The sequence below is a fragment of the Acipenser ruthenus genome, chromosome 53, assembly GCF_902713425.1.
Source record: "Acipenser ruthenus chromosome 53, fAciRut3.2 maternal haplotype, whole genome shotgun sequence".
Classification (NCBI taxonomy): Eukaryota; Metazoa; Chordata; class Actinopteri; order Acipenseriformes; family Acipenseridae; genus Acipenser; species Acipenser ruthenus.
In genome coordinates this window covers 2,462,918-2,535,006 of record NC_081241.1, presented here as the reverse complement: position 1 = coordinate 2,535,006, position 72,089 = coordinate 2,462,918, and the positions used below count along the sequence as shown (strand labels likewise).

The 72,089-nt window shown below is 43.8% G+C and overlaps 3 protein-coding genes across 6 annotated transcripts in view; 2 read left to right on the top strand and 1 right to left on the bottom strand.

Moving 5' to 3' along the window:
- Positions 1-7,774, top strand: part of LOC117432834 (uncharacterized) — a 16,986-nt gene extending 9,212 nt beyond the window's left edge. The window contains exons 4-8 of the mRNA XM_059016511.1: positions 393-552; positions 820-876; positions 1,670-1,856; positions 3,549-3,643; positions 4,964-7,774. Coding sequence (XP_058872494.1) covers positions 393-552; positions 820-876; positions 1,670-1,856; positions 3,549-3,643; positions 4,964-5,895 — 1,431 coding nt within the window. The 3' untranslated portion in view covers positions 5,896-7,774. The remainder of the gene's footprint in view (positions 1-392; positions 553-819; positions 877-1,669; positions 1,857-3,548; positions 3,644-4,963) is intronic.
- A 20,863-nt stretch (positions 7,775-28,637) lies between these two features.
- Positions 28,638-50,683, bottom strand: LOC131723100 (X-ray repair cross-complementing protein 5-like). 4 transcript variants are annotated; one of them, XM_059016494.1, is made up of 13 exons: positions 50,331-50,683; positions 49,443-49,514; positions 44,079-44,191; positions 39,321-39,459; positions 38,496-38,750; positions 36,124-36,310; positions 35,575-35,761; positions 35,238-35,406; positions 34,445-34,606; positions 31,123-31,252; positions 30,465-30,565; positions 29,640-29,759; positions 28,638-29,231 (listed from the first exon to the last, which is right to left on the bottom strand). In XM_059016494.1, the coding sequence occupies exons 2-13, from the start codon at positions 49,510-49,512 to the stop codon at positions 29,035-29,037; spliced, it is 1,830 nt and encodes a 609-aa protein (XP_058872477.1). In that variant the 5' UTR covers positions 49,513-49,514; positions 50,331-50,683; the 3' UTR covers positions 28,638-29,034. The 4 variants fall into 4 exon arrangements, with proteins under 4 accessions (XP_058872477.1, XP_058872479.1, XP_058872478.1 ...); XM_059016496.1 differs by having other exon boundaries at positions 28,638-29,228; positions 50,331-50,676; XM_059016495.1 differs by having other exon boundaries at positions 50,612-50,630.
- A 1,449-nt stretch (positions 50,684-52,132) lies between these two features.
- Positions 52,133-67,219, top strand: LOC117433028 (desumoylating isopeptidase 1-like). Its single transcript, XM_034055072.3, has 6 exons — positions 52,133-52,427; positions 53,848-53,869; positions 54,679-54,748; positions 55,748-55,857; positions 62,879-63,001; positions 64,721-67,219. Exons 1-6 carry the CDS (start codon positions 52,340-52,342, stop codon positions 64,812-64,814), a joined length of 507 nt encoding a protein of 168 aa, XP_033910963.3. The 5' UTR covers positions 52,133-52,339; the 3' UTR covers positions 64,815-67,219.
- The last annotated feature ends 4,870 nt before the right edge of the window (positions 67,220-72,089 follow it).

The window sequence follows — 72,089 nt, the reverse complement described above, 5'->3', positions numbered from 1 at the left end:
AAGCACTGTGAAAGCATGGTCAAACATAGGTAAGCATTGTAAAGAATAGAGAGGTATGGTAAAATATATTAATAAGCATGGCAACGCATGGTAAATGCATAGTGCAAAACACAGTGCAAAAAATACTGTGGTAAACTTTTATAAGAAGAACATAAGAAAGTTTACAAACGAGAAGAGGCCATTCAGTCCATCTTGCTCGTTTGGTTCTTAGTAGCTTATTGATCCCAGAATCTCATCAAGCAGCTTCTTGAAGGATCCCAGGGTGTCAGCTTCAACAACATTACAAACTGTATGGTGCAGTTTGAACATGTTGTCTATAGAAACCATAGAAAACATGAGTGATATTTACTCATCTTTTACTGATGATTCCTTTTCCCTCTTCCTTGTTACAGGAAGTCCAGATTCTCCCTGAGCCTCCAGATCTTAAAGACCTCTCCAGCTTGACTGTGAATACAGAGACTCCTGCCAGCATTGCCAACCAGGCTGTGTCTGAACTTAAACACCTCATTGAGGACATCTGCAAGGAGGAACTCGTGAACATAACCAGAACAGGTTGGCATGAAACACATTTCTGTTATTCCTGGTGTTGTATCTTACAGAGACAATTTGGTCTGAATGTCTATATTTAATTACTGCCACTTATGGCATAACAGTCAATTAAAGCTCTAGCAATCAGTTGTAAAACTGCATTTACTGTAGAATTTTCTGCAAAAATTGTTCAGAACAATGTTTTAGCTGAGCTTCATCTCAGTGCCGCTGTGGCTGGACAATGTGTGTATTTCTAGCGAACTCCTTTGACATGATAATTCTGTCATTCAGTCAGTGAAGCAGAAGTGTTCACCCTGGTACCTGGGAAGAGTGGAGGGCGTTTAGAAGGTAAGACAGCAAATTAAAGATTAATTTTCGCTCACTGCCTCCATTACTAAGAAAACAGTCAGTACCACACTGCACATCTCTTTAATAGTCTACAGTAAATAAACCAGATTTTCAAAAAAACAGCATATCATTATCAACCTGCTGCAAAGTTAATAGAAAGTGAAAACTCATGAGCACTGTTGAAAATAAATAATGTCATCTTAATTATTTATGATAACGTCATCTTAATTATTTATGATAAGCTCCTGTGTCCGTGTTTTTTTAATTTATTATTATTATTATTATTATTATTATTATCATTATTATTAATTCAGCAGACGCTTTTATCCAAAGCGATTTACAGAGACCAGGGGGTGAACTATGCATCACAACTGCTGATGCAGAGTCACTTCCAATAGGACCTTGTTTGTTTTTATTTATTTATTTAGCAGATGCTTTTATCCAAGGCAACTTACATAGACTAGGGTGTATGAACTATGCATCAGCTGCAGAGTCACTTACAACTACGTCTCATCTGAAGGACGGAGCACAAGGAAGTTATTTAAATAACGAAACAAACACAACATTTAAACAGGCAAAACAAAACATCCAAAATAACACACTCAAGCTGAGCTCTCTCACTGCAGGACAGAGAGCACAGTCTGCTGCTCTCAGCCCTTCCCCTGAACTAAACGAGCCCCACAACAAAGTCTATGGATTCCTGTTTGATACCGTGACGATAAGGACGAAATAATTTAATTGTTTTCAGTTAATCTGAATGTTGTTTAATCCCTCCTGTCACCACCATGTGCAGCTATTCAGCAGGAATGTCAGCAGCAGTCAGAGACTCAGCCACGCTTCTCTTCTCCTTTGCCACCTCCAGCACCCTTGCATAGGGGCAAAACCTCTTTCAAAGTCTGTGCCCTCTATGACTATGATGCTGAGGACGAAGATGAACTCACAATTAAAGAAGGAGAAATGATCACGGTTCATGATGACAGGTACCGCCCCTTTGACATCCTTCTGCAGTGTTTGTGAGTGATCTCATATTCTCATTGGCTTCCATTTTATATTATAAATCACATATCAAAAACGAACCAATCGCAGTGAAGTATTTGCCAAAATTCCAGTACCTCTTTATCCTGTGTAGAGATGTCATCCCATGCACAGAACACACCTGATTCCAATGTTGAAAAATCAAAACCAAACAACAAAACACACCCATACCTGGCACCTTTTGTAAAATGAAGAATCAGACCGTATTAGCTTGGCTCTTTCTTTAAATGTTGTTGAACTTGACACTAGTTTCTCAGAAGAAAGTATTACAGACCATTTGACGTCCTGACTACTGTAGAGTAGTGGCGGTCGGTCAAGGCTTGTCAGCGGCAGAAATATCAAATCCACGTACGAAACTTCAGTTGACAGCACCTTGGCACACTTTTAATAATAACAAACAAATCACAACCTAGGAACACACAAAAAGGTTTAAACAAAAACCTACAAACCTCTCAAAATAGACAAACCCCAAAACCAACTCCCAAGCTAATGCCATGCGGGTATGCAAAGGGCGGTGGCCATCTTGGTTCCAGCTTCCTTCACTAAGATGGGAATCAGCCACCAAACTGACCCACACACCCACACACCCACACACCCACGCACCCGCGCACCCGCGCACCCGCACACCCACACACCCGCGCACCCGCTCACCTGCACACCTGCGCACCCGCACACCCACCCACCTCTGCTCTGTCACTACATACCCGCACACCCTTGAATAAGCGCCACACTCAGATATCAGATTTCTAATAGTTGGCACCCTTGAATAAACGCTGTTCTCAATAATGCAACGTACATATTTTTCCCTACCCAAGCTCAAATAAAGGCAGCTTAATAAAGAAACACATATAAAAGCACAGTATGGCAAAACATTACAAATAGAAACAAAATGAATTAAATAAACTTGAATAAAAGTAATTTAAAATAATACAGTTACACACTGGAGCATACCCATATTTTACTTTAAAGTTTATGGAACCGAAAAAAAACCCAGAAGACTGTAAGTACACAGGACTATGTACTGAAACTGGTGCATTTTAGTTGTAATGCAGGAGCTGTATGATTATTATTATTTAAGTTTCTTAAATGCATTTCTGTTCTGGTTGTATGCACTGCATTTTGGAATAATAGACGCTACAGAATCTGATCCAGACAGGAAGTTCGGAGAGTGGGGGGTGTAGCGTTTTAGGGAGTGTCGTTGGGGAGCAGAAGCTAGTGTAGCTCTCGCTGTGGTGATGCTGTTTTAGGGGATAACCATGGGATCAACTCATCTTCCTCACCAAAGCCCTGTCTGGATCAGGAGACTGTGAGTGTTTAGTTGTCTTGCTGGTTGAGGAGAAAGAAACACACAGTATATTAAAGAGTTGAGCCCTGCGACTCTTAGAAACTGCTGTAAGAAAAGAAAGGGAAAATAAACCAACCTCCTCGGTGTTGAATTGACATTCTCTCTTGTTATTATTTGCCTCTCCACGCTACACTGGTATGTGATCCTCACGCAAACACTGATCTGATTTGCAAGCTCAACAGCTTTCAGTTTAAAGTTGTAGGAGTTCTTCGCCATCCTGATCAAGTTGTATCCACAGAAATAAGCTTCAATATACACCTGATACAAAAATATATCTTCTTTACTCCATCAGTGACCTGGGGTGGTGGTCAGTAGAGACTCACAGAGGAGTTGGACTGATTCCTGCTAACTACGTAACAACCAACCTAAACCCACAAACCCAACCAGGTGAGAAGTTGTCCCGATGCTTGTCCCATGGTTGTATTCTGCATTTACCATTGTTTACCAATATGCTACACGATACCTCACTGGGCTTTACCAGACCCCTCTCTGCTTTACAATGCTTCCCTGTGCTTTACCAGACCCCTCTCCGCTTTACAATGCATCCCTATGCTTTACCAGACCTCTCTGTGCTTTACAATGCTTCTCTATGCTTTACCAGACCTCTCTGTGCTTTACAATGCATCCCTATGCTTTACCAGACCTCTGTGTGCTTTACAATGCTTCCCTATGCTTTACCACACCTCTGTGCTTTACAATGCTTCCTTATGCTTTACCAGACCTGTGTGTGCTTTACAATGCATCCCTATGCTTTAAATCTACTTTTTACAAAATCAAGTGTTTATGTTTTATATATTGAAGTTAGTTAAAAAAAAAAAAAAAAGATTTGTAAATTATGCGCAGGGATACCTTGAAAGGCGAGGCCAAAGAACTTAGTATAAAATATGTATGATGTAACTTAAAACGTGAGTATCGATGTTTCTTAAGAAACTGCACAGACGCCATTTCTTAATCAGTGTTAAGTTTATTTCATACATGCAGGGAAACCAGTCCAAGTATAGATCCGATTACCAGTTGTTACATCTTTTACATGACATTAAATACCCTTCTGCATAGGTGTCTCTCTCCTCCTCTTCCTATAACACTCAACCAATGGCAAAGGTACAACACATTATTCTGTTACCATATATTTAATTTTGTGTGTGTGTGTGTGTCTGTGTGTGTAATCTAGTGTGACGACCTCTGAACTCAGTGCATTCTTCAGACCCCTGGTGGTGCCCCAAAAAGGTCCATACATCTGGTTTTTGTCATCTTCCTTGTTCCTATCTCTCCGTTTTGCCTGAGACCCTTTGAGTCCAATGGCATTATCTCTTATTCTCCCTGTGAACCTTTGGGTCCAACGGCAGTCCCTGGGAGCCTTTTAGCTCCTTTATGCTTTGTATTCCCAAAAGTCTTAGAGCCTGGCCCCTTCTGGTCCACAGCATTGTTATCTTGTTAGCTTGCAGTCAATGTTGGACAAGAAGCTTGTAGACGCAAGGTCTCTTATCAATTGTTAGCAGTACATGCAATTTGAACCAAACAGTCTGCTATCTGCAATATTAGTCTCTTTTCAGAAAAGAACACCAGTATAGCTCTGCCAGTCCACATGCGTATCAAACTGCTAATCAATTCTCGATCCATGTTTTCCAACAATGTATGATGGAGTAATGTTGTCTAGCCTAAACTTTAATAATCTGAATGAATTACATTAATCTTGTTGTTTTGCAGTGTTTGGAGCCGCAGGTAAAGACAAGAAATGTGAAGTGACTCCCAGTGCTGACAGCCAAGCCCTGAGGAGTGACTCTGAGTGGAGGATTGTGCTGCTGGGGAAGACTGGAGCAGGGAAGAGTGCTTCAGGAAACACCATCCTGGGGAGAGAGGAGTTTGAATGTAGACCTTCCTCCACAAATAAGGAGTGCATGAAGAGGGAGGCTGTTATTGATGGGAGATGGGTTTCTGTCATCGACACGTCAGGCATGCTTGATAAAACCTGCTCCGATGACGAAGTTCTACAAGAGATGGTGACGCTTATCTGTCTGTCTTCTCCAGGACCTCACACTTTTCTCCTGGTGCTCCATCCAGGAGGAGTGACTGAAGAAGACAGAGAAGCAGTGGAGGTGATCCAGGAAGTTTTTGGTGATGAATTTGCGAGCAACACGATCGTCCTTTTCACTCTCGGGGACCACCTGAAAGACAAAAAGATTGAGGAGATTCTGACAGCTGACCAGGAGCTCCAGCAGCTTGTTCAAAAGTGTGGGAACAGGTGTCACGTCTTTGACAACAAGAACATGCAAGACCGTACCCAGGTGAGACAGCTCTTCAAGAAAATAGAGACAATGGTGGAGGCCAATGGAGGAGGCTACTACACCAACAAGTTATACCAGGGCGCTGGAGAAGGACTTGGATTAACAGAAGAGAAAATAATGGTGAAGTACGCAATGGAGTTGAGCAAGAAGGAAGAGGAGCTGAAAGTCAAGTATCTGAAGGAGTCCAAGAAGCTGAAATCGCTGGAGATGAGGAGAAGGTTGGAGGAGAAGTATGAGAAAGAACTGCATCTTTTCAGGTTCATGTATCAAGAAAAATCTGACAGGGTGAAAGAAGAAGTACTCTATGCTGTCCTTTCTGAAATTAAACCTAAACGCAGATGCGTAATACAGTGAACAGCACTAAAGAGTGGGTTAGAATTGGTGTCATTTGGACACTCTCTTTGTGATATAAGATGTCATCTCATGCAGTTTGGGTGAGACGACCTTGACGCTATGCAATAAGAGACACCCAACACACAATGTATAAATTCACAATAAATCACACAAATGAAGTCTGTACACAGGATTATCATTAAAACATTCATCCCCCCCTCTCTGGGTCGTGAAATGGTTCAGTCCAGAATCAACAACCACGGTCCCTGAATGAAGCACGCAGGCCTACAGGTGCTGTGTAATGCCGAGACAATTTATTAAACAAAAGTGCAGCCGGAGAAACTTGCACCAGAAGCATTAAAGGACTAATGCTCAGACTGTGGCGATTTCATTTCTTGCTTTTGTATTTTAGCAATGTGTGTAATATTTCCTTAAAGGTACCAGTGTAAGGTTTGTGGTTAGTAATTATAATTATAGTTATATCAAATATACTAAGCCTTGTAATAATTACTAGCGAATAATAGAGACAATAACAGCAGTGAATTTATTATAATCAAATTACACGGTTTATTAAGTAACAATATCCATTAGTTATTGATAACACAGAAACAATATACTCCTAGGTGAAATATACTAGTCACTTGGTTTTAAATGATTACAGAATAGGTGCAATAGGTCCCATTGAAAATGCTCTGCCTAAAAGGAACAGGAACTTCACTTAAAAGAACACTTTTTTGGCACCGCTAGTGATTCATCACTACCGATTCAAAACTGATACAGCACTGTTTTGTACCTGATAACTCATCATCACCATCAAATTCAAACTTTTCAAAACTGGCTTGTCACCGCGAGAGTAATCTAGAGCTGCTGCTGCTGCATTTACCGTGTGTGGGGCTGTGCTGTGTTAATAACCACTGTGTTAACATTCATTCTCGTTTTCATAATTACTGTTAGAGCTGCTGCATTTTTACCATATGTAGGGGTGTTTTGTTAATGTAGTTTGTCAGTCAGTTTATTAACATATGCTTGCTTATTACTTATTCTGTTCATTTCATATGTTGATGCACGTGTGCCACAACATCATAAATAGATTTTGTATTTATTGATTCATATCATGATTGGCATATTGTGTCCAGTGGTCAACTCTGTCTTAGAGAACACTAACACGCTTGTGATTTACATGATCACATTCCTACCACCTGATATTACACGAATGACTGATTGTTTTCAACAGCAGTATTTCCTGTGTTAGCAGGGTACATGTTCTTGACCTCAACTGAAGTACACCCAGTTTAGACCTTTTCTCCTCACGAGACAAACACACAACATGATTCTTAATACTGACCCTTCTTTACAGCAGGTATGGGCGTGTTTGCTTTGTTTAGATTTTTCAACATTGGAATCAGGTGTGGTGTTCTATGCATGGGATGACATCTTTACACAGGATAAGAGGTGCTGGAATTTTGGCAAATACTTCACTGTGATTGGTTCATTTCTGATACACGATTTAGAATGGTCCTAACTCAAAAGCAGATCCAGTTGTGGGGAAATTTGATATTAACATTATTTAGTATAAGTTTTTGCGGCTTTTAGATACTTGGGATATAGGGGGTGTCTGCCTCTCCTTACCTTTGTCTATCTGTATGTAGTGAGAGGCTATATAAGAAGTCAGTTAGGAATAGGTTAGTGAAAAGCAGTAGAAGATCCATCAGTTCCACTGTCCTTCGTGTGCTTCCACTCTTCCAGAAGGGGAAGGTAATTGATCCCTATCTTTCTTCTGTACTGCACTGCAAATGCTTTTATAGCCTGTGTAACTGCATGAAGTAAACTGCTTGTGTTTTCTTTCTGTATACTGGAGTTCTGTAACCCACTGTGTTGGGATTAAATAAAAGAGTTAAAATTTTACTGATTATTATTAATTTCTTAGCAGACGCCCTTATTACAAGATATCAGATTATTTTTACATACAATTCCCCATTTATACAGTTGGGTTTTTACTGGAGCAATCTAGGTAAAGTACCTTGCTCAAGGGTACAGCAGCGGTGTCCCCCACCTGGGATTGAACCCACGACCCTCCGGTCAAGAGCCCAGAGCCCTAATCACTACTCCACACTGCTGCCCTAGTGATCAGCTGTAATGATTGCATTCCTGGGCTATATAAGAATTCTGATTGAATTAACAAAACACAAAACCTGACAGGGCGAGATTCCTTGGTGTGTGTGGGGGGGGGGGGGGGCGAGGGCGAGGGCGAGGGCAGGGGGGGAGGTGGGGGGGCATAGTTGAGTACTGGGCTGGGGTCATCTTACCGAGACCACTGTAGACCACTGTAGACCACTGTCCTATCCGATTGAATTGGCTTCAGGGGTTCATTGGACATGTAAAAATATCATATCGCAGAGGGAGTCGCTATACTACATTGTAGTTATTATTATTATTATTATTATTATTTATTTCTTAGCAGACGCCCTTATCCAGGGCGACTTACAATCGTAAGCAAATACATTTCAAGTGTTACAATACAAGTAATACAATAAGAGCAAGAAATACAATAACTTTTGTTCAAGTTTGTTCATAGTTGCTTTATTAATGTCAGGGTATTATAAATTGATAATGTCTGGTACATCAGTGTGTCTGAAACACTAAAGTACGGTACTGCATCTATATGGTACAAAGTAAATCTGTGAATTATTGCAAAACAAAGCACTGTATTTGTCAATTTAGCAAACAGCATTCCAGAAACAGATCTTACCGTGCTTTCTCAGGCCATGCCAAAGTAATCCAACAGGTTTTTTACTGGGATATGAACATGTGTGTGGAGGAGGGTGTCGTGTACCACAGACAAGAGGAAGGGGGCGCAGTCCAAAAAGTTTGATAACCACTGATCTATGGCTATGATAACAAGGGGCCAACCTTTGACAGCATGGCCAGCACCCTGGGCCCCTAAAACGGACAACCAGGTATTTCTTATGAACTGCTCCCTTTCGCCTGTCTGAAGTTCTCTGAGATTTCAGCCAAGACTCTGTTAATGCTGAGATCAGGTCTCCTGTAATACTTCCTCTTACAGAGCGGGCACTGGATACTACCACTCTGATCCCAACAGTGTCCGATACACTCTGTGCAGAAGTTGTGACCGCAGGGAGTGGAGACCGGGCTGGTGTAAATATCCAGACATATCGAACAGATGATCTGCTCTTCTGAGAGCTGACCAGGGGAAGCAGCTGCTGCCATTTCAGAGAAGGAAGTAAAACTAAAATAAAAAAAGACAAAGTTGAACCTTGATATAATCAGAGTGGAATGATTACTGGAACACTTACACTGAGATTCTTTTGCACTGATCAGAGAGATAAACTTACAAAAAAATAACCACAGAGAGGTCTGGTAAAGCACAGGGAAGCATTGTAAAGCAGAGAGAGGTCTGGTGAAGCACAGGTAAGCATTGTAAAGCATAGGGAAGCATTGTATATCACAGAGAGGTCTGGTAAAGCATAGGGAAGCATGGTAAAGCACAGAGAGGTCTGGTAAAGCATAGGGAAGCATGGTAAAGCACAGAGAGGTGTGGTAAAGCATAGGGAAGCATTGTAAAGCACAGAGAGGTCTGGTAAAGCATAGGGAAGCATTGTAAAGCACAGAGAGGTGTGGTAAAATAGTGTAAATGGGGGAAGAGGTTGAACCTTGAATGGAATAAAGGAAAACCACTTAACATGAGTTGATGTGTTACAGATAAATCAGTGGAGCAATTGGGGACCTTATTTCTCACATACGCATTTATCAACAATAATCAATGCATCAACAACATTTTATTTTTCAAAATCAAGAACAGACATTAGTTTTTATCAGAAGATCCAATAACTAAAAACACTGCTGTGCAGAATAGTTAAACAGCAAGGCACAGCTTACATTCAAATGGGAACACTTTTGATTAAAAAAATATATAATCTCAAAGTCTTCAGTTCAAATTAACAACCAGCAAAATACGTGTACCATAAGTCCCTATAATAATAATAATAATAATAATAATAATAAAATAATAATAAATCAATATAATTTTTAACAGAAGTCATTTAAATCTGAAATATGCTTGTTAATTAATACCAATGTTAACATTTTACATCATCACCATTTACCACCTACAGTATATGAAACCCAATACATTGCTTTCTAGTCCTCCCTTTCCTTTACATTGCACACATTTTTGTTCAATGATTTAACGTACTCAGCAGAACGCATTATCATAGTTTCAGATTCAGCTGTGTCTCGCTGTCAAAGACAAGGACCGACAACTCTGCAGGAAAAGGGACCTCAAAGCTGACAAAATCAAACCCCACTACTCTAAAGCAGTAAGCATGATAAACCAGGGTAAAACATGGTAAATACATAGTATAACTGTGGGAAAAGCATGGTAAAACTGAAAAATTACAGTGCAAAAATACAATGGTAAACTCTTATAAGGGAACAACAAAACCGCTCTTTGTCTATTATAGGCCTCTCAGTTGCTTTGATGCAATAAACTTGTCTGACCCAATGTAGCAAACAAGTGTAAGGTTCAAGTGGGCTCTTATAACCCGTTACACAGACACTGAACGATTACAAGGACTTGTCAAAATAGTCTCTCTCAATTCTCTGCTAATGACAAGTCTCAGTCATGCTGAGGCAGGGCAATGTGTGTACTTTGATAAAACGCCTTTGACGTGACTAAGGAGGCTTGGTGGTACAGTGGTTAAAGAAAGGGGCTTGTTACCAGGAGGTTCCCAGCTCAGCCACTCAATTCAATCCCAGCTCAGCCACTGACTCACTGTGTGTGACCCTGAGCAAGTCACTTCACCTCCTTGTGCTCCGTCCTTCGGATGAGACGTAAAACAAACAAGGTATTATTGGAAGTGCTGCAGCAGATGATTCATAGTTCTCCCCCCAGTCTCTGGATAAAAGTGTCTGCTAAATTACTAATTAATTAAACAAAGTAACTACAATGTAAACACACAGTAATTAGAGACACAATGTAAAGTGTTATCGTACAGTCTTTAGTGCTGTTTACTGTACGACACATTTTTGCTTAGGTTTGAAATCAGACAGGGCAGCATAGTACGGTTCTTCTTTCACCCAGTCAGATTTTCCTTGATAGGTGGACCTGAGGTGCTCCAGATCTATCTTATACTTCTCCTCCAGACTTCTCCTCATCTCCAGCGATTTCAGCTTCTTGGACTCCTTCAGATACTTGACTTTCAGTTCCTTTTCCTTCTTGCTCAACTCCATTGTGTAATTAACCAATATTTTTTTTTCTGTTAATCCAAGCTCTTTTCCAGCGCCCTGGTATATCACATTGGTGTAGTAGCTTCCTCCATTGGCCTTCACCATTGTCTCTATTTTCTTGAAGAGCTGTCTCACCTGGGTGCGGTCTTGAATGTTCTTGTTGTCAAAGACGTGACACCTGTTCCCACACTTCTGAACAAGCTGCTGGAGCTCCTGGTCGCCTTTCAGAATCTCCTCAATCTTCTTGTCTTTCAGGTGGTCCCCGAGAGTGAAAAGGATAATCGTGTTGCTCGCAAATTCATTGCCAAAAGTCTCCAGAATCATCTCCACTGCTTCTCTGTCTTCTTCAGTCACTCCTCCTGGATGGAGCACCAGGAGAAAAGCGTGAGGTCCTGGAGAAGACAGATGGATAAACTTCATCATCTCGCTTAGAATTTCATCATCGGAGCGGGTTCTATCAAGCATGCCTGATGTGTCGATGACAGAAACCCATCTCCCATCAATAACAGCTTCCCTCTTCAGGCACTCCTTATTTGTGGAGGCTGTTCTACATTCAAACTCCTCTCTCCCCAGGATGGTGTTTCCTGAAGCACTCTTCCCTGCTTCAGGCTTTCCCAGCAGCACAATCCTCCACTCAGAGTTACTCAGGGCTTGGCTGTCAGCACTGGGAGTCTCTTCATGTTTCTTGTCTTTACCTGCGGCTTCAGACCCTAAAAAAAACAAGATTCATGTAATTGTAATTCAGTCAAGAAATGCATGTGATAGACTATTTATTAAAGCTTAGGCTAGACAACATTACTACATCATACATATTTTACTCTATGTTCCTTGGCATTGCCTGTCGAGGCACTCCTGCCCATAAATGATATTGCACATAACAAGAGAGGCTGACCATAGGGAAGCCATTGGCAGTGGCGCCAGATAGCTGCCCTCCCTATTAGTCAAAGCCAAAAAGGAGGTGGAGGCTGGGGAGGAGGAGGCGAACTCTGGCGCACAGCGGGGATGTAATGGATTGAGGTAAGATGTAAATCCTTTCCTTGCCAATCATTGGACATATTGTTTATCAAATGACAAATAAGATACTAGCTATTTAATTGGCGATTTGGTCTGGTATTGGAAGCACCTAAAATCTGCTTCATGTGAACGTGATTTGATTTAAGGTTAAAGTGAGTTACCTACCCTGAACCACATCTTCGCTTGATTTCTTTCATGTAAAAAGGGGTTACAATTTGCAAATCTTTTTTTTTTTATATAAAACAGAAACTAACACTTCCAAAGTAAAACTACAGCACTCCTTTATAATGTGTCCCTTTATACAACGGCATGTTCCTGGCTCCCGTTTGTCCCATCATTCCATTACAGTAGCACTTTCATACTTGTTATAAAGTGGAACGCAAACAGCCCAGTCTTGGAACTGTGGCTCCCGACTATAGAGAAAGGGGAGCACTTTATAATAAGTTAATAAGTGGTGTGTAGGGTGTCTGTTATTGTAAAGGACATGGTATCTCGTGCAGAAATCACACAAATTGTACTGAGGAATCGTTTAAAGACATTTTTTTTTAACATAACACAATACCCCCCACTCATGAAATGGTTCGGTCCAAAATCATGTATATGGTGTATTTTGGACACTTTCTTTGTTGATATATATATATATATATATATATATATATATATATATATATATATATATACACAGTGCTTTGCAAAAGTATTCAGACCCCTGACCAATTCTCTCATATTACTGAATTACAAATGGTACATTGAAATTTCGTTCTGTTTGATATTTTATTTTTAAACACTGAAACTCAAAATCAATTATTGTAAGGTGACATTGGTTTTATGTTGGGAAATATTTTTAAGAAAAATAAAAAACGGAAATATCTTGCTTGCAAAAGTATTCAACCCCCACACATTAATATTTGGTAGAGCCACCTTTCGTTGCAATAACAGCTTTAAGTCTTTTGGGGTAAGTATGTACCAGCTTTGCACACAGTGTCGGAGTGATTTTTGCCCATTCTTCTTGGCAGATTTGCTCCAGGTTGTTCAGTTTGGTTGGACGACGCTTGTGGACCACAATTTTCAAATAGTGCCACAGATTCCCAATGGGATTGAGATTAGGACTTTGACTGGGCCACTGTAGGACATTCACCTTTTTGTTCTTGAGCCACTCTAATGTTGCTTTGGCCTTGTGCTTGGGATCATTGTCCTGCTGAAAGGTGAATTTCCTCCCAAGCTTCAGTTTTTTAGCGGACTGAAGCAGGTTCTCTTGCAGTATTTCCCTGTATTTTGCTCCATCCATTCTTCCTTTAATTTTAACAAGATGCCCAGTCCCTGCTGATGAGAAGCATCCCCACAGCATGATGCTGCCACCACCATACTTCACTGTAGGGATGGTGTGTCTTGAGGCATGGGCAGTGTTAGGTTTGTGCCACACATAGCGCTTTGAGTTTTGGCCAAAAAGCTCTATCTTGGTCTCATCTGACCACAAAACCTTTTCCCACATCGCAGCTGGGTCACTCTCATGCTTTCTGGCAAACTCCAGACGTGCTTTCAGATGGTACTTTTTCAGTAACGGCTTTTTTCTTGCCACCCTCCCATACAGGCCAGTGTTATGCAGAGCTCTTGATATGGTTGACTGGTGCACCATTACTCCACTCCCAGCCACTGAACTCTGTAGCTCCTTCAAAGTGATTGTTGGCCTCTCTGTGGCTTCTCTCACAAGTCTCCTTCTTATTTGAGCGCTGAGTTTTGAGGGACGGCCTTTTCTTGGCAGTGCCTGGGTGGTGTGATGCAGCTTCCACTTCCTGATTATTGATCCAACTGTGATCACTGGGATATCCAAACACTTGGATATTATTTTGTACCCTTTCCCTAATCTATGCATTTGTATTACTTTATCTCTAACTTCTGTAGAATGCTCTTTGGTCTTCATTTTCCTTCAGATTCACAGCCTGACCAATGATCCTTCAACAGTGGGGTTTTTATCCAGAAAATGTGATAGCAACTTTAATGGTTCACAGGTGGAGGCCAATGGTAAGGTAACTGTGTCCTCGTTAGGGCAATGTCTTTCATCGGTGTAAACTGGGAGCTTCTACAGCACAGGGGTTGAATACTTATGCAAGCAAGATATTTCAGTTTTTTTATTTTTCTTAAAAATATTTCCCAACATAAAACCAATGTCACCTTACAATAATTGATTTTGAGTTTCAGTGTTTTAAAACAAAATATCAAACAGAACGAAATTTCAATGTACCATTTGTAATTCAGTAATATGAGAGAATTGGTCAGGGGTCTGAATACTTTTTATATTCATACAAATGTATATTTTCCTACAAATGTATATAAGAATAGGGAAGCATTGTATAGCACAGAGGTCTGGTAAAGCATAGGGAAGCATTGTAAAGCACAGAGAGGTCTGGTAAAGCATAGGGGAGCATTGTAAAGCACAGATAGGTGTGGTAAAGCATAGGGAAGCATTGTAAAGCACAGAGAGGTTTGGTAAAGCATAGGGAAGCATTGTAAAGCACAGAGAGGTCTAGTAAAGCATAGGGAAGCATTGTAAAGCACAGAGAGGTATGGTAAAGCATAGGGAAGCATGTTAAGCACAGAGAGGTCTGGTAAAGCATAGGGAAGCATTGTAAAGCACAGAGAGGTTTGGTAAAGCATAGGGAAGCATTGTAAAGCACAGAGAGGTATGGTAAAGCATAGGGAAGCATTGTAAAGCACAGAGAGGTATGGTAAAGAATAAGTAAGCATTGTGAAGCACAGAGCGGTATGGTAAAGCATAGGGAAGCATTGTAAAGCACAGAGAGGTCTGGTAAAGCATAGGGAAGCATTGTAAAGCACAGAGAGGTCTGGTAAAGCATAGGGAAGCATTGTAAAGCACAGAGAGGTCTGGTAAAGCATAGGGAAGCATTGTAAAGCACAGAGCGGTCAATTCATTCATTCATCCTTATCGTCAGGTTGAATGCAACCTACTAGTAAACCGAAGAAGGCCATATAAAGCAAAGTGAGAGATTAGAAGGCGGAACACAAATAGCACAGTCTTGTAACTCCTGACTATAGAGGTATAAAGGGGAGCACTTTATTATATGTTAATAAGTGGTGTGTAGGGTGTCTCTTATTGTGTAAGATGTTATCTCTTGTGGTTTGGGCGAGAGGACCATGAAGCTAAGCAATGACTGTGCTCAACCTGTGTCACCACCGGGAGTCTCTTCATGTTTCTTTTCTTTATCATTATTTATTTATTTCTCAGCAGACGCCCTTATTATTATTATTATTATTATTATTATTATTATTATTATTATTATTATTATTATTATTATTATTATTATTATTTATTTCTTAGCAGATGCCCTTATCCAGGGCGACTTACAATTGTTACAACATATCACATTATACATTATTTCACATTATACAGATATCACATTATTTTTACATACAATTACCCATTTATACAGTTGGGTTTTTACTGGAGCAATCTAGGTAAAGTACCTTACTCAAGGGTACAGCAGCAGTGTCCCCCACCTGGGACTGAACCCACGACCCTCCGGTCAAAAGTCCAGAGCCCTAACCACTACTCCACACTGCTGCCCTAGACTCTAGACACTGCAAAACAACAAGATTACTGTCATTCCGTCAGGAAACTCATGCAATAGATTATTTATTAAAGCTTAGGCTAGACAACATTACTAGATCATACATTATTATTATTTGTTTATTTAGCAGACGCCTTTATCTAAGGCGACTTACAGAGACTAGGGTGTGTGAGCTATGCGTCAGCTGCAGAGTCACTTACAACTACGTCTCACCCGAAAGACGGAGCACAAGGAGGTTAAGTGACTTGCTCAGGGTCACATAATGAGTCAGTGGCTGAGGTGGGATTTGAACCGGGGACCTCCTGATTACAAGCCCTTTTCTTTAACCACTGGACCATATTTTACTCTACGTTCTTTATAATTGTTTCTTAGAGAAATGTAAAATGGGGTTGCAATTTTCAATGTATTACTTTTTTTTTAACTGTATCTTATTATGTTTAGGGTCTATTTGACCCAACACTGGTTTCCACTGACTTTAGATATTGAGTGTGAGATCTACACTCTCAGCGACATTGTAAGTGTGGCTGCTGCTGATCGGCTTCAATGGGGAAGTGACTCATTGTTATGCTTTAGTGTCACACACTTTCTGCAATGATCAGAGCTAGTCAGATACTCAAATTTTTGTTAATCTTCTCACCTGGTTGGGTTCCTGGGTTGAGGTCGGTTGTAACAAAGTTAGCAGGAATTGTTCCAACTCCTCTCCGAGTCTGTCCCAACCACCAATCTGGGTCACTGAACGAGGAAAGAAGATTTATAATTCGTGTTACCATCTGCTATTCATTCATCACAGTTTTGCTTTTGTATTCAAATCTTTCTTTTAATACAAAACTGTATCAGTGTGCTTAGCAATTTAACAGCAGAGTAATTTATTAGGTTGTGTTAGCACTGTTTAAAAATAAAATCATCAATCAAAATGACGGATTATTTGTTTAACAATTTTATTATATGTTTATAATTCATATTCTGTTGAACTTTTTATTGTTGTTATACTTTGCGATTGTCCTTTTATTATTTTCCAGGACCCCCTTGTAAACGAGGCCTCGGTTGGTAAATCTCCTGGTAAATAAATAACTCTGAAACATGGTGCATGAACATGACAGTTTTGAGCACAGCAGACACCATGAGACTGATCAATGAAATACGTTTTCTTTCTCGCTGAATTTCAACGACAGTAGCAGAACCATTTACAATAAGGGTTAAGACACATTAGTTTTACTCTGAAGCCAATGGGAATACGACATCAAATACCAATAGTATAGAACGAGGTGCAATGTCAGCACCTGTCATCGTGAACAGTGATGATTTCTCCTTCTTCAAACGTGAGATCATCTTCATCCCCAGCATTAAAATCCCAGATTGCACGGACCTTGAAGGAGTCTTTATTATGGGATAGATGAGTAAATGACAGGCATGTTAACTGGAGGGAATTCCATTTTATTACGGGATAGATGAGCAAATGACATGCATGAATTAATTCAATTCATTCATCCTTGTCAATAGGTCTAAAGTAACATTCTGTAATAATAAATAACATAAAGGGCTAGAACGTTTTGTATTAAAATGAAATCCTGTTTTTCTATCAAACGTACAACGTGTGCTATTGTAACTCTCCCTAAGTCTTTGCTTTGGTATTTTACAGGAAATGAGGACAATGTCCAATATTTGCTGTCGAATTAAGGCAAGCCAAAATAAAAAAAAGCTGGCACTTGCGCGGATTGATTTTCAGTTGGATTCACTGTTGATGTTGTGACGTTCCGGCGAGCATCTACCGTCTGACAGAAGCCCGCTAGATCTGGAAGCTGATGGTACTGAACCGTTTTCTAATTTAAGTTATGACTCGAGATTCTGGTGAAATCCCTAGTTTCGCTCTCGTGGTTTATGGTGTCACCAGAACCCCTCGATGCGATTATAATCTTGTAATACACCTCAGTCTTTCTATTATTCTGTAAATTAATGCAGATTTGCAGTTTCTGTGAGTGCATTCCCTGGGATTTAATACAGGGCATGGCAGCTTCCTTCAACTATTCATTTATTAGCCATCTTACAAGCAATAACACTCCCAAGGTTCATTGGCTGCTTGCATATTATACACACACACACACACACACACACACACACACCCACCCACACACACACACACACACACACACACACACACACACACACACACACACACACACACACACACACACACACCTCGGGTAATGACTGCACACCCTGTCAAAGGTTATTGCTTATACAAAATGAATTGCCGTACAAAAAAGGAAGTCAATGCAATAAAGTCTGTCTAACTTGCATTACACAAAGATTCAGGCACTGGAATACATATATAGTAATCCTCTCACCTGTGTTTATGTTTGTTACGTAGTTCGAAGGGATCTTTCCAGCTCCTCTGTGGTTTTCGCCATACAACCAGCCTCCGTCACTGCTTGAGCAAAGGGGAGATTCATTTTAGTGTCCGGAAGAATAACAGGTGGAAGGTATGTCAGCCCAGAAACCCAATGTTTTTCCTTTCTGACTGGGAGCAGAGGAAAATGGAGTCGTGAATCTGAAGCCAGGGGCTCAAGACTACATTTACCAGCATGCATTGCGCTGGGCTATTGAGACTGGCAACACCTGTGCTGACCGAGTTAACTGGGTGTAAATTGATTGTTACTAGGATTGCCAAGTGTATATAAGCAGGTCAGAACGTTTGGTCTGGTGTCTGCGTTAAAGTTAAGGTTAAGGTCTGAAGGAAGTCTGTGTGGTCAGACCTGAAAAGGGATTGTGACACTTGTGTTACCGGTAAACAGCGTAGCTGTCCGGTTGTAGGTAAAATCTGAGAAAAGTTTAATTTAGTACTCCTGGAAGGAGTTAGGCTTTTGTTTGTTTGTTTGTATGTTTGGTTTTGTGTTTAAAATAAATATACAGACAGTGTTAAAGGTCCCGAAGCATAGCTAAAATATAACCTTGCAATCTTTACGTGTAAAAAATACATTGTTGTACTGTACATGTTCCTACGTCATGAGGGCAGCTTCATTTAAAAACCAAAACAAACCAGTGTACCGTAACCAAATCTGACAGCTATAGATGTCACAATTTTCCTCCCCATCAGAAACTGTTACCCCTGTAGAAAAATATGGTAATACATTCTGACGGGTCGTGTTGTGGTGTCAGAAATTGCTACCCTTGTTTATGCAATGGAAAAGACAGAATACAGTATTGATTACTAGTCTTTTAAATAGTTGTTTTACAAAAAGCAGAAGAAATGCCATTAACACATTACTTTACGATTAGGAATAGACACTGCTGCCCATGTGAAGGGGAACAGGGAAGATGTGCCCGTGTTTGAGAAATAGTCAACAGTAATAATTGTATCCATTTGTACTTAATACCAATAAATCTAAATGATTTAAGTAGGGAGATTTTTTTGACACAGTAAGAGGAAGAGAAGTAAAACAGTGGCGAGCATGCTCAGGGCAGATAGAAGTAAAAAGTGATATGAAGCAAAAAATGACAGTGGTACTCAACACTGGCCCTCGAGATCCGTTCCAGTCCTTGTCTTTGTTCCAACCAGGTCCTAAATTAGTTAACTGCCTCTTAACAGCTTCAACGAACTACATTAGAACCTGCTTGGAGTAAAAACCTGGACTGGATTGGATCTTGAGGGCCAGAGTTGAGTACCACTGGTCTACAGCAAGCACAGAACAAGAGAGAAAAAATAATACATTCAAAATTACAACCCGGACCTTCAACCAAACAGTGACGAGAACTCAGAAACAATGAAGGTGGGACCAGTGACAGAAGAATTTATAAGGAGACGATTTTGAAAGAGCAAGAAACTACAAGGTAAAAAACACCTGGTGATACAAACCTCACATTCAAGGTAGAAACACAAGAATTTCACCAGATACCTGAAACATACCCGGACAAACACCTTTCGAACTTAATCTGGTCAGTAAAAAAAAGAACAATGGGGAAGACTTTGAACAATGTCTGTGTTCTGAATGTATTATTGTACGGTGCTTGTGGTAGGGAGAGCAATAATGGCAGTGGTTTGTTTTAAATGTTATTCACTTTTGTGTGCTTTAAGAAACATAGAATATATAAAATAACATAAGAAAATATTATCATCACACAATAATACAGGTCTCCATTGGTTTCAGCTGGTAATTATTATTATTATTATTATTATTATTATTATTATTATTATTATTATTATTATTATTATTAGGCAGACCTTTATCTAAGGTGACTTACGGGTGTCAAAGGGCAGTACACGGTTACAATGCAAGATTGATATTTAAATACAGTGTAGTTTACATTAAGTGCAAATAACACTACTGAAATATGAACTAGGAAGCAACAAGTCAGGATTAATGCTCAAGTGGCAAAACCAACTTGAGACATAATTATAGGAGGCTGTGTGGTCCAGTGGTTAAAGAAACAGGCTTGTAAACAGGAGGTCCCCGGTTCAAATCCCACCTCAGCCACTGACTCATTGTGTGACCCTGAGCAAGTCACTTAACCTCCTTGTGCTGCGTCTTTCGGGTGAGACGTAATTGTAAGTGACTCTGCATCTGATGCATAGTTCACACACCCTAGTCTCTGTAAGTCGCCTTGGATAAAGGCGTCTGCTAAATAATAATAATAATATTGTGTGATAATATATTCTGACCCATGCATGATTCTATTGATACTGTAGAAGCTTGAATGGTACCTACAAGTCTTGATGAACAATGAGGATGTCTCCTTCTTTAAATGAGAGTTCATCATCGTTCACAGCGTCATTGTCACAGAGAGCCAGGACCTTTCGACAGCCTTTCTGTGGGTCTGGAGCCCCGGCAAGCTGGGGAGTCTCTTCCTGCTGCTGTTTCAGTGAAGACAGCCGGGTAGCTGCAATCGGAGGGATGCATGTTCTCTTGAGGTACTTCACATCGTTCATCTTTATCTCTAACCTGTTAGTAAACTGCAGGCTTAAACAGGTTATACCATTTATTATTATGAGAAAAAACTTAAACAAAATACAGTAGAGGCTCAGGGTTACGAACGCCTAGGGAATGGAGGTTGTTTGAAGTCTGAAAAGTCTGTACCTCAAAATGGGTTTTCAGTGGTTTTAATAAATGTGAATACCTGCTATCTACACCCTCAATCTGGAGAATAATACAAGGATACAGCACAGTAATACAATAATATTGTTACAGTTCTAAAGTCTTTTAAATGGTACTATAAATGGAGAAAGGCTACATTTAAGTTAAGGCTGAAATCGCAACTGTAGCAAAAACACAGATTTAACGTCCAGGAAAACATGGGTTAACATAGAGCTTGTTGGGTTAAAACAACAAAAAATCAGTGCCTTGTATAAAATTAAAACTTTCCCAGTAAAATTGCCCGTACTCGCTTTGAAATCTGCCTCAACTGTCTGGATACATTTGTTGGTACAGTAATTGTGCCTTCCCCATGACCAGCATGCCGAATATAGGAGCTCCTATCTGGTTGCATTGCACGCATGGTTGAGTGATTTCATACTTCTGGCTGAAAGTAGGGTGTGGGGCAGAGCGGTCAGTTCGAAAGTTTAATGTTCATAACTCTGAGGTTCTACTGTATATATTACTGTGTCAGGGTAGCCAATAGTCAGGCAGTCAATGTAAAAGTTTAATTTCAAAATAAATAAGCACAAAACACTTTCAGCTAGAGGTCATTCCTGTGAACAGTGTCAGGAATAGAGTCAAATCTTACCTTCTGGACGCCCTCCCCTCTTCCCAGGTACCAGGGTGAACACTTCTGCTTCATTATTACACTTTACAATTTTTTTTTACTATGGGAAACTTTTAGAAGGGTTTGTTTAACCTGTTTTTTTTTTTTTTTTTTAATATGCTTTACAATACCTCTCTGTGCTTTACAATGCTTCCCTATGCTTTACCACACCTCTCTGTGCTTTACAATGCTTCCCTATGCTTTACCAGACCTCTCTGTGCTTTACAATGCTTCCCTATGCTTTACCAAACCTCTCTGTGCTTTACAATGCTTCCCTATGCTTCACTAGACCTCTCTGTGCTTTACAATGCTTCCCTATGCTTTACCAAACCTCTGTGCTTTACAATGCTTCCTTGTGCTTTACCAGACCTCTCTGTGCTTTACAATGCTTCCCTATGCTTTACCAGACCTCTCTGTGCTTTACAATGCTTCCCTATGCTTTACCAGACCTCTCTGTGCTTTACAATGCTTCCCTATGCTTTACCAGACATCTCTGTGCTTTACAATGCTTCCCTATGCTTTACCAGACCTCTCTGTGCTTTACAATGCTTCCCTATGCTTTACCATACCTCTCTGTGCTTTACAATGCTTCCTTGTGCTTTACCAGACCTCTCTGTGCTTTACAATGCTTCCCTATGCTTCACTAGACCTCTCTGTGCTTTACAATGCTTCCCTATGCTTTACCAGACCTCTCTGTGCTTTACAATGCTTCCCTATGCTTTACCATACCTATCTGTGCTTTACAATGCTTCCTTGTGCTTTACCAGTCCTCTCTGCTTCCCTCTGCTTAACCACACCTCTCTGTGCTTTACAATGCTTCCCTATGCTTTACCAGACCTCTCTGTGCTTTACAATGCTTCCCTATGCTTTACCATACCTCTCTGTGCTTTACAATGCTTCCTTGTGCTTTACCAGACCTCTCTGTGCTTTACAATGCTTCCCTATGCTTCACTAGACCTCTCTGTGCTTTACAATGCTTCCCTCTGCTTTATCATACCTCTGTGTGTTTTACAATGCTTGCCTATGCTTTAGCTTTCACTGGGCTTTATTACATGTTGCTGTGCTTTTACAATGAGAAACTTTCATTAGGGTTGCACTACTTCTAGAGAAAATGAAGCTCAGATAAAACATTTATCTAGGACAAGGAATCTTGAATAATTGGGGAAGAACGTTTCTTCTGTAGCTTAAGTTTTACAACCGATATCTAGAATTCTAGGAATCTAAAATAATTTTAAAGAACTTGGTAAAAGAGTTATCCTGTAAGTGGCAGTAATTAAATAAATATAGACATTCAACAGACCAAATCATCTCTCCAAGATGCAACACCAAGAGTAATAGAACTGTGTTTCATGCCAACCTGTTCTGGTTATGTTCACCAGTTCCTTCTTGCAGATGTCCTCCATGAGGTGTTTAAGTTCAGACACAGCCTGGTTGGCAATGCTGGCAGGAGTCTCTGTATTCACAGTCAAGCTGGAGAGGTCTTTAAGATCTGGAGGCTCAGGGAGAATCTGGACTTCCTGTAACAAGGAAGAGGGAAAAGGAATCATCAGTAAAAGATGAGTAAATATCACTCATGTCTTCTGTGGTTGGATAGTGAGTTGTTGTGTGGGGGGGGATAGACTCCATGTTCAAACTGCACCTTACAGATCCTTATAAAAGTTTAGCACAGTATTTTGCACTGTATTTTTGCAGTTTCCTCATGTTTTTTTCATAGTTATACTTAGCACAGGGATGTAAAATCATCAGGAATTGAGCCACTATACTGTGCTACAGCAGCCCCTACTGGCCAGGAGAATGGTAAGCTTCAGGGCAGACCTTTGTCCTCCAGGGGCTGGTAGCTCCGATGCAAAGACCGGATTGGCTGTGTGCTCAGATCAGAGCACACACACGGTCCTTGGATTGGCTGTGTGCTGGGATCAGAGCCCACGCACTGGCCTCGGATTGGCTGTGTGCTGGGATCAGAGCCCACGCACGGGCCTCGGATTGGCTGTGTGCTGGGATCAGAGCCCACGCACGGGCCTCGGATTGGCTGTGTGCTGGGATCAGAGCCCACGCACGGGCCTCGGATTGGCTGTGTGCTGGGATCAGAGCCCACGCACGGGCCTCGGATTGGCTGTGTGCTGGGATCAGAGCCCACGCACGGGCCTCGGATTGGCTGTGTGCTGGGATCAGAGCCCACGCACGGGCCTCGGATTGGCTGTGTGCTGGGATCAGAGCCCACGCACGGGCCTCGGATTGGCTGTGTGCTGGGATCAGAGCCCACGCACGGGCCTCAGATTGGCTGTGTGCTGGGATCAGAGCACACGCACGGGCCTCGGATTGACTGTGTGCTGGGATCAGAGCCCACGCACGGGCCTCGGATTGGCTGTGTGCTGGGATCAGAGCCCACGCACGGGCCTCGGATTGGCTGTATGCTGGGATCAGAGCCCACGCACGGGCCTCGGATTGGCTGTGTGCTGGGATCAGAGCCCACGCACGGGCCTCGGATTGGCTGTGTGCTGGGATCAGAGCACACGCACGGGCCTTCAATTCCCCTGAGCTGGTGGGAGTTGCTGAGGTGCGAAATTGGGAAGAAAAATGGGGTGCAATAAAATAACTTTAGAGTGTAGTTTACACCCAACGTCCTGCTATTGTAGATCGCATCAGCAGCAAGCCTGCTCAAATTAAAAGAGTCAAATGAGGCTGTTCAATGGAAACTACCTTTAGTTCATTTAAACAAACTAGGAGATAAAGTTGCTAAGAAACCAAACCGCACTGCGCCACACCCCTGTAGTTCAAACACTGACGTTTCTCTCCTTCATGTTTCCAGGTGTCCGGTGACTGCCTCTTATCAGGTTGAGTGTATTTCTTGTGCACTCTTTGCTGTGTCAGTCATAAAAAGAGTGCAAGAGAAAGTACACTCTCAACTTGATTACAGGCAGCCACCGAACACTTAGAAACATTAAATCTAAATAAAAAACACATGAAAATCTGACATTGACATACTTAATCTGTTAATATTTAAAACGTTTCGAATTCTTTGTTATTGACATTCTGACTGCGAGATCTACACTCTCAGTGACAGTGTAAGTGTAGTTATTGCTAATATGTTCCAATGAGGAATGTGACTCAAATCATAAGACATGGTTCCCACCCATACCTGCTTGTCAGCTCTCTCCTTCTCAGCTGAGACTGTATCATGGCCCCTGTGTTTCTCTTCAGTGCACAGCCAGCAAATAGAAGTCCCATCAGTCCGGCAGTAGACCTCCAAAACCCGTTGGTGCTCCTTGCAGAGTTTCTGCTCCAGATTTCCAGTGGCATTGACCAGTCTGTGCCTCTTTAATGGAGTAACCTCACTGTGTGGCTTGACGTGTGTTTCACAGTAAGAGGCCAGGCACGTCAAACAGGATTTCACAGCTTTGAACTTTCTCCCAGTGCAGAAATCACACGGCACATCTCCAGGTCCAGCATAGCTTTCTCCTGAACTGCTCCCCTTGGCTTGTCTGAAGTTCTCTGAGATTTCAGCCAAGACTCTGTTAATGCTGAGATCAGGTCTCCTGTAATACTTCCTCTTACAGAGCGGGCATTGGATACTATCACTCTGATCCCAACAGCGTCCGATACACTCTGTGCAGAAGTTGTGTCCGCAGGGAGTTGAGACCGGGCTGGTGAAAATATCCAGACATATCGAACAGATGATCTGCTCTTCTGAGAGCTGACCAGGGGAAGCAGCTGCTGCCATTTCAGAGAAGGAAATACAACTAAAATAAAAAAAAACTAAGTTGGACCTTGATATTGAGCAGCATAAAGGAAAGCCCCATCTATTCAGAGATTAGTTAATTAGTTAAGAGGCTAATGTGGCCACTGACTGTGTATGAGGTTTCCTTGACAACAGTAGAGAAGCTGGAAGCTTTAATCAGTTCATACATCAGGAAATGGTTGGGAGTTCCATGCTGCCTCAGCAGAGTGGGACTTTATGGTAAAGGAATACTGCAGCTACCAGTCTCTGCTCTAACTGAGGAGTTTAAGTGTGCCAAGGTCCGACTGGAAATGAAATTAGTAGAGTCACGCAACAAATGCGTAAGGGAGACAGCACCTGTGTTGAAAACTGGAAGAAAGTGGGCTGCAAAGAAAGCTGTGGAAGATGCAAAGACTGCCCTTCAAATCGGTGATATCATGGGGCAAATTCAGCATGGAAGAGGGGGTCTTGGTCTCAGTTCAGCTCCTCCTTCAAGGCACAAGGCAGCCCCAGCTCAACAGAGGAAGCTGGTGGTCAACAAGGTGCAAAAGCAGGAGGAGAGGATGAGGTGTGTAAAGGCCGTTTCCCAGGCCAAGTAGGGAGAATGGATGGGAGAGTGTGGAACTGACAAGACATATGGTCAATGGAACAGAGCAGGATCAGTTTCCTCATCAGGTCAACATATGATGTTCTCCCGTCACCACAGAACCTAAACCTCTGGGTTTGGAGAGGATCCCTCATGTCCTTTGTGTTCATCACCTGCAACATTAAGGCACATTGTGACAGGATGTAAGCTGGCTCTTAGCCAAGGACTGTTTACTTGGCGCCATGACCATGTGCTGTGATGTTTGGCCTTAGCATTGGAAGACAAGCGTAACATGACCAATAAGTTGCCACCTGTTCCATCAAAAAATTACACACAAAAGACAACATTTCTCCACCCAGGACAGCAACCACCAAAAAAAGGTGTTAAAACCAATCCTCGCCCAGGACAACTGGAAGCTGCGAGAGACTGGAAAATGCTGGCAGATGTTGGTCAACGGCTTATTTTTCCACCTGAGATTGCCACCACTAACCTTCAACTAGATATTGTCTTGTGGTCTGGATCAGCACGCCTTGTTCACCTGGTAGAGTTAACAGTGCCATGGGAGGTTGCTGTAGATGAGGCGTATGAGAGGAAGAAACTGCGGTATACTCAACTAGCTGCTGAAGCGGAACAGTGAGAATGGAGAGTCCGGGTTTACCCAGTGCAGGTGGGTTGTCGAGGATTTGTGGCACACTCTACAACCCGGTTTCTCAGAGATGTCGGATTCAGTGGCCAAAAGTTGCGTCGCACAGTGAAGAACTTATCTGAAGCAGCAGAGAGGAGCAGCAACTGGTTGTGGTTGAGACGGAAAGATTCAGGTTGGTGGATCTCAAGCACAATAGAAAGAAAGAAACGCTGATGTACAGGTAAGTAAGCTGGGCTGAGTTGAGTGGGGGACGGAGGGGGATGATGCTGGGATGCCAGAATCACCGTTGAGCCCTCTTGAGGTGTCGTGGTCTAGTCGACGAAACACCGAGGATGGAAGGTGCCCACTTGAAGACCCCAGAGATGTACCCTACTTAGCTCAATCCAGATGGTTGTCATGCTGATGCGCTGGGGAGGCCACACTGTGGTTGATCCCCGGAGCCAGCATCGCAGCCGTTGTGTGTGCTGATGCGCTAGGGAGGCAAAATAAGCTGATCCCTGGAGCCAACATTACACTTCAGCCATCAACACCAGGCAGAAGGATATCTACATCATCATATGGAAGGAAGCGCAAATGGATGGAGACACAGATAGATCACATTAGTTTACTGTAAAGCTACGTCTTAGTTGGTGTTTATCTTGGCGAGAGCTGAGTTCAAATCAGCATGAAGTTTTAACATCTACTCTCGTGTAATGGAAATCACAGCTGCAGTTAGCCTGGAATTCCTCGAACATGCCCTTTGAAACGCTTAGAAAGTGTTTGGTCTTTTGGCACTGTTCATGAAAAAGGTTTGTGCATCAAATTAAATCTGGAACCTCTAGATTCATTCTGTGTGGTTTTGTATGCACGCAGCTTCTGATTCTCAGTGTTTTAATTCTTTTCTGCTCTCCTTTAGAATTCAATTGATACCTGTTAAGCCATTTGTGTATCTCAATCACAAATGAGAAACGCAATAATAGTAAAATTGTTATTTCACGTCCAAACAAGATCACGTTAATAAGCGACTACTCTTTATTATAGCTAAAATTAAAAATAAAGTATTTTATGCTGTACACACTTTATTACAATAGTTACGCGTAACTGTATTTATATTAATAAAGAGGAGTCGCTTCTGCTTTGAAATGAAAAAGACTTACGATTTCAAAGCACATTTAGTAGTTGAACAGAATAAAAAATGTAAATGAAAGTCATTTTACTATTAACACGTTTCTCAGTTGTGATTGAGATACACCAACGGCTCAACAGGTATCAATTGAGTTCTTAAAGGAGAGTAGAAAAGTCGGGGTAAACCCCTGGAAATCAGAAGCTCTATTTATACATCTCACATCCAGTTTCTTTCTTCTCCTTTGATGAATCTGTTCTAAGTTGCACAGCTCAGCTCAGGAGCTGCTCTTCAGTTCTAGTTAAATTCACACTCCCAAGGCACCAGGAGATTGCTTTTCAGGAAAATAAATGAATTATCCAAATTTTTAATTTTACAAACGCCTGTTGCCCAAGCAGCCCCCTAGTAAGCCATCCTGTTGTGTGCACAGTGTACCCCGTTCTTTGAAAATGCACCAACCTCTTTGTGCTTCACAATGCTTCCCTATGCTTTACCACACCTCTCTGTGCTTTACAATGCTTCCCTATGCTTTACCACACCTCTCTGTGCTTTACAATGCTTCCCTATGCTTTACCACACCTCTCTGTGCTTTACAATGCTTCCCTATGTTTTACCAGACCTCTCTATGCTTTACAATGCTTCCCTATACTTTACTAGACCTCTCCGTGCTTTACAATGCTTCCCTATGCTTTACAATGCTTCCCTATGCTTTACCAGACCTCTCTGTGCTTTACAACGCTTCCCTATGCTTTACAATGCTTCCCTATGCTTTACCAGACCTCTCTGTGCTTTACAATGCTTCCCTATGCTTTACCACACCTCTCTGTGCTTTACAATGCTTCCCTGTGTTTTACCATACCTGTCTGTGCTTTACAACGCCTACCTAGGCTTTAGCTTTCACTGTGCTGTATTACACTTTGCTGTGCTCTTACTGTGGGAAAACATCTATAAGGGTTGGAACAGACCTGGGGTCAATTATAATTATCATTACAATTACATAATAATTGTTTACTGAAATTGCAATTACAATTACAATGCTGTTTTGTGCAATTAGTTACAATCCTGCTGCAGTAATTGAATTTATAATTACAACGGCACTATAAAAATAACACAAACAACTACCCATGTTAACATGTTTACTCTGTTTATTCTAGCAAGCGGTAATCATCACAGGTACAAATACAGAAACACGCTACGGAACGCTTACTCAAACAAACAGGGGTTGAAAATACGAATGTTCGCTCAATGGAAAAACCCAACATGGAAAGGAGAATGACTGAGCTTGGAAAGGCTTGTAATTGAACTGGAAATGATTCATTACATGATCATTACAATTGTGCCAAGGTTCAATTACAATGACATTGTAATTACAATTACAAATGACACAAGTACAGTTGCAACTGGACCTCCCCAGTTCTGGTTTGGAATAGAGAGTCCACTGTAGATCTTTAAAGAGGGGGTGCGGCGGTCTCTTGCTGGGGGGGGTTACTGTATGGGGGGTTGCTGGTTGGCAGCGTGGCTGGTTCATCTGTTGAAGTGTGCTGTGAGGGTGTCAATCAGCTCCTGTTTCTTGGTGCCGGTGACCCGCATGCCCAGCTGCTTGCAAGCTTCCTTCAGCAGCGGCACGGTCAGCTTTCCCAGGGTGCCGTTCTTCACGTGGGCCCGCAGCTCCTCCTCCGGAACCTCAGCGCAAGGCTTCTTTTCAGCGCCGCTGTCCCCTGCTGGACAGGAGGTGAACCTCGTCAGTCTTTACAATTAACAGGAAGGGAGTTTAAAACCCATTCTCTTACCTCTTATGAGCTTTATTAACATTACCACCAGTCCCTCCCTTTAAAGGAGTGCTGACTATCTTTAAAATCCACTCTCTTACCTCATATTAGTTTTATTAACAGTATCACTGGTGCTCTCTTTAAAGGAGTGCTGACTATCTTTAAAATCCACTCTCTTACCTCATATTAGCTTTATTAACAGTATCACTGGTGCTCTCTTTAAAGGAGTGCTGACAATCTTTAAAATCCATTCTCTCACCTCTTATTAGCTTTAATAACAGTATCACTGGTCCTCCCTTTAAAGGAGTGCTGACCATCTTTAAAATCCACTGTACTGTTTCAGTGTGCATGTGTACTGACCAGACTTGCGTTTCACTTGGGCTCCCTTGCCCTCGGGATTGTAGCCTGGTGGATAGACCAGCTCCTTGAACTGAGAAACCAGTGAACCCAGTCTGCGGTCCATCATCTCTGCTTTCGGCACTGAAACACACACACACACACACACACACACACACAGTTAAAAGGGAAAATAGCTGATAGGTTTACATGTGCAAGAATACAGAGAAGAGGAGAGAAGGTATTATTTGTCTCTCACGGGTGAGGTGCTCTATCTGCTCGGGGGAGAGGAGAGGGCAGTTGAGAAGAGGAGGGGAGGGGGAGGGGAGAGAGGAGGTATTATATGTGTGTCTCTCACAGGTGAGGTCCTCTATCTGCTCAGGGGAGAGGATAGGAGTGAAGAGGAGGGGAGGGGAGGGGAGAGAGGAGAGAGGAGGTATTATCTGTGTGTCTCTCACAGGTGAGGTCCTCTATCTGCTCGGGGGTAGGAGAAAAGAGGAGGGGAGGGGAGGGGAGAGTAGAGGTATTATCTGTGTGTCTAACTGGTGAGGTCCTCTATCTGCTCGGGGGAGAGGATAGGAGAGGATGGGAGTGAAGAGGAGTGAGGAGGAGAAGAGAGGAGGTATTATCTGCGTCTGTCACGGGTGAGATCCTCTATCTGCTTGGGGAGAGGAGAAGAGAGGAGAGGAAAGAAGAGGAGGGGAGGGGAGAGAGGAGGAGAGAGGAGGTATTATCTGTGTGTCTCTCATGGGTGAGGTCCTCTATCTGCTCGGGGGAGAGGAGAGGATAGGATAGGAGAGGAGGGGAGGGGAGGGGAGGGGAGAGAGGTATAATCTATGTGTCTCTCACAGGTGAGGTCCTCTATCTGCTCGGGCTCCAGCAGGTCCAGGGCCAGCGCCTCCAGGTTTCGATAGTGCTGCTGGATCACAGGATTCTCAAAGGCCTCGCTCCTGTAACACACGAGACACCAGAAATGTCACACATACCTACAGACACACACACATAAACATACATACACGAGACACATCACACACAGACACGAGACATTGAAGACACATATACACACACAGACACTAACAGACACACATACATATACAGACAGACATACACACACACACGAGAGGCTGAGGACTCGCACATAATGAATCCATAGAAATGCGAGACATATAGAGAAAACACAAAAGTATGTTGACACATTAATAAATACTAAAAGAAACTTAAATTCATTGACAAATGTTTTGACTAAGTTTTTTAATGTGCCATTGAATTTACATTGAAGACAATGAGAAAGATTTCTAGAGGAAACGTTTGCCATTGAATTTACACTGAAGACACAGAGAAAGACTTCTAGTGGAAACGTTTGCCATTGAATTTACACTGAAGACACTGAGAAAGGCTTTTAATGGAAGCATCCCTCATTGAGTTGACCAGGTTTCTGTTGGGGCGCTGTGGAGTGTTTTACAGTGTGGATGCTGTGTGGAGGAGGCAGTGCTGTCAGGGCTCTCACTGGTATTTGAAGCGCAGTTTGTGCACAATCTCCTTCATCTTGTCGATCTGCTCTGGTTTGGCGGACGTCTTTTCAGGGTAATCCAGGGAGCGGATATCATCAGCGTAGGGCAGGAAGATCACATGGAAACCTGCCAGGGACAAGAACAGAGGCTGAATCACACCAGGGGCTAGATTGCAAAGAATTACAGCTATGGCCAAAAGTTTAGCATCATCACACATTTTGCTTCCTAAAGTCGAATGAAACCTGCTGAATAATGTTATGTTGTGTTGTATTGAATTTAGCACTAGCCTCTTTGGCTGTCAATAAAGACATCTGGTATAGGTCGAGAGGAGAGAGGTATGGTCACAGGAAGTGATGTAACAGCCAAAGGAACAAAAGAGAAGTGGCAGTATGGCAATGAGTCGCAAGAGGTGTGTTTTTTTTTTTTTTAGTGCTTAAGCCGAGAGTTAAAAAAAATATATAAATACAGCTTTGACACTTTGAAAAGGGAATAACTAGTTAAACGTCTGGATTGTTTTCTGTGTATTGGAAGCATGCTGGAACAGGAACTGTACAGTAAGCTGGCGATTGAAGTAGAGAGTACTGAGTGATCTGAAACGTGCAGGACCAGTGAAGACACCGACATGGTTTGAATTTTAAAATACAGAACGAAAAGTTATTTAATGTGTGCAGAACAATCAATATTCGTGTTTTTTTTTTGTTTTTTTTTCAAGCTGCGGGTAGTGGTCTGCTGCAAGAGTTTGTTAAAGCAACGTGAATTATTTTTGTTTTTTTAAACTTGCGAGACTGAAACCCTTAGTTTTCTTTATACTGCTGTATGACTTGCGAGACTGAAACCCTGAGTTTTCTTTATACTGCTGTATAACTTGCGAGACTAAAACCTGGAGTTTTCTTTATACTGCTGTATAACTAGCGAGACTGAAACCCTGAGTTTTCTTTATACTGCTGTATAACTAGCGAGACTGAAACCCTGAGTTTTCTTTATACTGCTGTATAACTGACTGAAACCTGGAGTTTTCTTTATACTGCTGTATAACTTGCGAGACTGAAACCCTGAGTTTTCTTTATACTGCTGTATAACTTGCGAGACTGAAACCCTGAGTTTTCTTTATACTGCTGTATAACTAGCGAGACTGAAACCTGGAGTTTTCTTTATACTGCTGTATAACTTGCGAGACTGAAACCTGGAGTTTTCTTTATACTGCTGTATAACTTGCGAGACTGAAACCCTGAGTTTTCTTTATACTGCTGTATAACTTGCGAGACTGAAACCCTGAGTTTTCTTTATACTGCTGTATAACTTGCGAGACTGAAACCCTGAGTTTTCTTTATACTGCTGTATAACTAGCGAGACTGAAACCTGGAGTTTTCTTTATACTGCTGTATAACTTGCGAGACTGAAACCTGGAGTTTTCTTTATACTGCTGTATAACTAGCGAGACTGAAACCCTGAATTTTCTTTATACTGCTGTATAACTAGCGAGACTGAAACCCTGAGTTTTCTTTATACTGCTGTATAACTAGAGAGACTGAAACCCTGAGTTTTCTTTATACTGCTGTATAACTAGCGAGACTGAAACCCTGAGTTTTCTTTATGCTGCTGTATAACTAGCGAGACTGAAACCCTGAGTTTTCTTTATATATATATTTTTTGTTTTGTTGGCTGCGGTAAATCTTTATGGAGCTTCAATATGCATTTATTTGTTTAAGGAGACAATTGTAGCAGGACTTAAAACAGTACAATAGTATTATGGAAGACCACGTTTGTTTGTTTTTTTTGTTTGGGAAAGTGATTGTTTAGTTACTATAATTGTTATTTACCTTGCTATTATAGCCTCTCAGTCATTATTGCTGATACTTACCTTGGTGCTAAAAGCTTTGTTCACTATTCGTATGTTTGTCCTTGGGTTGTTTGGTTTCAGTCTGTGTAATGTTTCAATGTTTGAAAATAACTTTGCACAGATTTAAAGAAATGTTTGAATAGTTCTCATGCTAATGTATTTCCTTCTCTATATAAAATATAAATTGCTCCTTTGCATATGAACCACTTAAACTTATAATTGCTATTTGCACAAGTTTGGTTGAACATGTGATATGGTTACTGTTTATGAATGTGAATGCATTATTTAAATGTAGTATTACCTATTTGCATAAGTATTCATTTGTTTAACCCTTTTTGCTGATTGTATTATTAATTGTATTATTTACATGTGAAACGGTTGGTTGCATTTGGTAATTGAAATGTTTTTTATTTTGACTATGTGTGGTATAAAGGAATGTACCTGAGCAATTACTAAAGTGAATCGTTTTGGGGGGGGGGGGGGGGGTCAGTATGATTTATCTAATTACTTACCCCTTTAACTATTGAAATCTTATTGGCTATTGCTGATCAGTTTATTTAGCAGACACCTTTATCCAAGGCGACTTACAGAGACTCGGGTGTGTGAACTATGCATCAGCTGCAGAGTCACTTACAACTACGTCTCACCCGAAAGACGCAGCACAAGGAGGTTAAGTGACTTGCTCAGGGTCACACAATGAGTCAGTGGCTGAGGTGGGATTTGAACCAGGGACCTCCTGGTTATAAGCTTGTTTCTTTAACCACTGGACCACACAGCCTCAGTTGAATTCCTTGTGCTAAGAATAATGTCAATTTTAAAAATGTAAAACTGTTATTGCTATAGATATATTGGTAATAGTAATCTGAATCTAACTGAGGAAACAAAATGTGTTTAGTAAGAATACTTAAAATAAATACATATGTTTTGTGTGAAGAAATAATTAACAGTACTGGTTATGTAATAAATGTCAATTAGCTTCTACTTAAAGCCCTGTTCTCTATTAAGTTAAAGTAAGTCAGTTGTAATATTGTAGGGTCTCGTAGGTAGAAACCTAGTTTTGCTACGCGGTCCGAGTAATGATTTGTGTTTATATTTTTGTGGGATGTTTCTATACTTTCTTGACAAATTCCGTTACAACGGTAACATATTATTTCACATACCGCTTTGTAGTTTTCCATACACTCTTTTATACTCTTTTAGTATTTCTAAACCCTGCAGACAGGACTAAGATGAACAACAAACTGTTTTCTGTTTCTTTCAGGAAAAGAAAGGTGAAATGCTATTGTATAGCAGTTTAATCCTGGTTTCGCTAGGAGTTTAATAATAAGACACACCTGAGCTTGTTAGCTAGACACACTGGGGGCTAATCAAGCTGGTAGCAGTAAAACCTGGAATGGATCACACTGCTGTGCAACAGGAGTCTTATTTCCATCCCTGTAGGAATGGTAAATCGGCCCGGGTGTGTCTGTGTCACTGACCTGGAGGGCTGAGCTGTACTCTGTTCTTGTCGAGCTCCTCTGACTGAGCAACCAGGGCTGCAAATCGAGGAGGGGTGTTCCTGCGAGGGGTGTACCGGCACAGGGCAAACACCTTCCTCTCCAAACACCTCATCAACAGAGCAGTGAAGAGCTTAGAGCTGCCTGGGAGAGAGGGGGGAGAGAGAGAGGGGGGGAGAGAGTGAGTGTACCAGCACAGGGCAAACACCTTCCTCTCCAAACACCTCATCAACAGAGCAGTGAAGAGCTTAGAGCTGCCTGGGAGAGAGGGGGGAGAGAGAGAGGGGGGGAGAGAGTGAGTGTACCAGCACAGGGCAAACACCTTCCTCTCCAAACACCTCATCAACAGAGCAGTGAAGAGCTTAGAGCTGCCTGGGAGAGAGGGGGGAGAGAGAGAGGGGGGGAGAGAGTGAGTGTAGCAGCACAGGGCAAACACCTTCCTCTCCAAACACCTCATCAACAGAGCAGTGAAGAGCTTAGAGCTGCCTGGGAGAGAGGGGGGAGAGAGAGAGGGGGGGAGAGAGTGAGTGTACCAGCACAGGGCAAACACCTTCCTCTCCAAACACCTCATCATCAGAGCTGTGAAGAGCTTAGAGCTGCCTGGGAGAGAGGGGGAGAGAGAGAGAGGGGGAGAGAGTGAGTGTACCAGCACAGGGCAAACACCTTTCTCTCCAAACACCTCATCAACAGCTCTGTGAAGAGCTTAGAGCCAGCTGTAGTTTATGGAGCTGTGACTTGGATGTCCTCGGGTAGATGAACTGGGCCGGTCTCTCACCTGTGACCTGGCTCTCCTCGGGGTAGATTAAATGGGCCGGTCTCAGGTGATGGTGCCTCTCGAGCCGCTCCAGGGGTTTGAACCCGATCAGAACCAGCCCCGGCTCGTCGAACTTCTTTACCTCCTCCGTCTCCTCCTTCTCCAGCACAATCTGCCTGCTCCCGTAGGTCTGTGGGTCAGAATGCATAATCACAACCCTGCACAGCAGTCTGTCTGGGCCCAGGGGGTTTTGGGGCTTGTAGTTTGGGCCCAGGGGATTGTGGGGACTGTAGTTTGGGCCCAGGGGATTGTGGGGACTGTAGTTTGGACACAGGGGACTCTGTAGTTCTCCTGTTACCTGCGCTTTCTTGGTGTCGCTGGGCAGCAGCAGGCTTCCGGTCTCCGCGTGGAACCAGCGAGTCTTGGTCTTGACCTGCTCGTTGGACTCCCGGTACAGCCTGACAGGGTAGGGCTTGGTGGCGCTGCGGACCAGAACATACACCCCAACTGCCAGGGAGACCCCATCCCCCAGAGTCAGGGACAGCCTGCCAGACAGAGAGAGAGTCAGAAAGAGAGAGAGAGACAGACAGAGAGTGACAGAAAGACAGAGTCAGAAAGACAGACAGACAGACTGAGAGAGCCAGAAAGAGAGAGCATACAGTCAGAGACAGTCAGATAGACAGCGTCAGAGAGACAGACAGACAGACAGAGAGTCAGACAAACACAGTCAGAGACAGATAGACAGAGACCTGGGCAGGCAGAGAGTTACAGAGACAGGCAGACCAAACATACTGGTAACTACACCCCCAGCAACAATTCAACTGCAAGTTAGCAACACATATCAAATGCATTAGCTTATGATCTCCCCTATTTCATATTCTCCTCTCCTCTCTGCTCCTCTCCTCACCTGGCCTGCGCTCTCTTCTTCGTCTCCCTGGCCCGCACCCTCCTTTGCAGGTCTTCCAGTTTCTCAGAAGCCCCCTGCTGCAGGCCCAGGTCGTCCTCGTCCTCGTCCACGGTGATGATGTCACGGTAGAAGAGCGAGACATCGAACCCGCCCGGCTTCGGCAGGTTCATGAGGTCCAGAACCACGCCTGCACACAGACAAGAGAGGAGAGAGAGAGTGAGAGAGAGTGAGGTCCTGAACCACGCCTGCACACAGACAAGAGAGAGGAGAGAGAGAGTGAGAGTGAGGTCCTGAACCACGCCTGCACACAGAAAAGAGAGAGGATAGAGCGAGAATGAGGTCCAGAACCACGCCTGCACACAGACAAGAGAGAGGAGAGAGAGAGAGTGAGGTCCTGAACCACACCTTCACACAGACAAGAGAGAGGAGAGAGACAGAGTGAGAGTGAGGTCCTGAACCACGCCTGCACACAGACAAGAGAGAGAGTGAGAGAGAGTGAGGTCCTGAACCACGCCTGCACACAGACAAGAGAGAGAGTGAGAGAGAGTGAGGTCCTGAACCACGCCTGCACACAGACAAGAGAGAGAGTGAGAGAGAGAGTGAGGTCCTGAACCACGCCTGCACACAGACAAGAGAGAGAGTGAGAGAGAGTGAGGTCCTGAACCACGCCTGCACACAGACAAGAGAGAGAGTGAGAGAGAGTGAGGTCCTGAACCACGCCTGCACACAGACAAGAGAGAGGAGAGAGAGAGTGAGGTCCTGAACCACGCCTGCACACAGACAAGAGAGAGAGAGTGAGAGAGAGTGAGGTCCTGAACCACACCTTCACACAGACAAGAGAGAGGAGAGAGAGAGAGTGAGAGTGAGGTCCTGGACCACGCCTGCACACAGATAAGAGAGAGGAGAGAGAGAGAGTGAGGTCCTGAACCACGCCTGCACATAGATGAGAGGAGAGAGAGAGAGAGAGAGAGTGAGAGAGAGTGAGGTCCTGAACCATGCCTGCACACAGACGAGAGGAGAGAGAGAGAGTGAGGTCCTGAACCACGCCTGCACACAGAAAATAGAGAGAGGAGAGAGAGGTCCTGAACCACACCTGCACACATACACACACAGACACACAAAGACATGAGAGACAGACCTTGGCTCAACCTGCATATTTGTAATTATACCATATAATTGACTGATTACAGTTCAATTACATTTTTATTTGTTATTCAATCATAATTCTTTGATTTTCAACCACTTTTGGGGACCCCCATTGTTTGAAAACAAGTTCTCTAGTATGTGTGTGTATTTGTAGCAGTGCTGGTTATTTAGAGTAAAACATGTTAATAATGTGGGGAGTTGTTTTATGTTACTGATTAGTGTAATTGTAATTATAATTACTGCAGCATAATTGTACAGCCAAAACTGTTGCATCGCTCTATACAATGAACTAATTCTGCTTTATTATGAAGTGGAATGAAACCTGCTGAATAATGTTACGTTAACATATTGAACTGCATACTGCTTTGCAGTTTTAACGAAAAACTGAAATTAAAAAAATGTGATATTTCGAAATCTAACATTAAATACCACTGCACGGCTATCACGGCTGCCAGTAGACTTTTGCGATATGATTGTTTAGTTTCTTTGATGTTAACCCTTTGCGGTCCATTGTCGGAACTGGTCCGACATTGCAATTATTCCTGTCTGGTCCATTGTCGGACCCTGTCCGACATCATTATAGAAACGCAAAAAACGGGTTTTAGTCGTTTTTTCTCCGGAAAAAGTCGAGAAAACCATTCAATGGCCGAATGGGAACAACAGGAGCAGAGACAAGTCGAAAAAAAAAAAAAAAAGAAGCCGTATCTCATGAACAGTCATACATGGCCCTGGTATCAGATAACGGGGCGGTCGTAAGTAAACAAGCTGGCTGACTGTGAATCAGCACACAGAGAACACGGACATTTGCAGAGCATTTTTGAGATGTTATAGTAATAAAATAATGACTTGGATCGCATTATTGAGGAGTTTGGTGATAAAACGAGTGATCAGGAGATGATTGATCGGTATGTACTACTATTATTGTTATTATTATTATTTATTTCTTACATAGGTGAACGCTATAGCAAACGAAAGGGTGGGGCGGGGCTGGAGATGCTTAGTGAGTGCTTTGTTGATATGCAGGGCCATTTAAACCCATTTGACTGTGAAAAAAAATACTTTTAAACAGCGCGTCTAAAATTAACTGCGCATGTGAAAATTAATTAGACCTGGCGTGTCTGACGCGCATTTAATAAATGGACCGCAAAGGGTTAAATACAATTACATTCAATTATGTTCATATCTATATATATATAGATATGAACATAATGGTCTGGTGTGGGTACCGGTGTCTCGGAGGTCGCTGGCCTTGCTGCGTGCCAGCCTGGCCTTGCCGCTGTCCTCCGCGTGAGGGTTGTCCTGATTGGTGAACAGCATGACCCGTTTGTGGCTCAGCCTCGTCTTCACGTCGCTGAACAGGTTGGAGCACACCCACAGCGCCTCCTGCAGGGAGAAGTCGGCGCTGCAGCCCAGCGTCTCCTGGAACAGGGTCTGCCCCTTCTCTCCCTGGAAACTGTGCAGGTCTAACACACGACGGGCCCCTGAAGGGGAGAGGAAAGGAGTTAGAAAGAGAAAACAAGGAATAAACTGGGAGAAAAACAGGGAAAATCAAGGAACAAATTAAAAAAAAAACGGACGAGACCAGGAGAAACCTGCAGGTACCACTGGTGAGATCTTCAATGTTTTTATTTTAGAGATGATTAGCCATTAATCATTCTGGAGACACCAAGACCACCAGCGTATCATTTAATTACACATAGAAGGCATGGAAATTTATCCAGACCAGTCTGCAGTAAGGCTGCAAAGCTTATGCACTATGAACTGGCCTGACCTAAGCACCATGTTACTGGATCCTATTATTGCACCACTATGTCATTGTAGATATAACTTGCTGTAATCCTAACTTGCTGCGTTCTAGTTCATATTGTATTCTAGTAGTTTTATTTGCACTTGCTGTAAACGACACTGTATTTGAATTTGAATCTTGCATTGTAACCCTGTACTGCCCTGTAACACTTGTATGTCGAGTTGCATAATAATAATAATAATCATCATCATCATCATAATAATAATGCCGCTGCAATTGAAATTGTAATGGTAATTGAGCCCACCTGGAGTGTCCAGATCGTGGTACACGTAGACATGCTTGAAGGGGACGGAGTTCTTGTGCTCGGCTGTCCCAAAGAACACCAAGGCCAGCAGATCTCTGTCACTGCTGATGATCTTGCTGGTGTACACACTGCGAATGCACTGAGGAAACACAGTAGGGGAGGAGGGAGTCAGCAATCAGGAATAGAGGGGGAGACACTACGAATGCACTGAGGAAACACAACAGGGGAGGAGGGAGTCAGCAATCAGGAATAGAGGGGGAGACACTGCGAATGCACTGAGGAAACACAACAGGGGAGGAGGGAGTCAGCAATCAGGAATAGAGGGGGAGACACTGCGAATGCACTGAGGAAACACAGTAGGGGAGGAGGGAGTCAGCAATCAGGAATAGAGGGGGAGACACTGCGAATGCACTGAGGAAACACAACACAGCAGAGAGGAGTCAGCAATCAGGAATAGAGGGGGAGACACTGCGAACGCACTGAGGAAACACAACAGGGGAGGAGGGAGTCAGCAATCAGGAATAGAGGGGGAGACACTGCGAATGCACTGAGGAAACACAACACAGCAGAGAGGAGTCAGCAATCAGGAATAGAGGGGGAGACACTGCGAACGCACTGAGGAAACACAACAGGGGAGGAGTCAGCAATCAGGAATAGAGGGGGAGACACTGCGAACGCACTGAGGAAACACAACACAGCAGAGAGGAGTCAGCAATCAGGAATAGAGGGGGAGACACTGCGAACGCACTGAGGAAACACAACACAGCAGAGAGGAGTCAGCAATCAGGAATAGAGGGGAAGACACTGCGAACGCACTGAGGAAACACAACACAGCAGAGAGGAGTCAGCAATCAGGAATAGAGGGGGAGACACTGCGAACACACTGAGGAAACACAACACAGCAGAGAGGAGTCAGCAATCAGGAATAGAGGGGGAAACACTGCGAACGCACTGAGGAAACACAACAGGGGAGGAGGGAGTCAGCAATCAGGAATAGAGGGGGAGACACTGCGAACGCACTGAGGAAACACAACAGGGGAGGAGGGAGTCAGCAATCAGGAATAGAGGGGGAGACACTGCGAACACACTGAGGAAACACAACACAGCAGGGGAGGAGGGAGTCAGCAATCAGGAATAGAGGGGGAGACACTGCGAACGCACTGAGGAAACACAACACAGCAGAGAGGAGTCAGCAATCAGGAATAGAGGGGGAGACACTGCGAACGCACTGAGGAAATACAACACAGCAGAGAGGAGTCAGCAATCAGGAATAGAGGGGGAGACACTGCGAACGCACTGAGGAAATACAACACAGCAGAGAGGAGTCAGCAATCAGGAATAGAGGGGGAGACACTGCGAACGCACTGAGGAAACACAACAGGGGAGGAGGGAGTCAGCAATCAGGAATAGAGGGGGAGACACTGCGAACGCACTGAGGAAACACAACACAGCAGAGAGGAGTCAGCAATCAGGAATAGAGGGGGAGACACTGCGAACGCACTGAGGAAACACAACACAGCAGAGAGGAGTCAGCAATCAGGAATAGAGGGGGAGACACTGCGAACGCACTGAGGAAACACAACACAGCAGAGAGGAGTCAGCAATCAGGAATAGAGGGGAAGACACTGCGAACGCACTGAGGAAACACAACACAGCAGAGAGGAGTCAGCAATCAGGAATAGAGGGGGAGACACTGCGAACACACTGAGGAAACACAACACAGCAGAGAGGAGTCAGCAATCAGGAATAGAGGGGGAAACACTGCGAACGCACTGAGGAAACACAACAGGGGAGGAGGGAGTCAGCAATCAGGAATAGAGGGGGAGACACTGCGAACGCACTGAGGAAACACAACAGGGGAGGAGGGAGTCAGCAATCAGGAATAGAGGGGGAGACACTGCGAACGCACTGAGGAAACACAACACAGCAGGGGAGGAGGGAGTCAGCAATCAGGAATAGAGGGGGAGACACTGCGAACGCACTGAGGAAACACAACACAGCAGAGAGGAGTCAGCAATCAGGAATAGAGGGGGAGACACTGCGAACGCACTGAGGAAATACAACACAGCAGAGAGGAGTCAGCAATCAGGAATAGAGGGGGAGACACTGCGAACGCACTGAGGAAATACAACACAGCAGAGAGGAGTCAGCAATCAGGAATAGAGGGGGAGACACTGCGAACGCACTGAGGAAACACAACAGGGGAGGAGGGAGTCAGCAATCAGGAATAGAGGGGGAGACACTGCGAACGCACTGAGGAAACACAACACAGCAGAGAGGAGTCAGCAATCAGGAATAGAGGGGGAGACACTGCGAACGCACTGAGGAAACACAACACAGCAGAGAGGAGTCAGCAATCAGGAATAGAGGGGGAAACACTGCGAATGCACTGAGGAAACACAACAGGGGAGGAGGGAGTCAGCAATCAGGAATAGAGGGGGAGACACTGCGAACGCACTGAGGAAACACAACACAGCAGAGAGGAGTCAGCAATCAGGAATAGAGGGGGAGACACTGCGAACGCACTGAGGAAACACAACACAGCAGAGAGGAGTCAGCAATCAGGAATAGAGGGGGAGACACTGCGAACGCACTGAGGAAACACAACACAGCAGAGAGGAGTCAGCAATCAGGAATAGAGGGGGAGACACTGCGAACGCACTGAGGAAACACAACACAGCAGAGAGGAGTCAGCAATCAGGAATAGAGGGGGAGACACTGCGAATGCACTGAGGAAACACAACACAGCAGAGAGGAGTCAGCAATCAGGAATAGAGGGGGAGACACTGCGAACGCACTGAGGAAACACAACACAGCAGAGAGGAGTCAGCAATCAGGAATAGAGGGGGAGACACTGCAAACGCACTGAGGAAACACAACACAGCAGAGAGGAGTCAGCAATCAGGAATAGAGGGGGAGACACTGCGAACGCACTGAGGAAACACAACAGGGGAGGAGGGAGTCAGCAATCAGGAATAGAGGGGGAGACACTGCGAACGCACTGAGGAAACACAACAGGGGAGGAGGGAGTCAGCAATCAGGAATAGAGGGGGAGACACTGCGAACGCACTGAGGAAACACAACACAGCAGAGAGGAGTCAGCAATCAGGAATAGAGGGGGAGACACTGCGAACACACTGAGGAAACAACACAGCAGAGAGGAGTCAGCAATCAGGAATAGAGGGGGAGACACTGCGAACGCACTGAGGAAACACAGCAAGGGAGGAGGGAGTCAGCAATCAGGAATAGAGGGGGAGACACTGCGAACGCACTGAGGAAACACAACAGGGGAGGAGGGAGTCAGCAATCAGGAATAGAGGGGGAGACACTGCGAACGCACTGAGGAAACACAACAGGGGAGGAGGGAGTCAGCAATCAGGAATAGAGGGGGAGACACTGCGAACGCACTGAGGAAACACAACACAGCAGAGAGGAGTCAGCAATCAGGAATAGAGGGGGAGACACTGCGAACACACTGAGGAAACAACACAGCAGAGAGGAGTCAGCAATCAGGAATAGAGGGGGAGACACTGCGAACGCACTGAGGAAACACAGCAAGGGAGGAGGGAGTCAGCAATCAGGAATAGAGGGGGAGACACTGCGAACGCACTGAGGAAACACAACAGGGGAGGAGGGAGTCAGCAATCAGGAATAGAGGGGGAGACACTGCGAACGCACTGAGGAAACAACACAGCAGAGAGGAGTCAGCAATCAGGAATAGAGGGGGAGACACTGCGAACGCACTGAGGAAACACAACACAGCAGGGGAGGAGACAAGCTGAAATACCTGTACAGCAGGGCTTCTCAAACTCGGTCCTGGGAACCCCCTGTGGCTGCTGGTTTTCATTGCAACCAAGCTCTCAATTACTGAACTAGACCCTTAATTGAACTGATAATTTGCTTAATTAGACATTTTTACTTGTTTTCAGCTCTTGAACAGTTGCATAGTTCAAGTTAGCTATAGCATTTGATAAGTAACTTTAACTGCAACTGTTTAAGAGCTGAACAAGTAAAAAGGTCTAATTAAGCAAATTATCAGTTCAATTAAGGGTCTAATTAAGTAATTGAGAGCTGGGTTGGAATGAAAACCAGCAGACACAGGGGGTCCCCAGGACCGAGTTTGAGATCCCCTGCTGTACAGGGATGGAAATAAGCCTCCTAGTGCACAGCAGTGTCACCCATTCCAGGTTTTACTAACAGCTTGATTAGCCACAGTTTGTCTAGGTAACAAGCCCAGGTGTGTCTTCTTATTAAACTCACACTGAAACCAGGAATGGATCAAACTGCTGTGCAACGGGAGTCTTATTTCCATCCCTGTAGATATATGTAACACAAAAACTGCAGGGACAGCTGTAAGACTCCTATTGCACAGCAGTTTCACCCATTCCAGGTTTTAATACAAGCTTGATTAGCTAAAGTGTATAGGTAACAAGCTCAGGTGTGTCTTATTAAACTCATCAGGTGAGGGTCGTTGGTGTCGATCGGGCTAATTTACCATTCAGAGTGAAACGAGTGAAGAACCAGCTGCTTGGGTTTGTGTGGATTGCTGTTCTCCACAGTCTAAGAAAAGCAGCGATCATCACAAACCCAAGCAGCTGTTTCTTCACTTGTTTCACTCTGAATGGTAAATCAGCCCGATCGAAACAAACAACCCTCGCCTGATTGTCAGCACATGATTTCTGCGTAGAGCTCGTTCCCAGTAATCGATTAATCGAGTAATCGGTCCGTGCAGCTCTAATCGATGCTCTCGCCGGTCACCTGCAGAGTCATGTCAAAGGGGCTCATCTCGTCGTCCACCCCGCGTTCGAACATCGATTGAGACGCATCGACCAGGAAGATCAGACTGTCCCGGCCGGAGTACCGGACATCCGCTGTAAGAGACAAAAAGGCAATGGCAAGAGAGACAGGAACACAGAGCAATCAGGAGACACAGTGGACCACAGAGCAATCAGGAGACACGGTGGAACACAGAGCAATCAGGAGGCACGGTGGAACACAGAGCAATCAGGAGGCACGGTGGAACACAGAGCAATCAGGAGGCACGGTGGAACACAGAGCAATCAGGAGACACAGTGGAACACAGAGCAATCAGGAGGCACGGTGGAACACAGAGCAATCAGGAGACACAGTGGAACACAGAGCAATCAGGAGGCACGGTGGAACACAGAGCAATCAGGAGGCACGGTGGAACACAGAGCAATCAGGAGGCACGGTGGAACACAGAGCAATCAGGAGGCACGGTGGAACACAGAGCAATCAGGAGACACAGTGGAACACAGAGCAATCAGGAGGCACGGTGGAACACAGAGCAATCAGGAGGCACGGTGGAACACAGAGCAATCAGGAGGCACGGTGGAACACAGAGCAATCAGGAGACACAGTGGAACACAGAGCAATCAGGAGGCACGGTGGAACACAGAGCAATCAGGAGGCACGGTGGAACACAGAGCAATCAGGAGGCACGGTGGAACACAGAGCAATCAGGAGACACAGTGGAACACAGAGCAATCAGGAGGCACGGTGGAACACAGAGCAATCAGGAGACACGGTGGAACACAGAGCAATCAGGAGGCACAGTGGAACACAGAGCAATCAGGAGGCACGGTGGAACACAGAGCAATCAGGAGGCACAGTGGAACACAGAGCAATCAGGAGGCACAGTGGAACACAGAGCAATCAGGAGGCACAGTGGAACACAGAGCAATCAGGAGGCACAGTGGAACACAGAGCAATCAGGAGACACAGTGGAACACAGAGCAATCAGGAGACACAGTGGAACACAGAGCAATCAGGAGACACAGTGGAACACAGAGCAATCAGGAGACACAGTGGAACACAGAGCAATCAGGAGGCACAGTGGAACACAGAGCAATCAGGAGACACAGTGGAACACAGAGCAATCAGGAGGCACGGTGGAACACAGAGCAATCAGGAGGCACAGTGGAACACAGAGCAATCAGGAGGCACAGTGGAACACAGAGCAATCAGGAGGCACAGTGGAACACAGAGCAATCAGGAGGCACGGTGGAACACAGAGCAATCAGGAGACACAGTGGAACACAGAGCAATCAGGAGGCACGGTGGAACACAGAGCAATCAATCAATCAATCAGTCAATCAATACTTATTTTATATAGCGCCTTTTATAGTGGACCACCATCACAAAGCGCTTTACAAGATAGTGAGGAACAATGCATAATACATTAAATACAAATAGTAAAACAATACATTCAATACAGGCATAATACATTAAATAAAAGGCTAGGATGTGAATTCTAAACACTGTAGATGCGTGTGTCATACAGAATCATACAAATAAGATGGAGGAAAAAACCTGAAATAGCAATTTAGCTAATAACAGATATCAGGCTTAAAGAGCACTGAAAGCAAGAGAGAACAAGTGGGTCTTGAGAGTTGATTTGAAGTGAGCGGTTGTGGGAGCTGCACACACTAAACCTGGGAGAGGGTTCCAGAGAGTCGGGGCCATGAAGCTAAAAGAGTGCTTTCCAAGCGTGGTGTACTTTAGCTTGGGTATAACAAGCAAGCGTGAGTCAGGGGACCTCAGCTTGCATGCAGGGACATAGACATAGCGGGTCAGCAGGCTGGAGAGATACTCTGGACCTGTGTGATGAAGGGCCTTGTAGCAAGGAAGATAATTTTTTAAGTAATCCTGAACTTTACAGGTAGCCAGTGCAGATGGGCAAGACAGGGGGTAATGTGATCATGTTTTTTTACATCTGGCAAGGATCCTAGCAGCGGCATTTTTAACCAGCTGCAATTGGTTTATGGTGCTTGAAGGAAGACCGCCATAGAGAGAGTTGCAGTAGTCGAGTCGAGAGGAGATGAATGCATGACAGTATTTCTGCATCCGGGAGGGAAAGGTAGGGACGGGCCTTTGAGATGTTTTGGAGATGTTCAACAGATACAGTGGAACACAGAGCAATCAGGAGAAACACAAGAACACAGAGCAATCAGGAGACACAATGGAACACAGAGCAATCAGAAGACACAATGGAACACAGAGCAATCAGGAGACACAATGGAACACAGAGCAATCAGAAGACACAATGGAACACAGAGCAATCAGGAGACACACAAGAACACAGTGCAATCAGGAGACAGAATGGAACACAGAGCAATCAGGAGACACAATGGAACACAGAGCAATCAGGAGACACACAAGAACACAGTGCAATCAGAAGACACAATGGAACACAGAGCAATCAGGAGACACAATGGAACACAGAGCAATCAGAAGACACAATGGAACACAGAGCAATCAGGAGACACACAAGAACACAGTGCAATCAGGAGACAGAATGGAACACAGAGCAATCAGGAGACACAATGGAACACAGAGCAATCAGGAGACACACAAGAACACAGTGCAATCAGAAGACACAATGGAACACAGAGCAATCAGGAGACACAATGGAACACAGAGCAATCAGAAGACACAATGGAACACAGAGCAATCAGGAGATAGAATGGAACACAGTGCAATCAGGAGATAGAATGGAACACAGAGCAATCAGGAGACACAATGGAACACAGAGCAATCAGAAGACACAATGGAACACAGAGCAATCAGGAGACACACAAGAACACAGTGCAATCAGAAGACAGAATGGAACACAGAGCAATCAGAAGACACAATGGAACACAGAGCAATCAGAAGACACAATGGAACACAGAGCAATCAGGAGACACAATGGAACACAGAGCAATCAGGAGACACAATGGAACACAGAGCAATCAGGAGACACAATGGAACACAGAGCAATCAGGAGACACAATGGAACACAGAGCAATCAGGAGACACAATGGAACACAGAGCAATCAGGAGACACACAAGAACACAGTGCAATCAGGAGACAGAATGGAACACAGAGCAATCAGGAGACACACAAGAACACAGAGCAATCAGGAGACACACAAGAACACAGAGCAATCAGGAGACACAATGGAACACAGAGCAATCAGGAGACACAATGGAACACAGAGCAATCAGGAGACACACAAGAACACAGAGCAATCAGGAGACACAATGGAACACAGAGCAATCAGGAGACACAATGGAACACAGAGCAATCAGAAGACACAATGGAACACAGAGCAATCAGGAGACACACAAGAACACAGTGCAATCAGGAGACACAATGTAACACAGAGCAATCAGGAGACACACAAGAACACAGAGCAATCAGGAGACACACAAGAACACAGAGCAATCAGGAGACACAATGGAACACAGAGCAATCAGAAGACACAATGGAACACAGAGCAATCAGGAGATAGAATGGAACACAGTGCAATCAGGAGATAGAATGGAACACAGAGCAATCAGGAGACACAATGGAACACAGAGCAATCAGAAGACACAATGGAACACAGAGCAATCAGGAGACACACAAGAACACAGTGCAATCAGAAGACAGAATGGAACACAGAGCAATCAGAAGACACAATGGAACACAGAGCAATCAGAAGACACAATGGAACACAGAGCAATCAGGAGACACAATGGAACACAGAGCAATCAGGAGACACAATGGAACACAGAGCAATCAGGAGACACAATGGAACACAGAGCAATCAGGAGACACAATGGAACACAGAGCAATCAGGAGACACAATGGAACACAGAGCAATCAGGAGACACACAAGAACACAGTGCAATCAGGAGACAGAATGGAACACAGAGCAATCAGGAGACACACAAGAACACAGAGCAATCAGGAGACACACAAGAACACAGAGCAATCAGGAGACACAATGGAACACAGAGCAATCAGGAGACACAATGGAACACAGAGCAATCAGGAGACACACAAGAACACAGAGCAATCAGGAGACACAATGGAACACAGAGCAATCAGGAGACACAATGGAACACAGAGCAATCAGAAGACACAATGGAACACAGAGCAATCAGGAGACACACAAGAACACAGAGCAATCAGGAGACACAATGGAACACAGAGCAATCAGGAGACACAATGGAACACAGAGCAATCAGGAGACACAATGGAACACAGAGCAATCAGGAGACACAATGGAACACAGAGCAATCAGGAGACACACAAGAACACAGTGCAATCAGGAGACACAATGTAACACAGAGCAATCAGGAGACACACAAGAACACAGAGCAATCAGGAGACACACAAGAACACAGAGCAATCAGGAGACACAATGGAACACAGAGCAATCAGGAGACACAATGGAACACAGAGCAATCAGGAGACACAATGGAACACAGAGCAATCAGAAGACACGAACACAGAGCAATCAGGAGACACACAAGAACACAGAGCAATCAGGAGACACAATGGAACACAGAGCAATCAGAAGACACACAAGAACACAGAGCAATCAGGAGACACACAAGAACACAGAGCAATCAGGAGACACACAAGAACACAGAGCAATCAGGAGACACAATGGAACACAGAGCAATCAGGAGACACAATGGAACACAGAGCAATCAGGAGACACACAAGAACACAGAGCAATCAGGAGACACACAAGAACACAGAGCAATCAGGAGACACAATGGAACACAGAGCAATCAGGAGACACAATGGAACACAGAGCAATCAGGAGACACACAAGAACACAGAGCAATCAGGAGACACAATGGAACACAGAGCAATCAGGAGACACAATGGAACACAGAGCAATCAGGAGACACAATGGAACACAGAGCAATCAGGAGACACAATGGAACACAGAGCAATCAGGAGACACACAAGAACACAGAGCAATCAGGAGACACAATGGAACACAGAGCAATCAGGAGACACAATGGAACACAGAGCAATCAGAAGACACACAAGAACACAGAGCAATCAGGAGACACACAAGAGCACAGAGCAATCAGGAGACACACAAGAACACAGAGCAATCAGGAGACACAATGGAACACAGAGCAATCAGGAGACACAATGGAACACAGAGCAATCAGGAGACACACAAGAACACAGAGCAATCGGGAGACACACAAGAGCACCTCTTCCAAGCTCACCATTTACCCCAACTAAGGGGATATAGTTTAATAGGACAGAATCTAAGCTCAAAACATCTTTGATTTGGAAGCTGCATCCCAATACGATGCCCTTACCTTCACCCTCCTCCCCTTCCTCACCCTCAACCTCATCTTCATTCTGATAGTAGGTGGTCCACTCTGCCATGACTGAAACCAAAGGGCAGACACAGAGAGAGAGAGAGAGAGAGAGAGAGAGAGAGAGAGAGAGAGAGAGAGAGAGAGAGAGAGATTATTTAACTGTCAAGCTTCTTCGTCTGGGATTGAGATCTGCTCTTGTCACTTTATTATGATTAACACCAGTTGACAGTCCAGTTTGTTTATACCCCCCAAACGGGCAAGCGCCTAATTTTCTTACAGCAACAGGCGGTTATATGACACATCCATAAAACAGTTTTCAACATTAGGTGAGGCAATTTCTGAATGTAAAAACAATATTTTTACAAGCCGTGTGTGGCACAAAATATTTTAATATTTACCGGCTAAGAAATGATTCTTTTTTTAATAAGATACATTTACTCATATATGTGATTTAATGTCACTATATATAAATCAGATGCTTTTATACAAAGCAGCTTACAGAGACTAGGGGGTGAACTGTGAATCAACAACAACAACTGCTGAAGAAGTCACTAGGAGCTCGGTTTTTACGTCTCATCTGAAGGACGGAGCACAAGGAGTTTAAGTGACTTGCTCAGGGTCACACACAGTGAGTCAGTGGCTGAGCTGGGATTTGAACCGCCTGGTATCAAGACCCTTTTATTTAACCACTGGTCCTCCAAGCCTACAAAACACTGATATCATATTTTTTATATATAATCCAGACCACGAACCATTAATTATTTTCAATAACCATCCCGTTTGTCCCCAATTCAAAATAAATCGTATTAATTAAGCGTTTTACAAACACCATGGCACATAACACCTGAAAATATTTTTAAAACGATGAAAAAAAATCCATCATACCACTTATAAACTATTTTCTTTTACTGAAGTCCACGTTCCCAGGCTGCAGTCTGTATTTACAGCGGAAACTCGGGGGCGCGTCTTTGCGCCAAATACTGTGACAGACAACCAACAGAACCCAATCGGGGCACAAACTCAGCAGTCCGTCTACCAATCAGGACACAACAAGGGCGGGGCTATCGTGAACCTCCAAAAAAGTCGGTAATAACCAACATTGTATGTGAACTGTACTTAAGCGTTTGCGCGATCCAGCACTTTTTTAAAACCCCGGTATATTATACCTTCGTTAAATGAACTGTAAATCAGAACTTTATTGGGTTTCGCGGTTTCAGGTACAGTTCCTGGTCTCTGTTCCAAGCCAGCAGTGGCGCGCCCCGGCTAAATGACAGAGACACGTGGGCGCGCACGTTGTTTATTGACAGGCAGACAGCCATTCACAGTGCACGCTTTCTCACAAATCCCGACCCACTAGTGACGCGTAGAACGGTAGAGCGGCGAAGGTGGAGTGAGTTTGGAAGTTCGCAAAAGCTTTTAACCCTTTTGTGCATGGTGACGTCATATAGAGACAGATAGAAAAAGTCTCTCTTCTAGCCGTTATGGGGACGTATAGAAGCCGCAAATGCAAAACAGCAGCATTGCGGAGTGGAGTAGCGGTTAGGGGATCTGGACTCTTGACCAGAGGGTCGTGGGTTCAATCCCAGGTGGGGGACACTGCTGCTGTACCCTTGCAAGGTACTTTACCTAGATTGCTCCAGTAAAAAAAAAAAAAAACTGTATAAATGGGGAATTGTATGTAAAATTAATGTGTACAAAAATAATGTAATTGTATGTAAAAATAATGTGATATCTTGTAACAATTGCAAGTCGTCCTGGTTAAGGGCGTCTGTTAAGAAATGAATAATTACACTATGTAACACAATTTTTGTTCCTGGGTAGTAAGTGTTATTTCCTAATTGCTTATGCCTCAAAAGTATAGAAAATGGCTATTATTCCCCACAAACTTTGCTTTTGTGACCAGGACAGTGATATTTTGAAATGTACCTATTTCCAATGAGAAAACGGGCGAATTTGTGTCTTTTCATTCACATAAAGTCAGAAAAAAAACAACATATGAATCCAAATTAACATGTATTTATACTAAAGTATTACAAAAATGACTACAAAAGAGTGAGTAGTTTTTCGAGATTTACGATTATACTGTAAATCACTTTCACGAATCAGCCCCCAAATGTAGTCTCCCATCATGTTCTCGTTATACTGTCCTTGGTAGCGGCGTTCAAAGTCCAGTATATCCTGGTGGAAGCGCTCGCCTTGCTCCTCCGAGTACAAAAAAAAAAAAATTGTTACACGGTGTTACCATATGCAAAAAAATGTATTTACTGTGCAAAACTCTCTTTTTTTGGTTGTTGTTGTTGAAATTTTTATAAATAAATAAATAAATATATACATACAGGGCTCTGGACTCTTGACCGGAAGGTTGTGGGTTCAATCCCCAGTGGGGGACACTGCTGTTGTACCCTTGAGCAAGGTACTTTACCTAGATTGCTCCAGTAAAAACCCAACTGTATAAATGGGGAATTGTATGTAAAATAATGTGATGTCTGTATAATGTGAAATAATGTATAATGTGATATCTTGTAACAATTGTAAGTCGCCCTGGATAAGGGCGTCTGCTAAGAAATAAATAATAATAATATTGTGATGTAACAAAATTAAAATAGCCAGTGGCCTAATTTATAAACCTTGCAATGACACAGCCAAAAAAACCAAAAAAAAATAACAGCTGGTTGCGTAAACAAAGACAGGGCAGCCGGTTAAAGTGCAGGATACACTGTGACAGAAACACATTGAAACTGTGTCTATAAGCCAGCTGCGTCCTAGTGTGGACCCCGCTGTGCTTTTTATCTCCGTGTCTGTCTGAAATTGTTATTTTTGACTGGTCGACGCTGTTTGTTTGTTAGTTAATTTATTTAATCGTTAAATCTTAATTATTAATAGGTTCTGTAGCGATGGATCAGTCAACCGTCTACCCTGTGAAACTGTACGTTTACGACATGTCTAAAGGAATGGCCCGTCAGCTCAGCCCCATAATGTTGGGTAAGTACGGTCAGTCTTCGCGATTCCCCCGCGCAGAGGGAGGCGAGAGCGGCTTGCGGGGGATAGGCGAGACCGGGGATTCAAGAATAAGAAGGGGCTGCATTATTAGTGATTTTCAATGGCCGACTGAAAATACTCCATATGGACAAAATAGAGAATATATTATGTTATAACGGGGGATTTATTTATTTTTTGTAGAGAACATTTTGACAGAATGTCCACCGTTTTTGTTCTCCTTAACTATAATAGTCATTCATAGTCGTATTGCATTTTGATATTTGTAATTTTGATGTGCCGAGGGTTCCACCTGCTATACATATATATATATATATATATATATATATATATATATATATATATATATCTATCAAGGTGAGGTAGGACTCGGTCGTTTGTGGTCAGGTGAATCAAATAGGTCAAAGTTATAATATCACAATATGACATCGCAAAGTTGGCATCTCTCCAAACTCGATTCCAGTGAATAGTCTTTTATTGAAACAAGAACATCTTGCTTGTTTGTTTGTTTTCTTCTTCCTGTGCTGTTTCATAACATCAGTTGCATAAGGAAGTTAAGCGTTCTAGAAATTTCTCGACTTTTTTTTCAAAAGAGGTAGAAGGGAAAACTACAGTAGCAAGTTACAAAATAGATTTTTAAACCAGCAGTCTGGTAAGGCGCAGTGACATGTGTTTCTTTCACAACTGCACATCATTTGAGAAACCTGTGGAATGAACAGATGTGCCTGGCAGACACATTGTATGGACTAGTTTGTTACCTTCAAGTACGTTTAAGTTCAGTTTCTGGTGTTGTCTAGTAAAGTCTCCACCACTACCTTTTAAATTCGTGGCCATATGACCCATTCATTAATTACCAAATGAAAAAAAATCAGAACTAAAGCTGTATTTATCTGATTTGATACATTACATATAGACTTAACTTTAAGTCATCATAACAATACAGTTAAAGAGAAAAATGAAAGTAGACAGTTACAAATGCTCCCCAAAAAAATGACAAAGTAGCCTGTCCTCAGATGAGGACAAGGGCTCTAATGGGTTAACTGTGTGCAGCTCATAGTATCCATTATACTACATGTTGACACACCATTCAATCAGAAATGATGTATTTATTTGACAGAGGTCTTTATCCCAGGTGACTTACACAGGTGTTGCAGGGCAGTACAGGGCTACAGTGCAAGCTGTGTATTTAAATACAGTGTAGTTTACAGTAAGTGCAACTAGTAACACTACTAAAATACAATGTGAACTAGGATGCAGCCACTTAGGATTACAAGAAGTTATCTCTACAATGACCCGTTAGTCGTGCAACAGTGCAAGGCCGGTGCATAAGCTGAGATGCTTTGTATATCGTCACAATAAAGTTAAGTAACATTCCTAGTTATAATGAGTTTCTTATTTTTTACAGGGAAACAGCTTGATGGCATATGGTAAGTCTATTATTATTATTATTATTATTATTATTATTATTATTATTATTACAATTAGGGCTGTTACGGTACACTACTGTCATGATATGTGTCATGATATGCAAGTCGCGATGCGATATGCATCACGATACTTGTGACTGTCCTGATTGGCTACTTGTAAGATGCATAATAAGATCAAATGATCATTTAATGATGGACGCAACAATGCAGTGAGATAGGAAGAGTGTAATGTATCCACACCAGCTATAAAACACACTCACTTTTCATTCAGGGACCACGTGGTAATCGTTGGAACACTTGAAATACCACTGAGAGCAATTTAAAAATAATAATATTAAACAATATTACTCGCACTTGTTTACAGCTACCAAAACCAATTCAAATAAATGAATGATGTGGATTAAATGCTTGTACATTTCATCCAGGTACTGACCAAGCCCGTTCTTGTTTAGCTTCCGAGATTCTTCTTCTTATTAATTAATCCTTTAGCAGGCGCTTTTATCCAAAGCGACTTACAGAGACTAGGGGGTGAACTATGAATCATCAGCAACTGCTGCAGAGTCACTTCCAATAGGACCGCGTTTGTTTTACCCCTCATCTGAAGGACGGAGCACAAGGAGGTGAAGTGACCTGCTCAGGGTCACACACAGCGAGTCGGTGGCTGAGCTGGGATTGAACCGGGAACCTCCTGGTAACAAGACCCCTTTCTCTAACCACCGAGCCTCTGAGATCGGAAGAGATCGGGCTTACTCAAGGCGGTGTGGCTGCAGGCGGTGTGGTGTATTTCTAAGTGGCTCTCTCTCTCACAGGCACACTGCCATCGTGGTCCATGGTGACGAGTTTTTCTATGGAGGAGAAGGTATTTCCAGTTGTCAGCCGGTAAGCATTGCATCTCATTAATTAACACAGTCCTTCCGTTTTTAGAGCTGAGGGACTTGGAGACCCAAGAAAAAGGCTTGGGTGAGAATTTTCACCTTGTGCTTTACAAATCTCTATGGGTCCATTGCAGCGTCCAAGCGGGACTGAAAAATCCCCAGGAACTGAACAAAATGAGCCCGGATGGCAGCGTACTAATGAGACAATCTAGTTAATTAGATTGATCTGAGCAAGTGGACCAAGCTAGACTGCCACTGGGAACATATAGACTAATGTATAGAAAATCTCCAAAGGAGTTGTAGGCTACTGTTAATGGTGTAACGATGCACTATTGTCTTGATACAAAACGTATTGCGACATTCAGGTAGTGGTAAGATCTGAATTTGACACACACCCTGCTAATAAGATATATATCACTGCAAGAGATTACAAGACACAGACATCCTTCATATAGCATACCCAGATAAGGACTGTGTCCTTCTCAGTAACTTCCACAAGCTTGCCTTTACATTGAGTTGAAGGAAATACACAGACAAAGCATAGCACCATATGAAGAATTTTTCTCTTAATACGAAGCTTAGGTGGTTAGCCCCCCCCCCCCGGGTCCTTGTGGACCCCCTGCGTCTTCTGGCTTTCATTCCAACTGAGCTCTCAATTACTTAACCCTTAATTGAACTAATAATTTGCTTAATTAAACCTTTTTAATTACTCTCAGCTCCTAACAAGCTGCAGATTTCAAGTTACTTACACGATTTCACAGCTAACTTGAAATTTCCAACTGTTTAAGAGCTGAAAACAATTAAGAAAGCCTAATTAAGTGAATTGTTAGTTCAGTTAAGGGTTTAGTTAAGTAATTGAGAGCTCGGTTGGAATGAAAGTCAGAAGACACAGGGGGTCCCCGAGGACCGGGTTTGAGAACCACTGATCTAATGTACACTTTAGCTTTGTATAGGTTTTATATGAGAGGGTATGAATGAAGACGTCAGGGGGTGTGCGTTTCAGGGTGGAACGATGCTTGGTGCCCCCAACACAGTGGTGGATCTGGGAACTACAGAGGTGACAGAGGAGATCTTCATGGATTACCTCACCTCGCTGGGAGAGTCCACCTACAGGTGAGGAGGACTAACTGCAGCACCGGCACTTCAACCCAAAAAGGAGCAGGCGGGATGTTTGATTAGAAATAGGGATGGCAATCAGACTCCTAATCCACAGCAGTGTGATCCATTCCAGGTTTTACTACCAGCTTGGTTAGTACCAGTGTGTATAGGTAACAAGTTCAGGTGTGTCTTATTATTAAGCTCCTAGTGAAACCAGGACTGGATCACACTGCTGTGCAACGGGAGTCTTGTTTCCATCCCTAAGTCTAGCAGAAGAAAGAAAATACAAGCTTAAATATTTAGACTTGCTTCTAAATTGTGCCCACAGACAGTTACGTTCAGAACCTCCTGCATTGTTTATAAGAAACTTGTTATTTTACCTTTGCTGTATCCTGTGTTGTACACATCACAGCGTTGAGCGGTTCAACATAATCCCAGTCGTTTTTATTTATATATTTTTTTTTTATTCACGTCGTAGGTAAATCAACTAGAGAAGGACTTTTTTTTTTTTACTCGGGACCGTTGGCCAGGAGAAAGAGATTTTTTTCTTCACATCGCAGTGTGTCCGGGTCACGCTCCCTCCCACAACAATGCTGGTGACTGAAATGAGAGGCGTTGTTGCAGGAGGGAGTGTGATCTGGGTACACTGCCATCCTTACAAGAGAAATCCTCTTTCTCCTGGCGAGTAAGCGTTGAGAAACGCATCTCCCAGTTGATTTATAACTAGGGCTTGAAGTTTTCAGGTTTTATTTTCGATCACTTGATGTCCCGTTTAACTTAGTTTGAGCCGATTCTGTTTCCTAATTAAACTCAGAAAATAGCTGTTAATTACAAAACGAGTCACTTTTTTTTTACCTTCATGTCTTAACTGAGCCTGATTCTGTTTCGCTTAATTTTTATTTCAAACAGACGTGACAAAATTACCTTAATCGCTCATCGCTGATCCTAATTGCACTCCTAACAGAGCTGTCCTGACAGGTCTCTGATTTTCTTAGCATTAAATACCCGGTCTGGAGTGTAAGCTGATAGCAAGTCCAGCATTCAAAATCTCCATGATTTATGGCAAAGAAAAAAATGATCTTACACCCAGTTTGTAATTAGTAGTTTTCTCTTTATTAGGATGCAGAGACAGCTTAATGATGACTGATTAACATTTAAAGGGAGGTAGAGATTCTCAAATTAAAACCTAATAGTTCAAGCCTTATTTATAACCCATGATATGTAATGGCAAAGTTAAAAAAAAAAAGTCGGTAATATGTTTAAAAATATAATGCTGGATACGGATTTAACACATTTATTGATTGATTAATTCATTAACAACGCTTTTTAAAGTTTAAATGTTTTGGGAGTTTAATGCGATCTGTCACCCTGAGTATTGTATTGGCTTGGTCTCCCCTCGCTATACCTGCCTGTTGCTTTTTGCTGTGGGGGTAATCAGTACTTGTTGTGTTGCTAGCTCACCACCAGATGGCAGTGTTACTGTTCATTGAGTCTGTTTTTACAGGTCTTCTGTACAAAGTGCCAGTTGTACTTTTTGTGTGTGTGTGAAAGAGGATTCTAATGATAAAACTAATTAAAGTCCGGTTTTCTCAAAACTGGTGGTAACGTAACAAGACATAAAAAAAGAGAGCGATTCATCTGCGTTCATTTTTTTTTAATATAATAATCTTCTGAATGAGAAACGCGTTAATTAATTTACCGCCCTGGTATAAACAGGTTCAAACACAATGTAACAACCTGCTTCATAAAGTCGAATGAAAGCTGCTGAATAATGTTACGTTAGCATATTGAATTCCACTGCTCTTTGTAGTTTTCCCATATACTTACTGTAAGGAAAAACTGACCAATTGAAAAATGTGACATTTCGAAATCTAACATGAAATGTTACTATAATACTGTTGTGGCTTCTGGAAGACTTTTGTAGTTTCTTTGATTACATGATGTTAATAAAAGCTCTAAATTATGTTAATATAGAGTTTTTTTGATTTATTTTTGTTAAATGATGCTCAGTCCTAAAATTCTAGGTGATACAAAACTTTTGCCCATTGCTCTAGTTGTATATTGCTGTGGTCTCCCCTCACTGTCCCTGCCTGATGCTTTGCTCTGGTTGTATATTGCTGTGGTCTCCCCTCACTGTCCCTGCCTGTTGCTTTGCTCTGGTTGTATATTGCTGTGGTCCCCCCTCACTCTCCCTGCCTGTTGCTTTGCTCTAGTTGTATATTGCTGTGGTCTCCCCTCACTCTCCCTGCCTGTTGCTTTGCTCTAGTTGTATATTGCTGTGGTCTCCCCTCACTCTCCCTGCCTGTTGCTTTGCTCTAGTTGTATATTGCTGTGGTCCCCCCTCACTGTCCCTGCCTGTTGCTTTGCTCTAGTTGTATATTGCTGTGGTCTCCCCTCACTGTCCCTGACTGTTGCTTTGCTCTAGTTGTATATTGCTGTGGTCCCCCCTCACTGTCCCTGCCTGTTGCTTTGCTCTGGTTGTATATTGCTGTGGTCTCCCCTCACTCTCCCTGCCTGTTGCTTTGCTCTGGTTGTATATTGCTGTGGTCTCCCCTCACTGTCCCTGCCTGTTGCTTTGCTCTGGTTGTATATTGCTGTGGTCCCCCCTCACTGTCCCTGCCTGTTGCTTTGCTCTAGTTGTATATTGCTGTGGTCTCCCCTCACTCTCCCTGCCTGTTGCTTTGCTCTAGTTGTATATTGCTGTGGTCTCCCCTCACTGTCCCTGCCTGTTGCTTTGCTCTGGTTGTATATTGCTGTGGTCCCCCCTCACTGTCCCTGCCTGTTGCTTTCCTCTAGTTGTATATTGCTGTGGTCTCCCCTCACTCTCCCTGCCTGTTGCTTTGCTCTAGTTGTATATTGCTGTGGTCTCCCCTCACTCTCCCTGCCTGTTGCTTTGCTCTAGTTGTATATTGCTGTGGTCTCCCCTCACTGTCCCTGCCTGTTGCTTTGCTCTGGTTGTATATTGCTGTGGTCTCCCCTCACTGTCCCTGCATGTTGCTTTGCTCTGGTTGTATATTGCTGTGGTCTCCCCTCACTGCCCCTGCCTGTTGCTTTGCTCTGGTTGTATATTGCTGTGGTCTCCCCTCACTGCCCCTGCCTGTTGCTTTGCTCTAGTTGTATATTGCTGTGGTCTCCCCTCACTCTCCCTGCCTGTTGCTTTGCTCTAGTTGTATATTGCTGTGGTCTCCCCTCACTGTCCCTGCCTGTTGCTTTGCTCTAGTTGTATATTGCTGTGGTCTCCCCTCACTCTCCCTGCCTGTTGCTTTGCTCTAGTTGTATATTGCTGTGGTCTCCCCTCACTGCCCCTGCCTGTTGCTTTGCTCTAGTTGTATATTGCTGTGGTCTCCCCTCACTCTCCCTGCCTGTTGCTTTGCTCTAGTTGTATATTGCTGTGGTCTCCCCTCACTCTCCCTGCCTGTTGCTTTGCTCTAGTTGTATATTGCTGTGGTCCCCCCTCACTGTCCCTGCCTGTTGCTTTGCTCTAGTTGTATATTGCTGTGGTCCCCCCTCACTGTCCCTGCCTGTTGCTTTGCTCTGGTTGTATATTGCTGTGGTCTCCCCTCACTCTCCCTGCCTGTTGCTTTGCTCTGGTTGTATATTGCTGTGGTCTCCCCTCACTGTCCCTGCCTGTTGCTTTGCTCTGGTTGTATATTGCTGTGGTCCCCCCTCACTGTCCCTGCCTGTTGCTTTGCTCTAGTTGTATATTGCTGTGGTCTCCCCTCACTCTCCCTGCCTGTTGCTTTGCTCTAGTTGTATATTGCTGTGGTCTCCCCTCACTCTCCCTGCCTGTTGCTTTGCTCTAGTTGTATATTGCTGTGGTCTCCCCTCACTCTCCCTGCCTGTTGCTTTGCTCTAGTTGTATATTGCTGTGGTCCCCCCTCACTGTCCCTGCCTGTTGCTTTGCTCTAGTTGTATATTGCTGTGGTCTCCCCTCACTGTCCCTGCCTGTTGCTTTGCTCTAGTTGTATATTGCTGTGGTCTCCCCTCACTCTCCCTGCCTGTTGCTTTGCTCTAGTTGTATATTGCTGTGGTCTCCCCTCACTCTCCCTGCCTGTTGCTTTGCTCTGGTTGTATATTGCTGTGGTCCCCCCTCACTGTCCCTGCCTGTTGCTTTGCTCTAGTTGTATATTGCTGTGGTCTCCCCTCACTCTCCCTGCCTGTTGCTTTGCTCTGGTTGTATATTGCTGTGGTCTCCCCTCACTGCCCCTGCCTGTTGCTTTGCTCTAGTTGTATATTGCTGTGGTCTCCCCTCACTCTCCCTGCCTGTTGCTTTGCTCTGGTTGTATATTGCTGTGGTCTCCCCTCACTCTCCCTGCCTGTTGCTTTGCTCTAGTTGTATATTGCTGTGGTCTCCCCTCACTCTCCCTGCCTGTTGCTTTGCTCTAGTTGTATATTGCTGTGGTCTCCCCTCACTCTCCCTGCCTGTTGCTTTGCTCTGGTTGTATATTGCTGTGGTCTCCCCTCACTCTCCCTGCCTGTTGCTTTGCTCTAGTTGTATATTGCTGTGGTCTCCCCTCACTCTCCCTGCCTGTTGCTTTGCTCTAGTTGTATATTGCTGTGGTCTCCCCTCACTCTCCCTGCCTGTTGCTTTGCTCTGGTTGTATATTGCTGTGGTCTCCCCTCACTCTCCCTGCCTGTTGCTTTGCTCTGGTTGTATATTGCTGTGGTCTCCCCTCACTCTCCCTGCCTGTTGCTTTGCTCTAGTTGTATATTGCTGTGGTCTCCCCTCACTCTCCCTGCCTGTTGCTTTGCTCTAGTTGTATATTGCTGTGGTCTCCCCTCACTCTCCCTGCCTGTTGCTTTGCTCTAGTTGTATATTGCTGTGGTCTCCCCTCACTGTCCCTGCCTGTTGCTTTGCTCTAGTTGTATATTGCTGTGGTCTCCCCTCACTGTCCCTGCCTGTTGCTTTGCTCTAGTTGTATATTGCTGTGGTCTCCCCTCACTGTCCCTGCCTGTTGCTTTGCTCTAGTTGTATATTGCTGTGGTCTCCCCTCACTGTCCCTGCCTGTTGCTTTGCTCTAGTTGTATATTGCTGTGGTCTCCCCTCACTGTCCCTGCCTGTTGCTTTGCTCTAGTTGTATATTGCTGTGGTCTCCCCTCACTGTCCCTGCCTGTTGCTTTGCTCTAGTTGTATATTGCTGTGGTCCCCCCTCACTGACCCTGCCTGTTGCTTTGCTCTGGTTGTATATTGCTGTGGTCTCCCCTCACTGTCCCTGCCTGTTGCTTTGCTCTAGTTGTATATTGCTGTGGTCTCCCCTCACTGTCCCTGCCTGTTGCTTTGCTCTGGTTGTATATTGCTGTGGTCTCCCCTCACTCTCCCTGCCTGTTGCTTTGCTCTGGTTGTATATTGCTGTGGTCTCCCCTCACTGTCCCTGCCTGTTGCTTTGCTCTAGTTGTATATTGCTGTGGTCTCCCCTCACTCTCCCTGCCTGTTGCTTTGCTCTAGTTGTATATTGCTGTGGTCTCCCCTCACTGTCCCTGCCTGTTGCTTTGCTCTAGTTGTATATTGCTGTGGTCTCCCCTCACTCTCCCTGCCTGTTGCTTTGCTCTAGTTGTATATTGCTGTGGTCTCCCCTCACTGCCCCTGCCTGTTGCTTTGCTCTAGTTGTATATTGCTGTGGTCTCCCCTCACTCTCCCTGCCTGTTGCTTTGTTCTAGTTGTATATTGCTGTGGTCTCCCCTCACTGCCCCTGCCTGTTGCTTTGCTCTAGTTGTATATTGCTGTGGTCTCCCCTCACTGCCCCTGCCTGTTGCTTTGCTCTGGTTGTATATTGCTGTGGTCTCCCCTCACTCTCCCTGCCTGTTGCTTTGCTCTGGTTGTATATTGCTGTGGTCTCCCCTCACTCTCCCTGCCTGTTGCTTTGCTCTAGTTGTATATTGCTGTGGTCTCCCCTCACTCTCCCTGCCTGTTGCTTTGCTCTAGTTGTATATTGCTGTGGTCTCCCCTCACTGTCCCTGCCTGTTGCTTTGCTCTAGTTGTATATTGCTGTGGTCTCCCCTCACTCTCCCTGCCTGTTGCTTTGCTCTAGTTGTATATTGCTGTGGTCTCCCCTCACTCTCCCTGCCTGTTGCTTTGCTCTGGTTGTATATTGCTGTGGTCTCCCCTCACTCTCCCTGCCTGTTGCTTTGCTCTGGTTGTATATTGCTGTGGTCTCCCCTCACTCTCCCTGCCTGTTGCTTTGCTCTAGTTGTATATTGCTGTGGTCTCCCCTCACTCTCCCTGCCTGTTGCTTTGCTCTAGTTGTATATTGCTGTGGTCTCCCCTCACTGTCCCTGCCTGTTGCTTTGCTCTAGTTGTATATTGCTGTGGTCTCCCCTCACTCTCCCTGCCTGTTGCTTTGCTCTAGTTGTATATTGCTGTGGTCTCCCCTCACTCTCCCTGCCTGTTGCTTTGCTCTAGTTGTATATTGCTGTGGTCTCCCCTCACTCTCCCTGCCTGTTGCTTTGCTCTAGTTGTATATTGCTGTGGTCTCCCCTCACTGTCCCTGCCTCTTGCTTTGCTCTGGTTGTATATTGCTGTGGTCTCCCCTCACTGTCCCTGCCTGTTGCTTTGCTCTAGTTGTATATTGCTGTGGTCTCCCCTCACTCTCCCTGCCTGTTGCTTTGCTCTAGTTGTATATTGCTGTGGTCTCCCCTCACTGTCCCTGCCTGTTGCTTTGCTCTGGTTGTATATTGCTGTGGTCTCCCCTCACTGTCCCTGCCTGTTGCTTTGCTCTAGTTGTATATTGCTGTGGTCTCCCCTCACTCTCCCTGCCTGTTGCTTTGCTCTGGTTGTATATTGCTGTGGTCTCCCCTCACTGTCCCTGCCTGTTGCTTTGCTCTAGTTGTATATTGCTGTGGTCTCCCCTCACTGGCCCTGCCTGTTGCTTTGCTCTAGTTGTATATTGCTGTGGTCTCCCCTCACTGGCCCTGCCTGTTGCTTTGCTCTAGTTGTATATTGCTGTGGTCTCCCCTCACTCTCCCTGCCTGTTGCTTTGCTCTGGTTGTATATTGCTGTGGTCTCCCCTCACTCTCCCTGCCTCTTGCTTTGCTCTAGGGGGGATCGGTATCGCCTGTTTGAACACAATTGCAACACATTCAGTAACGAGGTGGCCCAGTTCCTGACGGGGGCAAAGATCCCAGCCTACATCACTGACCTCCCCTCCGAGGTGCTCTCCACGTGAGTACAGCCGAATACAGCCAGGGAAACAGGACTCCCACTGCATAGCAGTGTCACCCAGTCCAGGTTTTACTGCTAGCAGCTTGATTAGCTCCAGTGTGTCTAGGTAACAAGCTCAGGTGTGTCTTACTATTAAACTCCTAGTGAAACCAGGACTGGATCATGCAATAGGAGTCGTATTATATCCCTGTGTGTGTGTGTGTGTGTTATTTATTTATATATATATATATATATATATATATATATATATATATATATATATATATATATATTTTAGCTCAAAGAGCCAGCTGCCCTAATATTAATATTACACACACAGACACACCAGAGATGGAAATAAGACTCCTATCGCATCATGTTTTACAATAAAAAACACAGAAAGCACCATTTTCTTTTTGTCAAAAAATAAAAACGCCCATCAATTTGGTTTATTTTTTTTTATAGGCTTCGGGATCAATTTGAACAGCATTTACCGCACTGGGGAATCTGTGGTTATTCTGGGATCATCCCTAACAATAGATGCCTGCTGTTCTCCAGTGCTGTAAACGTTCCAATGAAATCCATCCATGTTCTATCCTGGTGGGCTATGGGTTCATTAAATTGACCCCTGTTGTGAATTCACTCCTCTTTTAAAGTAGCATCTTACCTGCCATGCAGTGATAGGTCTCAAAGGTGCAGTTCTGTAAGAAATGTAACAAGCTTGTATTTCATTTTGAATCATGATTTAAAAAAAAAAAAATCCTCTGCAGTCTATAATGTTTAATTACAACCAAGCTTATTCATTTTCAACACTCTCCTTTTAAACGAATGCATTTGTTTTTGACTCCAGTTCTTTCTTGAAACATCATGACCCCTGTTAACTGTGCACTGGGTTGCAGGGGCTTGGCTACTCAATGCGATCAATGTATTCTTGGCTGTAGCAGGCGACCAAACCTAGAGCTATCCAAGCTGAGGAAACTCAAATGAAACGGGTGTCAATCAAACCCTGACACTTTCCTATTGGCTTTGGATAGCCCCGCCCCTCTCGATCACAGTAGGTCAGAAACGACATTAACACGACGTTCCAGTGAAGGACCTCAGTACAATTCTGCTGTTTTGAGAGGGTGGTGTAGTCAAGGTTAAACATGGGTAAACTTACCCACTTCTCATTGAGCTCTTTCATGCACGGCGACCTCATATAGGGATGGATAAAGAAAAACTCTTCTAGTCTTTATCTATCTATCTGTCTATCTGTGGGGACATGTGGAAGACTAGCAAGCAAATGCATGACAGCCTCATATGCCATCCCCCCCTCCCATATAAAGCAATAGAACAAAAATTGAAAACCTTCAATGAAAAATATATTATGTGTCCAAAACCATTCAGCTATTTTCTATATTTCATGCATGAAAGAGTTGCAGAATAAAACGTTTACTTGCTGCCTACTCTCCTGTGATAAGCACATCCTGGCTGTACCAAGACCAAAAGCGAATGGATAGTCCAGTTTAATATATAAAGCAACTCTGTGTTTAATGATGGGCAGAATCTCTTCTGATTCCCCACAATTCTACACGACCACTGCAACCGACAACCTCAGTCTACTGAGGTCATCTCTGCACAGCCTTCGTACCTACCATGAACACCAAAAATGTTCCCACTATAGTACTGCTTAGAGAGCCCTCGTCAATAAAGGAACAAGCCTGCTTCTAATTGTCGGATTCCCCGATTGTTTTTTCCCAGGCCGTTCGGACAGGCTTTGCGACCGATCCTGGACTCGATTCACATCCAGCCTCCTGGAGGAAACCACTTCAACGGGCACTACGGCCAGAGATAGAGGAGCCAGACCCCCCGCAGACAAGATCAGAGGAATAGAAATATATACATTTGAAATATAGAGAATTATATATATCGTGTACTGTACCACTACCTACACGTGCAGGATTTTTATGGACTTATCTCATCAGGGTTTTTTAAACCTTCTCAAAACCCTTCTTATTCTCTCTCTTCCCGCCCATTCATTTTGTAATATTAGCTAGAGCAGGGGTGTGAAACTCCTGGAGGGCCCCAGTGTCTTCTGGCTTTCGTTCCACCCCCAGCTCTTCATTCACGGGACACATTTCACACCTCTCTCCCAGGCCTCACAATGTTTCACAGGTCTTGTACCTTGAATCAAGAGCATTTCTATAGATCATCATCAGCTGTAAAAATATTAAACACGTACAATTGAACAAATAAGAGATCAATGAAGTTAATTGAGAGCTGAAGTTGTAATGACAACCAGAAGACCCTTCAGAGGCCCTTGAGGACTGGAGTCTCACCCAGTCCTGGGGTTCAGAACTCCCTCCCCCTGTTCAGACCATGAAACAGCAAAGCTGAAAGTATTCCCAGTACAGTAATCATTGAGAGTCAAACACTAGCCCTGTTGCTGCACCCAGTCCTGGGCTTCAGAACTCCCCTAAACAGAGTATATTATTATTATTATTATTATTATTATTATTATTATTATTATTATTATTGAAATGATCAGGAGCCAGGAGTTTGAGCAGGGTTAGAAACTCACACTAGCCCTGCTGCTGGCCTCAGTCCTGGGGTTCAGAACTCCCCTCAAAGAAGTCTATTATTATTATTATTATTATTATTATTATTATTATTATTATTATTATAATGATCAGGAACCAGGAGTTTGAGCAGGGTTAGAAACTCACACTAGCCCTGCTGCTGCTGCTGCACCCAGTCCTGGGGTTCAGAGCTCCCTTCAATGAAGTCTAGTATTATTATTATTATTAATATTGAAATGATCAGGAGTCAGGAGTTTGAGCAGGGTTACAAACTCACACTAGCCCTGCTGCTGCACCCAGTCCTGGGGTTCAGAGCTCCCTTCAATGAAGTCTAGTATTATTATTATTAATATTGAAATGATCAGGAGCCAGGAGTTTGAGCAGGGTTAGAAACTCACACTAGCCCTGCTGCTGCTGCTGCACCCAGTCCTGGGGTTCAGAGCTCCCCTCAATGAAGTCTAGTATTATTATTATTAATATTGAAATGATCAGGAGTCAGGAGTTTGAGCAGGGTTAGAAACTCACACTGGTCCTGCTGCTGCTGCTGCTGCACCCAGTCCTGGGGTTCAGAGCTCCCTCCCCTTGTTCAGGTATAGTATTGAACTGATCCTGATCACAGCATGAATACGCCTCACCTGTGAGTCTGCAGGTTTACTAACAGGAGCTGTTCATGCAGCTACAAAGGAGGAACAATATGTTTAAGATCAAACTCCTGATCATGTCAATAACAGACTTCATTGAGGGGAGTTCTGAACCCCAGGTTAAAATCAAGCACTTTGTAAACCCCACCGATCAATATCCCCAAAACATTTGCAACCGCCCGAGTGTTAAATTGAGAAATCAAATGAGCTGTGATTGTGACGAGCAGAAGCTTTTTCCTGCGTGTGATATTGATAGACTGGTCTGAAACTCACGAAGGGGACGGGAGAGAAAAGCAAGTGTGATCATTTGCACTGTATCTGTGTATTTTTACCCTGTATCTGTAATGAAGTTGGAGTCTCTCTTGTCATGTTCCAAACCTCATTTTGTTGTAATACAGCAATGGGCAAACGTTTAGCATCCCCCTCTATATAGAATGAATTAATTTAGCTTCATAAAGTCGAATTAAACCTGCTGAATAATGTTACGTTAGCACTGAATCACACACCGCTTTGTAGTTTTTCCAGTTAACAAAAGAAAAACTTGACATTGAAAAATGTGGCATTTCAAAATCTAACATGAAATACTACTGTACAACTATTGAGGCTTCCGGTAGACTCTTGCAATATCATTTTGTTTCTTTAATTACATGATATTAAATAATAAAAGATCTGAATTCTTTCTCAATCCTAAAATTCTAGGTGATGCAAAACTTTGGGCCAGAGCTGTACAGTCTTCGAAACGAAACTCACGACAGCCAATTTGGGAAAGATTAAATCTGTCTTCACTGACCAATCAGAGTCCTGCTTTACTGGATTTCTTCCAACCACAACTTGTTGCCAAGTCAGTTTTTAATTTATTTTTTGTGGTTTCATTTTATTTATTTTTTTTAATTTTTTTTTATAACTTGTTGACTTTGTTCTGCAGTGATGTTTCTCATTTTAAGGTGAATATTTTGTTTTTATACCGGCTTGATTCGAACCCTGTGCCATTTAGGTGTGGTGTTTCCTGGTCTTTTATAATAAACTAACACTTAACTGTCTAGTCTGTATACTTAATGCAGTCGGAGGTAATGTTGTCAACTCCCCAGTAATGTTGTTGAAGCCGACACCCTGGAATCCTTCAAGAAGCTGCTTGATGAGATTCTGGGATCAATAAGCTACTAACAACCAAACGAGCAAGATGGGCTGAATGGCCTCCTCTCGTTTGGAAACTTTCTTACGTTCTTATGTACACCAGTCACACTCGATAGCTGTCTCACCTTTTAGAATGCCATTACTCAGTCAGGTTTATTAAATCCCGTCTCATGCACTGCCTGTCTTGATTGTAGTGTAAGACTACAGTGTTTCTTATTGGATGTTAGGCTGGAATGTTGTTCAGCATGGGCTGTATTCAAAGTGCAAGCTAAATCCTATTAAGTTTTTATGCAAGGGTTTCTATTTTTTTGGCCCCACCTATGTGCTAATGTCATGTAATTCTGAAAGCAGAGCCTGGATAAATCGAATTGAGTATCACTGGTTTACACTGTAGAGAATTGTAGTAACTTTATTATTTATTATCATGAATTAGACAATTCTAATTTGATAGAATATTCATAATCACACAGTTTATTGATAAATAATAATAATAAAAAAATCGTAACAAATAAACCCCACTGCCTTCCACACTGCAGCCCAGCGCTTTCTTTATCTAACCACTGAGCTCCTCAAACCCCACTGCCTTCCACACTGCAGCCCAGAGCTTTCTTTATCTAACCACTGAGCTCCTCAAACCCCACTGCCTTCCACACTGCAGCCCAGCGCTTTCTTTATCTAACCACTGAGCTCCTCAAACCCCACTGCCTTCCACACTGCAGCCCAGCGCTTTCTTTATCTAACCACTGAGCTCCTCAAACCCCACTGCCCTCCACACTGCAGCCCAGCGCTTTCTTTATCTAACCACTGAGCTCCTCAAACCCCACTGCCTTCCACACTGCAGCCCAGCGCTTTCTTTATCTAACCACTGAGCTCCTCAAACCCACTGCCTTCCACACTGCAGCCCAGCGCTTTCTTTATCTAACCACTGAGCTCCTCAAACCCCACTGCCTTCCACACTGCAGCCCAGCGCTTTCTTTATCTAACCACTGAGCTCCACAAACCCCACTGCCTTCCACACTGCAGCCCAGCGCTTTCTTTATCTAACCACTGAGCTCCTCAAACCCCACTGCATTCCACACTGCAGCCCAGCGCTTTCTTTATCTAACCACTGAGCTCCTCAAACCCCACTGCCTTCCACACTGCAGCCCAGCGCTTTCTTTATCTAACCACTGAGCTCCTCAAACCCCACTGCCTTCTACACTGCAGCCCAGCGCTTTCTTTATCTAACCACTGAGCTCCTCAAACCCCACTGCCTTCCACACTGCAGCCCAGCGCTTTCTTTCTGTCTTGCTCTAAATTGTCACAAAGTCTTTACATCTCGAGTTATGAGAAGGTGTGATCTCACTTAGATCCCTGTACAGCTTTCAAATCAGCAGGAATTCTCTATAAAAAGATCCTAGGATGCGTGTGAATACTTCATCCACCAACACTCCCGCAGATGTTGCTGAGAGGAAGGAAGGAGCTAAAAATACCAGCAAGTCTGCTCTTCTGTTCCATAGCAACGACAACAAATGTATTTCAAATTGAATATTCATTATTTATTTGTTTATATATGAGGGATATTATTTAACACATCTCAGTTTCTTCTAGTTTCAATAACACTGATAGCAAAATTAGCCCAAACATTTGTCTGCTTGACCATTTTTTTCTCGTTTCAATAACACCGATGAAGGCACTGGCTGAAACGCTTGTCTGCTTGACTCAGTTTAGTTTCAGTAACACTGATGAAGGCATTAGAGCCAGAACGCTTGTCTGCTTGAGTTTAGTTTCAATAACATAAGAACATAAGAACATAAGAAAGTTTACAAACGAGAGGAGGCCATTCAGCCCATCTTGCTTGTTTGGTTGTTAGTAGCTTATTGATACCAGAATCTCATCAAGCAGCTTCTTGAATGATCCCACGATGTCAGCTACAACAACATTACTGGGGAGTTGGTTCCAGACCCTCACAATTCTCTGTGTAAAAAAGTGTCTCCTATTTTCTGTTCTGAATGCCCCTTTATCTAATCTCCATTTGTGACCCCTGGTCCTTGTTTCTTTTTTCAGGTCAAAGAAGTCCCCTGGGTCGACATTGTCAATACCTTTTAGGATTTTGAAATGCTTGTCTGCTTGACTCAGTTTAGTTTCAATAACAGTGATGAAGGCACTAGAGTCAGAATGCTTGTCTGCTTGACTCAGCTTCCTCTAGTTTCACCGCAATAACACTGATGAAGGCAGAACCTACTGAGTCACCTCACCGCGCTACAGCGGCCCCTATTGGCCAGGCGAGCTTAAAACAGACACCTGCAGGGCTGGCCTTTGTCCTCCAGGGGCCGCTGTGGAGCTCCTAGGTATAAAGAGGTAATTGGATCAGGGATCGGGGATCGGAGGACACCCACTGAGCTGCCCTGGGGGAACATAACTGAACAGGCTAAATTGGGGAGAAAATCTGGGGTAGAACAAATTGGGCACTCTAAATTTAAAAATAAACCAAAAATCAAAATACGTCGCCTCACCTCTGCTCTCCTTCCTGTAGGAAGTGTCTATATTTTCAGAGGGTGTAGCCGATGCGACATGCCATCATCCGACATGCCATCATTAACTTCTCACTAATAATTATAATTATCAGCGTTTGATGCATAAGACCATCTGCATTCTGTTTCACCCACTTCATACCAGATCCACTATACTGTCACACACACACACACACATCTTTGCAGTGTCCATGAGGACTTTGCATTGACTCCCATATAGTGTACAGCTCTGGCCAAAAGTTTGGCATCACCCTGTAGAATGAACTCATTTTGCTTCATATGTTACGTTGTCAGGGTCGGGGGTCGGGGGTCGGGGGTCGGGGTTGTACAAAACAGTATTTCAGCCAAGCTGAGGCTATCACAGTGACCTAAGAACAGAAACAGCAGACCCCCTGCCTTTGCATACATAACAGAACTGAGGAGTTCTCTATCAGATCCTCCTGTATATGTTAGCTGGCCAATTTGGCAAGGAGTTACCCCATTTGGCCTGACCACATTATCACATGTTTTTCTAAAATTCCCTCCAATCTGGTCAGTCTAACCAGTCCAGCCACATTCACACATGCTGGCCCTGCACTACTCTGACTGCTTTATCCTTATTAGTTTATTTGGCAGACACCTTTCCCCAAGGCGACTTACAGTTGTTACATGACAGTAGAGGGTTACAATGCAAAATCGATATTTAAACAGAGTCTACAGTAAATGATACTACTAAAGTACAACATGCAACAACTTAGGATTACAAGAAGTTATATCTACAGTGAAATATTACTAGTGCAATCGGGCAAGGATAGTGCATCAGTGCATGAGGATCCAGAAACGTGGTTGCTGAGATCAGGCAAGTCCAGTGCATTGTAGTTTTGAGGAGGCGGGGAAGGCAGGGAGAGATGACTCACCCTGCGCACCACATTAATAAGATATGAAACATTAGGAAAATGTTATAGAAAGTAGTTAGTTTTAGGGTATTTTAAGTATTCATCATCTTTAAGAAGATTTATAGCACTGAAGAAAGCCACTGCGAGGAAATAATTAGCTGAAAATCCACCGGATGAGAAAACACAAGACAGGCACACGATAGCCTTTCTCTGAGCAGCCAAGCTGTCTGCGAAATACATGGCCTTATTGTGTCTCTATGAAAACAGAGAAATTTTCTAGCGAGCGGATTGTTATCATTTCGCTTCTTCAGAGTGGACTGCAAGAAATCTACTGTCCTGAAATGGCCTTGTGGTGTGCAGGGGGAGTCACACAGTCAGGGGAGTGCAGGGGTCCCCGAGGGTCTCCCCTGGTAAAGGCACGGCCGCGTGGTGTGCAAGGGAGTCACACAGTCAGGGGAGTGCAGGGGTCCCCGAGGGTCTCCCCTGGTAAAGGCACGGCCGTGTGGTGTGCAGGGGGAGTCACACAGTCAGGGGAGTGCAGGGGTCCCCAAGGGTCTCCCCTGGTAAAGGCACGGCCACGTGGTGTGCAGGGGAGTCACACAGTCAGGGGAGTGCAGGGGTCCCCGAGGGTCTCCCCTGGTAAAGGCACGGCCGCGTGGTGTGCAGGGGAGTCACACAGTCAGGGGAGTGCAGGGGTCCCCGAGGGTCTCCCCTGGTAAAGGCACGGCCGCATGGTGTGCAGGGGAGTCACACAGTCAGGGGAGTGCAGGGGTCCCCGAGGGTCTCCCCTGGTAAAGGCACAGCCGCGTGGTGTGCAGGGGGAGTCACACAGTCAGGGGAGCGCAGGGGTCCCCGAGGGTCTCCCCTGGTAAAGGCACGGCCGCATGGTGTGCAGGGGGTAGTCAGGCAAAACCGGCAGGGACTGTTTCTCCTCCTCACGCTACAGCGGACCCCACCAGCCAGGCACAGAAGGTAACTTCTGTCTAGAAAAACTTCCAAACAGCTTACTAAGCAGAACTTGTATTCTGTTTTGAATCTTTCCAATAACAAGAAACAATCTTTTCTGCGGTTGATTTCCTTCTGCAATGATAAGAAATGAAACCTAGAATTAAAAAGAAAAAAACAAGCCTGTCAGTGACATCCATCCCCCAGCTACACGGCTGTCAATTCACAATCAGAGCTCTCAGTGTGAAGCTGATGACCCTGATATATGTGTAGAGCAGTATAGAATGCAGCACAAACCCCTTGCAAATGAATTAGTTCTGCACGCGCCCTCCCAGTGTTAATAATGAATATGTTTGTGTGTCACTGTCACAAGTGACTGATGAGGTCTGTCACAGCCAGGTCCTGTTCCCCAGACTCCACATATGCTCCCTCATTTCCAGCAT

Bases quoted from the DNA above. Each gene is read 5' to 3' on its own strand.
- LOC131723100 (XM_059016494.1), bottom strand. From the start codon at position 49,512: ATGGCAGAGTGGACCACCTACTATCAGAATGAAGATGAGGTTGAGGGT. The intron at 44,192-49,442 runs GTAAGGGCATCG...TGTCTCTTACAG, and splicing joins GGAAGGGGAGGAGGGTGAAG to CGGATGTCCGGTACTCCGGC. The intron at 29,760-30,464 runs GTGAGAGACACA...TGTGTGTTTCAG, and splicing joins GCAGATAGAGGACCTCACCT to TGCCGAAAGCAGAGATGATG.
- LOC117433028 (XM_034055072.3), top strand. From the start codon at position 52,340: ATGGATCAGTCAACCGTCTACCCTGTGAAACTGTACGTTTACGACATG. The intron at 52,428-53,847 runs GTAAGTACGGTC...TATTTTTTACAG, and splicing joins GCTCAGCCCCATAATGTTGG to GGAAACAGCTTGATGGCATA. The intron at 63,002-64,720 runs GTGAGTACAGCC...GTTTTTTCCCAG, and splicing joins CCCTCCGAGGTGCTCTCCAC to GCCGTTCGGACAGGCTTTGC.